A 69,537-nucleotide genomic window follows, 5' to 3' on the forward strand; every position below is an offset into this window, starting at 1 on the left:
TAGCTGTGGGAAGATTGGAGAGGGAGGCAGGAGAGCATACCAGCTTGTGGGGAGAGCAAGTGCAAAGATCCTGGGGCAGGGTGGAGCAGCCCTGGGCCTGCAGCACTGGGAGAGAGGATGGAGGGGGGCGTCACGGGAAGAGGTTGGGGAGGGAGGAAGGACCTTAACCAGGCAGGGCTTGTGGGACTCGGTAAGAAGCCTGAGTCTCTCTCCTTTCCTCCTTTCAGTCTCTCTCACTGCCTTCCTCCTTCCCGCCCTCTTTTCCTCCATCTCTCCCTCACTTCCTCCCTCTCTCTCTTTTCTTCCCCTCGTGCCTATTTTCCCAGGCCCTGGGCCAGGGGCTGGGGCCCCGTGAGTTTCTTCAGGCCTCTCCCTCTCTGCCCATCTCCCCTCCTGTCCCCACCCCCGCCTCTTCGGAACTGCTGCCCCACCCCCACTGGTCCAACGCCCCCCGCCCCCCGCCCAACCCCTCCCCTCTGCCTGACAATGAGAACGCCCCTGAGCCCAGCTCTCCCCAGCCTTGTCCCTTTAAGGAATCCCTAAATCCGGACACCCCTCTCCTCCCCCACCTGAGAACCAATTAGGGTTCCCGAATTCAAGTAGAGGCTTTTGTGTGTCACGTGTTTGGGGAACAAAGCCCTCTCCGGCAGGAATAAAAGCTTCTATTCAGGAGCCAGTTTGTTCTCATTCTAATCGTCTCCACTTCAGCCTCGCCTCCTTCCCGGGTTCCCAGGGCCGCCCAGCCGGGCCTCACCTTCCCGCCTCAGCACCCCGTATTAGAGCCCTACCCAAAGGCAGGTGGCCACAGACCCAGGGCTCAACCCACCTTCTCTTCCCGAAAGCTCCTGTGACGCCAGCCTCTGAGCTGGGCTCAGGACTTGACGTGCATCCTCCCGGAGAGCTGTGACATTCCTCGGCGCGACTGAGGAAACTGAGGCTCGAAAGGGTTAGGAAACTTGCCTGAGGTCACCGAGCTAGTAAGAGGAGGAGTCTAGACTCTAGAGCCCTAGCATTACGCTTCAGTACCCTCGGCTGGTGCTAGAGTAGGGCAGGGTGAGGGAGAAGGGAGCTGTCATTTTCACAAAGCCCACGGGGCCAGGCACCTGCTAGGTATTAGAGACGCCTCACAATGCCTGCGAAGAAGCAACAACTGAGGTCAAAGTCACGGGTAAGCTGGAACTCGGGACTCGGAGGATGGAGAGACAGGAGAGTACTTTCATATAATGGAACCATTAAGAAGGATGTATTGAAACGGAATGATCACTGATACATTGCCAAGAGAAAAAAGGTAATACTGAGCATAACGTAATCCCATTTGTGTAAGAGAAAAAGGAAATATGGACACACACAGAGACACACGTATACACCTACTGCATAGTGCTATATGGGCAGAAAACATTTAAGACAAATACATAATAAATTGTATCTGTGTTTATTCCCCCCTTTTGGGCTTCCCTGGTGGCTCAGACGGTAAAAATCTGCCTGCAATACAGGAGACTTGGGTTTGATCCCTGGGTCAGGGAGATCCCCTGGAGGAGGGCTTGGCAACCCACTCCAGTATTCTTGCCTGGAGAATCCCGTGGACAGAGAAACCTGGCGGGCTACAGTCCATGGGGTCGCAAAGAGCTGGACACAACTGAGCGACTAACACTTTCTTTATTCCCTTTGGGGAGTGGAAATGGAGAGTAGGAAGAGACCTCAGGACCGTTCCGGTCCTGTTGGAAAAAATATTTTCTTACCACAATCATGTATTTCTTTTATAACATTTAATTTTGTTTTTTGAGGTTGACTTAACCATGTAAAGGGTAGCATTCTGCTGCCTTTGGTACATTCACAGTGTTGCATGACCATCATTTCTATCTAGTTCCAAAATATTTTCATCCCTCCAAAGGCAAACCCTGTACCTATTAAGCAGTTATTTCCATTCCAGCCTCCCTTGGCTGCTAGCAACTACGAACCTCCTTTCTGTCTCTATGGATTTGCCTTCTCTGGATATTTCATAGAAATGGAATCATAAAATATGTGACCTCTTGTTGTCTGGCTTCTTTCACTTAGCATCAGGTTTTTGAAGCTCATCATGTTGTAGCAGGTATCAGTGCGTCATTCCTTTTCATGGTTGAATTATATTCCCCGGTATGGATACACCACTATTTGTTTATCCATTCATTCCTTGATGAACATTTGGGTTGTTTCTGTCTTTTGGCATTTGTGAATAGTGCTTCTATAGTCTGTCTTCAAGTTTCATTTGAATACTTGTTTTCAATTCTTTTGGGTGTGTACCTAGGAGCTGGGTCATATGGTAATTCTATACTTTTTGAAGAAATGCCAGTGTTTTTCACAACATTGCACTATTTAACATACTTACCACAGTGCATGAGAGATTACGATTTTTCTGAATTCTTATCAATACTTGCAATTTCCTTCTTAGTTTTTTTTTTTTTTTTTACTGTAGCCATCCTAGTGGGTGTGAAGTGACATCTCATTGTGGTTTTTACTTGCGTTTGTGTTTGTGATGGTTAATGAGGTTGATAATCTTTTCATGTGCTTATTGGCCATTTGTGTATATTCTCTACAGAAATATCTATTCTAGTTTTTTGTGCATTTTTAATTGGGTTGTTTATCCTTTTATTATAGAGTTGTAAGAGTCCTGTGGGCTTCCCTGGTGGCTCAGTGGTAAAGAATCTGCCTGCCAATGCAGGAGACTCGGATTCCATCTCTGGGTTGGAAAGATCCCCTGGAGAAGGAAATGTCAATCCACTCCAGTATTATTGCCTGGGAAATCCCATGGACAGATAAGCCTGGTGGGCTACAGTCCATGGGATTGCAAAGAGTCAGACACAACTTAGCAACTAAACAACAACAACAAAGACTTCTTATGGTGTATTCTGGAGACTGTGCTGCGTGCTAAGTCGCTTCGGTCATGTCTGACTCTTTGCAAACCCATGGACTGTAGCCCACCAGGCTCCTCTGTCCATGGCATTCTCCAGGCAAGAATACTGGAGTAGGTTGCCATTTCCTTCTCCAGGGATCTTCCTGATCCAGGGATTGAACCTGAATCTCCTGAAGCTCCCATATTGCAGGCAGATTCTTTACTCCTAAGCCACCAGAGATGCCCCTTCTGGAGACTAGACCCTTATATATAATTTGTAAGTATTTTCTCCCATATTTTCAGTTGTCTTTTCACCTTGATAGTGTCCTTCGCTGTACAAAAATTTTCAATTTTCATGAAGTCTATCCATTTCTTCTTTTATGTTTGTGCTTTTGGTGACATAACTGAGAATCCATTGCCAAATCCACAGTCATGAAGATTCACTCCTATGTTTCCTTCTGAGAGTTTTATAGTGTTAGGTCTTTGATCTATTTTGAGTAAGTTTTTAAATGTAGTGTGAGGTAGGGACCTACCTAACTTCATTCTTTTCCTTGTACAGATTCTATCATAATTGTTTTTAATCCTTGTCCTTACTATCTTAACCAATGATCTCCAAATTTTTATGATCAGACATCCCTAGAGGAAATCATCTTTGAGCCCGTATCTCTAGTATATGTAGATGTACTTATTTAATTTATTTTTTGGCCACCCCTAGAGGCTTGCGGGATCTTAGCTCCTCAACCAGGGATTGAACCCTTGGCCCCTCCAGTGGAGTCTTAACCACTGGACCACCAAGTAAGTTCCTGTAGATGTACTTATTTATAAAGTATATAGGTGTACAGTTATAATATCTATGTCATAACATGTATACAAAGGATCATTTTAAGAGACGAAATAGGGAATTTCCTGGCTGCCCAGTGGTTAGGACTCTGCAGTTTCACTGCCAAGGGCTCAGGGCTTTAATGCCTATTCAGGGAACTAAGATCCCACTATCAGCCTCTCAGTGCTGCCAAAAAAAAAGATGAATAAGACAAAATGTAGAAGGCCTGGTCTTTTCTTGATGGATCACATCTTGAGAGTTCCCAGGCCTCTCGCCCCTCTCTGGAGCCTGCTGGTCCTGAGGACAGAGCAAAGTCAGCTGTCCTTCTCAAGGGACGGCTGGGGCTGCTGGTGGGATGGTGGGAGAGTGAGCACTCCAGGTTGGATCTGATGTCCCTCTTCCGGGTTACAAAGTCTGGTGTCAGAGGGGCAGGTGCTTGAACCCTTGTTTTATCTCCTAGTTGTGTAAACTCAGGCAAATGGCTTTGCTTTCCGAGCCTCAACGAACATGAGTGAGTGAGTGAGTGAATGAAAGTCACTCAGTCATGTCTGACTCTTTGTGACCCCATGGACTATACAGTCCATGGGATTCTCCAGGCCAGAATACTGGAGTGGGTAGCGTTTCCCTTCTCCAGGGGATCTTCCCAACCCAGGGATCGAACCCAGGTCTCTTGCATTGCAGGCGGATTCTTTACCAGCTGAGCCACAGGGAAGCCCTCAGATAACATAGTCCTCACTTACTTCATGGGCTTCCCAGGTGGCTCAAGTGGTAAAGAACCCACCTGCCAGGGCAGGAGATATGGGTTCCATCCCTGGGTTGGGAAGATCCCCTGGAGGAGGAAATGGCAAGCCACTTCCAGTATTCTTGCCTTTAAAATCCCATGGACAGAGGAGCCTGGTGGGCTAACACCAGGGGTTGCAGAGTTAGACACGACTTAGCAACTGAACACACACACATACACTACTTACTTCACGGGGTGGTTTGTGATACAAATGAGTACAGGGCCTGGCACCTGATAATGTCTCAGTAAACCATAATGGGACTTCCCTGGTGGTCCAGGGGCAAAGACTCCATGTCCTCAAGGCAGGGGGCCTGGGTTCAATCCCTGTCAAGGGACTAGATCCCACATGCTGCAACTAAGACTTGGCACAGCCAAATAATGAAAAAAAAAATAATAACAATGATCATTATTTCTATACTTAAGGAGCCAAGTCCTGACAGACCTTCTGATCCTCTTCTACTAGCAAAAGAATTCAAGGCAGGTACCCCTGGTTGAAGGAACAGAAGGAAGGAATAGGGAAGGGAAGCAGGGAGAGGCCATCCTGGAATGGGCCAGCCCACACTCTGAGGAGCAAGCAGTGTAGTGTGATGGGTGAAACAGAGGTGTCTTGAGCGGAAAGGCCTGGGTGGCCTGTTCTTCCTCTTACCAGCCACGTGACCTTGGCCAGATAGTGACACTTCTTTGAACCTCAGCGTCCTCATCAGTCCAAGGGAGACAATAATAACTGCACTTGGACCGTAGCGTTATCTAATGAGCAAATGAAACAGCACGTGAAAGTGCTTGCCCTGCCAGAAGAGCTTGAAACACAGCAGTGATTATTATTACTACTTGACACCTAAAGAGGATACTGTATCTGTAAATAGGATACACCCTATTTACCCATTTGTTCATTTTATCGAGATTTATACAGTGCCGACTATGTGCCAGCCATATGATGGGGAACAGGAGAAGACAGTCCTTACTTTCAAGAAGCTTACAACCTAGGGATACACAGGCATTAACCAAGCAATAGGTACACGTGAATCTTCACTGTGGCAGATGCTACAAGGGAGAAGGAGTGGGGAAAAGGCAAAGGAATAAAAGATCAGAGAAGGGATGAGGAGAAGTCCCGTGGGGAAGTGACATTTATCTGGAAATGCAAAAGATGGAAAGAAAGGAAGCAGGCAGAGAAGGAAGGGATGTTCCCGGCTGGAGGCAGCGTGGTCAGATGCTGGGGAAGGGTGTCCAGGCTCAGGCAAAGGTGTTGCAGGTTGAGTAAAGGGGGCTGCAGGCTGAGATAAGAGGGCAAAAAGCAGGCATTCCAAGATGGAAACAGATGCTCCTGGCTGGAGGACAGTGGTTCCAAGGCCCTCTGTGGAGAAAGAGTTTGGTGATTCCAGGTTCTCAAAGGCCAGTGATCAGAGGAAAGAGAGGAGGTAGGATGTGGGGGAGATGAGGTTGGAGAGGGAGACAGATGCTGGCTTATCTAGAGTTTTCTGGGCCACTGTGTTTGGATTTTATTCTATCACTGCAGGAAGCTGTTAGAGGGTTTTCAGCCTGGGGCAGAGCACCAGAGCAACTGCTGGAATATCAGGTGTGCTTTACAGACATCTTACTGAGGGCATGGTACCCGGACCTGATGGCGGACGAGACAATGCATAGAAGTGATTGGATTCTGAAGTGGCTTAGAACCAGCCTGGGGACTTCCCTGGTGGTCCAGTGGCTAAGACTCCACTCACAATGCGAGGAGCCAGGGTTCGATCCCTAGTCTGGGAACTAGATCCCACATGCTGCAACTAAAGATCCTGCCTGTCACTATGAAGATTGAAGACCCTCCCATGCCACAATTAAGACCTGGCACGGCCAAATAAATAAATATCTTTAAAAAAGAACTAACGTGTGAAAATCCCAGCTCCCTATTTCTTTGCCATGTGACCTTGGGATCAGTGTCTGGGTCTCCTCTCAGTGTCTGGGTCTCCTCTTCTGCCAAGTGAAGTAGATAAAGGCACCTACCTCAGTTTGGGAGGGAAAACGATATGAGTCAATTAATGTGTACTGCTTAGCAGAGCACCTGGCATATTGTAAGCTGCGACTAATGGTAATTATTGCTCCTGTTCTTACTATTACTGTTTTTCTGTATGTCCAATAAAGAGAGGTAGGCCTAGTGATGGAATATTTGACTTAAATCCCAGGCAAAATATTTAGCAGTATGGTCGGAACATAATAAACATGTAGTAAGTATTTGCTGAATGAATGGATGGATGAGTGAATGAGAGTTTTGGTTTCACCAGAAACCACTGTTTCTGGTGAGAGAATTCCATCCTACATCCAGTCTACCAACACTGCTTGAGCCTTAGTGTAGACCCAGCACATGCTGTGCAGTGGATGTAGGAAATGCATACACAGTTCAGTCAACACGGGTGCCCACTGCCTCTCATTCAGGGAGTGCCCACTCCTCTATTTCTGCTTTCTGATCCAGCTCAAATGCCAATCTTCCTTTCTTCTCCAACCTGCTGTACCTTCCCTCTGTTGAGCCTACAAAGCTCTCTTAAGGTCTTATGATCCTCCTACTTTACTTAATATACTGTAATTTGTCCCTTTACTGGAGTATAAACTCCTTAAGCTATGGTTTTTCCAGGAGTCATGTATGAATGTGATAGCTGGACCATAAAGAAGGCCAAGTGCCGCAGAATTGATGCTTTTCAACTGTGGTGTTGGAGAAGGCTCTTGAGAGTCCCTTGGACTGCAAGGAGATCAAAGCAGTCAATGCTAAAGGAAATCAACCCTGAATATTCACTGGTGCTGAAGCTGAAGCTCCAATACTTTGGCCACCTGACACAAAGAGCTGACTCATTGGAAAAGACCCTGCTGCTGGGAAAGATTGAAAGCAAAAGGAGAAGAGGGCAACAGAGGATGAGATGGTTGGATGGCATCACCGACTCAAGGGACATGAGTTTGAGCAAACTCTGGGAGACAGTGAAGGACAAGGAAACCTGGCATGCTGCAGTTCATGGGGTCACAAAGAGTCAGACACAACAACTCAACAAAACAGCAATAAACTCCTCAAGAACTGGCAGCAAGTCTCATTCGGGTGTAGATTTCTCCAAGGGAACTGACTTGGTAGAAAATTCATATTGGATTTATTGTGTGGGAAGTGAAGAGACAAGGATGGAACCATTGAGTACTTGGACAAGAGTTTTTGCAATTTTTTGTTTTGTTTTGTTTTGTTTTAATTTGGTTGTGCTGAGTCTTAGTTGTGGCACCCAGAATCCTCACTGTGGCATGCAGGATCTACTTCCCTGATCAGGGATGGAATCCAGGCGCCCTGCATTGGGAGCTTAGAGTCTTAACCTCTGGACCACGAGGGATGTCCCAACCCTTCTCTCTTTGGATCTCTAAGTTTTTCCATCTGTAAAGCAAGAAGACTTCAGAGGCTCTTCATGGGAGCTGTTCTCAACCTTTCTGAAATTGGGACACTCTTGATGGAATGACAATCCCATATGATGCATAATTCCATGGGCCTTCAGATAAGATAGTCAGAAGCCCTGTGTAACCCCAACTCTTCCTGGAAAGCACGTCGGAGAGCACGTCTGAAGGTCAGGGAGCAAGTGTGACATTATTTATAGACATAACCTTGTGTCTACCATTCCTCATTTGTTTCTTTCTTTCTCTTCTTTTCTTTCTTTCATTTTTTTTGAAAGTAAGTGAAAGCATTTTCAAGCTTCAGTAGAGGGAGCATTTAAGAATACCCAGTCAGAGGCTTCCCTAGTGGTCCAGTGGTTAAGAATCTGCCTTGCAGTGTAAGGGATGCACTTCCGATCCTTGGTCAGGGAAGTAAGATCCCACATCCTGCGAAGCAACTACGGCCAAGTGCTGTGGAACCCATGCGCCACAAGAAGAAAGCCCTTGAGCTGCAACAAGAGATCCCACATGACACAACAAAGATCCCCTTTGCCAAAATTAAATTAAAAAAAAAAAAGAACACCAGATCAGAAGCCAGGAGGCCTGCATAGAAATCCCCTCTTCACCACTTCTGAGTTGAGTAACTTTGGACAACTTACTGAGACTGGGTTTTCTTTTTTCTTTCGTTTTTCTTTATTATTGTTATTAAGCTGCTTCTAAGTCACTTCAGTTGTGTCCGACTCTGTGAGACCCCATAGACGGTAGCCCACCAGACTCCTCTGTCCCTGGGATTCTCCAGGCAAGAATACAGGAGTGGGTTGCCATTTCCTTCTCCCATTGTTATTGTGATTATTAGTTTACTCTGAGCCTGGGTTTTCTGGTTTGCACAATTGGAGGATCAGAGCAGAACCACCCTCAGAGGACTGTGGAGAGGATTAAGAAAGATCATGCAGGAAAGTTCTTAGCATCATCCGGACCAGGTGTCAAGGGTTCAGAAAAATTGTCTGTATCTACATGTACTGTGATTTGTTACATGCCCAGTGGCTTATCGGTAAAGAATCCGCCTGCCAATGCAGGAGACTCGGGTTTGATTCCTGGGCGGGGAAGATCTCCTGGAGAAGAGAATGGCAATCCACTCCGGTGATCTTGTCAGGATAATCCATGGACTGAGCAGCCTGGCAAGCTACAGTCCGTGGGGTCGCAACAGTCGGACATGACTGAGCACACACGCAGACATAACTAGAAGAGTAGGACATGAAGCTGAAGGCTGAAAACTACGCTTTTGATTAGCTTCTCCAAGGTTAATCTTTTGTGGTTTTCTGACCCATTCTTGGAGGTCTCGAGTACAAGTAGATTTCTCTGCTAAGATGCTAAGCAGATTTATGGATGTAGCTCATTCTTTCTTTTTTTTTAACATGATTTTAAAAATTTTAAATATTTATTTGGCTGTGCCAGGTCTTAGTTGCAATACTCAGGATCTTTAGTTGTGCGTGCAGGTTTTTTTGTTTGTTTCAGCTGCAGTATTTGCAGTCTTAGTTGAAGTATGTGGGATCTAGTTCCCCAACCAGGGATCAAGGGTGAGGGTCTGTATTTGGAGTCTTAGCCAATGAACCAGGGAATTCCCAATAGCATATTCTTTCTTTGCCTGGTTACTCTTTTCCCCACTGTCTCTTCCTATCTTCCTTTTATTTATTTTTTTAAAATTTTGCCATTTTAGTAAAGCATGATGTTCTTTTTTTTATTGAGCTATAATTTTAATAAAGTGAAATGTACAGATTTTAAGTGCATAGCTTGATGAATTTTTATATATAACTACAACCCACAGTAAATAAGATGCAGACCTGTGTGGTCTACTAAAGTGGCCTCTCACCACATGTGACTACTGGGCACTTGAAATGGGGCTGGTCCAACCTAGGAAGTGCCGTAAAGTATACCTTGGATATCAACTAACGTAGAAGATATCTTGACAATTGTATTTGGTTGACAGCTCTGGTTTGTGTCCTGGTTCTATTGGATAGTGCTGGTATAGAAGAACATTTTTATCCTCCAGAAAATTCTTCCTTCCTTACCAGGCAATATCTGCTCCCTTCCCTCCTCCCCCCAGACAAACACTATTCCAACTCCTCTCCCCAAGGATTCAGAAGTTCTGTTCCAGAACTTCATATAAATGGAATCACATAGTATATATTTTTAAGGGTTCAACTTCTTTTACTCAACATAATGTTTTTGAAATTCATCCACGTATCAGGCATTATCCCTTCTTATTTTTCTGTAGTATTCCATTGTATGAATAGATCATATGGCAGTTTATTCATTCTCCTATTAATGGACATTTGAATTACTTCCAATTTCTGACTATTATGAATAATGCTCCTATGACCATTCTTAAAAAAGTCTTTCAATAGTCTCATCAATTATATTTACTGTGTTTTTTCTTATTGTTAAGATGAATCCATATCCACAAACTTCCCAGGTGGTGCTGGTGGTAAAAGAACCTGCCTGCCAATACAGGAGACACAGGAGATGTGGATTCCATCCCTGGGTCAGGAAGATCCCCTGGAGAAGGAAATGGCAACCCACTCCAGTATTTTTGCCTGGAGAATCCCATGGACAGAGGAGCCTGGCAGGCTATGGTCCACAGGGTTGCAAAGAGTCAGACACGATTGAATCAACTCAGCACGCAACGATAGGAAAGATCTATTTGCATACTAACGTACAATGTGGGCCCTCACCCCATTTGATGTTAATGGTTTATGTTCGGTGTAAATCTTTTTAAACCTTTTCCTCCACGTATGGAATCAAGTATTATTATTATTCCTGGCAAAGGGAATGGCTATCCACTCCAGTATTCTTGCCTGGAAAATTCTATGGACAGGGGAGCCTGGATGGCTACAGTCCATGGAGTCGAAAAGGGTCGGGCTAACACACACCCTCCCATTATCATTATTAATAAAATTCTCTCTTTGCTACTTCCTCCCTTGACTTTCTGACCTCTGGAGATGGCTGCATGGCTCTTGGTTCTTGCTCTGCTTGTTCTAAAGGCCCTAGAAGACCGAAACTGGAAAAGATAGGGATGGTCCTGGGAAGGCAAATACATGGCACTTCTATATTCCTTCATTATCTGTATCCATGTCAGACATCGCTAATCAATCACAGCTTTCTATCCTTGCCCTGCCCCAGCCACTACTAATCAATAGAAAAACTGAAACCAATTTCCCATGTCTGAAATAATCTGGCCACCTTCCATTTTGCTGATGAATAAACTAGGGCTCAGACAGGGGAAGATACTGCTTCAAGGTCAGAGATGGAGCCCCAAGCTCCTGACTTCCTGTCTAATGCTTTTTCTACTATATTCACTGACTCCAGAAAGGATTTCCCTGGGATACCTGAAAAACCCGTCTCTAGGGAAAGAGCAATTTATTCCCCGAACAGTGGTCACAGATGGGACCCTCTCTTCTAGGCAGCCCCTCATCTTTATGCCTTGCCTGACTGTAACCGGAAGCCCCTGCCGACAGACTGGCATCCCTTCCCCCATAGACCTGCGGTTGCTGTGCTTCAGGTCTGAGGTTTCAGTTTCCCAAAATAAACATTTAAAAAAATAAAAAATAAATAAAGGAGGCAGGCTCTTAGCATCTTTGTCTTCAGCCCCAGAATTATGGAATTATTAACTGACCATACTAAATCAAACTGTTAATTACAACAGAGAGGTGACTTCAGATGCTGAAACCGTGAAACTCCCCAAAGCATCCGCCTTTCACCAACACATCAAACTGACTCTGGCTGTCATTGGAAGCGACAGTGAGAAAGTGGGAGAGTCAGCAGGTCTGGACAGACTGTGGGTGTTCTCAGCTGGGCAAGCAGAATAGTTTATTTAATTCTCTCCCTGCCAGGGCAAGGGGGAAAAGTCAGAGAGAAAAAAGTGGAGACAGAATGTAGCCTAATGTTTGAGCTGGGTTGAGTTGGATTTAGACTGGCCCCACACCCTTGCTAGCCGTGGGACATTGGGCATGTCATTTCTGGTATCTGAGTCTCAGTTTCTTCATCTGTAAAACAGGTGGGTTAACAAACCTACTTATTGGATTATTGCAGTGATTAAAACGACTTGCTTAAAAAGTTGCAGTTTTATCTCCTGTATTTGACTCTAGATTGTAAGCTCTGCAAGGGCGGGGAGAGCTGCCTGTCTCCTTCATTGTTGCATCCTCCAGCAGTAGCACAGTGGCGAGTTCTAGGCAGGGACTTACTGAACACCTAGTCTAAGGTATAGTCCTGAGGATGGAGATGATGGTGCACAAGACTGCAAGGCAGCTTAGCACAGATACCTTGCCCTTAAGTAGCTCTCCTACCAGCCTAAGAGTCCAGAACTTCTGAATAATAAATACTTTGTTATGCATGAAATAGGTAGATTATGTAATACAGGGGTTCATGGTGGAGATTCTGGCATCAAACTTGCTACCATTCTGATCTTTATTAGCAGGTTTACCTCTCGATGCTTCTGTTTCCAGACAGGTAAAATAGGAGCCTACCTAACAAAACTGTTGTGGGGACTGAATGAGTTTTGTGAAGCGAAGTGTCTGTGTCTGTGTGTATGCTCAGTCACTCAGCCTTGAACATACTAATTGCTCAATAAATCTTCGGGACCCCCATGGACTGTAGCCCACCAGGCTCCTCTGTCCATGGATTTTCCCAGTCAAGAATACTGGAGTGGGTTGCCATTCCCTTCTCCAGGGAATCTTCCCAACCCAGGAATCAAACCCAAGTCTCCCACATTGCAGGCAGATTCTTTACCCATCTGAGCCACCAGGGCAGCTCAATAAATCTTAGCTATTACTTTTCCCATTTACTATGTGACTTTGGACAAATTACTAAACTTCTCTAAGACTTTTTCCTGGTCAGTAAAATAAAAATATAAGAGTTCCTACCTTGAAGAATTGCTGGAAGGATGAAATGGGAAGATCCCTGAAAAGTGCTTAGCACAGTGCTGGTATGTGGAAAGTACTTAATAATTTCTGGACGATGGAGTAGGAAATGGCAACCCACTCCAGTACTGTTGCCTGGAAAAGTCTATGGACAGAGGAGCCTGGCAGGCTACAGCCCATGGGGTCTCAAAGAGTCGACACAACTCAGCAGCTGAGCACAAACAGGGGCCCACCTTAATCCAGACTGATCTCATCTCAAAATCCACAATCACATGGACAAAGATTGATTTTCCAAATCAGGTCCTCTTTGTAGGTTCTGGGGGTTACAACTTGGGGATACCTTTGGGGCCACTTTTAAACCTGCTGCAGTCTGGTAAGAAAAAAAAAATAATTTCTAGACGATAGTAACAGTAATGATTTAAAAAAAAAGGTTCTATAGGAGAAAAGAGTAAATTTCATTTTGATGGATAGACACAGAGCTAAGAGAAAGGTTTATAACAGGTAAATGATTTTTTTTTCTAACAACTTTATTGAAATATAATTCACATACTCAGTGGCTCAGTGGGTAAAGAATCTGCCTGCAGTGCAGGAGGTGTAGGAGACATGGGCTCGATCTCTAGGTCACGAAGATCCCCTGGAGGAGGAAATGGCAACCCACTCCAGTATTCTTGCCTGGGAAATCCCATGGACAGAGGAGCCTGGCGGGCTACAGTCCATGGGGTCACAAAGAGTCAGACACGACTGAGCACATACATACACAATTCACATACAGTACAGTTTACCCATTAAAAGTTTATAATTCGATAGTTTTTAGTGTGTTCACAAAATTGTGCAACTATCACCACAATCAATTTTAGAATATGTCATCACTCCAAATAGAGACCTATATCCACTAGCAGTCACTTTGCTTTCCCTAAATCTCCAGTTTTCCCACCACCGAAACCCTAGACAACCACCAGTTTACTTCCTGTTTCTGTGGATTTCCTGATTCTGTGGACATCTCAGGTAAATGGAATCACACAGTTATGAGGCCTTTTGTTTCTAGCTCCTTTCACTTAGCGTCACGTCTTCAAGGTTCATCCACTTTGTAGCAGGTCTCAGTACTGAATCCTTTGTATGGGCAAATAATATTCCATTGTATAGACTTGATAGATATTTCAGTTGTTTCCACTTTTTGGCTATTATGAATAATGCTGCTATGAACTGACATGTATAAATTTTTGTGTGGATTATGTGTCCCTTTCTCTCTAGGGGTATATACCCAAGAGAGGAATTTCTGGATTATATGGTAATTCAAGTTTAACCTTTTGAGGACCTGCTTTTCTAGACTGTTTTCCACAGTGCTGTACCATTTTACATTCCCACCAGCAATGCGCAAAGGATCCAGTTTCTCCACATCCTTACTAACAGTTGGTTTTATCTTTCTTTCTGATTATAGCCTTCTTGGTGGGTGTGAAGTGGTATCTCATTGTGACTTTGATTTGTACTTTCCTGATGGCTAATGATGTTGGACATCTCTTCATGTGCTTATCAGCCACTTACATATCTTCTCTGAAGAAATGTCTATTCAGATCCTTTGTTCATTTTTAATTGAGTTATTTATCTTTTTATTGTGGTTTCCCTGGTGGCTCATTGGTAAAGAATCCGCCTGTAATGAAGGAGATGTGAGTTCGATCCCTGGGTTTGGAAGATCCCTTGCAGGAGGAAATGGCAACCCACTCCAGTACTCTTGCCTGGGAAATCCCATGGACAGAGGAGCCTGGTGGGCTATTGAGCTGCACAACTTCTTTATGTATTCTATATAATACAAGTCCCTTAGCAAATACATGACTTGCAAAATTTTTCTCCTATTCTTTGGGTTGTTTTTTTCACTTTCTTTCTCATTTTTTGGCTTTGCCCTGCAACATGTGGGATCTTAGTCCTCGGATCAGGGATCAGACCCCTGCATTGGAAGCTTGCATTGGCCGTTGGACCGCCAGGGAAGTCCCATTATTTTATTCACTTTCTTGATGGTGTCCTTTGAAGTGCAAAGGTTTCGATGTTAATGATGTCCAACTGGTCTTTCTTTTTATAGTTTTAGGTCTTTGAACCATTTTGAGTTGATTTTTGTATATGGTGTGATGAAGAGATGACACTTAATTCTTTGGCATGTGGACATCCAATTGAAGAGATTGTTCTTTTCCCATTGAATTGTGTTCATGCCCTTATCAGCAAATCAGTTGATCATAAATGTGAGGTGTTATTTCTGGACTCTCAGTTTTGTTCTGTTGATCTCTATGTATACCCTTATGCCAGTTCCACACAGTCCTGAAGGGAACTGAATTTGAACTGGACGAAGTTAACTGGACCTGGGGATACACAGTCACAGAACTTCCTCCGCAATGCCTCAGAGTATTTAAAGTGTTTTCGTATACATGATCTCACTTAAGTCTTGTAGCGATTCTGGGAGTAAATGCAAGTCCAGCAGGCTGAGCGGCAAATACCTAGACCCACACAATCAGAAATAGTGGTGGTTCCAGGACCAACCTGTGGATCCTAGGACTCTTGGTCAAGTGCTCTCATTACCCCCTGCCGATTGCTTGCTGGTTGAGTCCAGAAATTTGGGGAAAGTAAAAAGTATAGAGAGAAATTAGGGCAAAATTGTGGGTGGGGGGAAGGATATAAAACAGACTGATTATAAATGTTTGGCTCCTAATCAGCTTGTGATAAAATTTCCCTTCTCCTCCTGCATGGACAAGAAATGGGATGTTCTGGGTAATCCGGGGTTTTGCATTTTCAAAGAATGAGAACACAGTGAAATTCTCTCAACACCAAAACCGCACAGGCTGTAATTTAATCTTTAATTTTGTTGTTGTTGTCATTCTAGAAGACTCTTTAGTATATTTTAAAGCAGTGTTTCTTCAAGAGTGGTCCAAGGAAAACCTCAGCTATCAGCATCACTGGATGCTTGTCTAAAATTGCCGTTTTCAGAGCCCCCGTCCACTCTGTATCTACTGAAAATCACCGGGTGATTTTTTTTTTATTATTATTGCATGTTCAAGACTGGGAACCACTGTTTTGGAGCAGTGAAAACCAAATTATGAATATCAATTATCATTGCACTTAAGAGACGCAGGCATTCTGCTTAAATGAAAGTTCTGGATAACAGATTAATGGACCTCATTTCCTTCAAGTCTTGACTAAAACATCACCCTCCCTCTGAGGATGTTTCTGATGTAAAATTGCTTATCACCCTCTCCCCCATGCCCCCTACCCTCATCATCCCCCTTCCTTCTCCCCAGCACTTACCATTAAGTAACTGACAAATCACCAATTTATTTATCTATTTATTTATTGTCTGATTCCTGTCACTAGTAAGCAAGTTTCGCCAAGGTAGCTGCTAGGAATATAGCACCTAAGACAGTGTCTGGTAGGTAGCAGGTGTTCAATAAATATTTGTGGAATGAATGAATGTGCCAAGTTGCATCTTGGTACTTGGGTGGAATGTCATTGGCCCACTGTATTTCTCGAAAGGATTTTTCTTTTTAAGTATAAAGCAATTTATGTTTTAATTTTCTGAGTGATTTTTCAGGGTGTATCATACTAGAGAGAAAGAACTGGAACCGAATCCTTTAATCTCCTAATTCTGGGGTCTGGGCCAGTTGCTCTAAAGATCATTTTTTCCTTAATACCGCTGAGATCTTCATTTTACTATGAGGACCATCCATTTACAGCTGCACTGTCCTATGAAGGCTACCCCTCGAAGGACTCCTTGCCCCTACTGTGAACAAAGTGGAAGGAAGCAATGAGATTGAGATGAACCTGCAATGAGAGGGGACTTCTGTAAATTCACCCCACACGTTGACAGGTAGTGACTGACAACAAGTAGAAACTTCCTCCTTTGAGGTCCTGCACGAGGAGGATAATAAATGGATCCTTTCTCACCGGGCTTGGCCGGCTCTGCACAAATGATCCTTTCCCATCTCCCACCCTCCAACAGCACAAGCACCAAAAGCAATGCTCATGGGCGCTTGGGGCTCCCTCCTCCTATCTCCCCATTGGCCCCATTTTACACATGGGAAATCTGAAGTTTAGACCTAGGAATGGTCAGTTCCCTAACACTGGAGATGCACCCTGCTGACCCCTATCTGTGTCTCTTCCAGGACACACCTGATGCTCCAGTTTGTATTAAGATGGTGAGAAATACCATGTGTGAGGGCACCCCCCCACCCCCAGTCTGGGGGTGTCTGAGAAATTGTGGGACCAATCAGATGACAAAAACAGAAAAAAGCAAGTTTGTTTCTAGTGTTATGCACACAGGGTGGCAGGATATACCTGCTGAGTGTCCCCAGAAAGTCCCTAAGGAAACCATTAACTTGAGTCTTTCACGTTCTTCCACCAGAGGTGGCTGCGGTGGGGGGCGGGGAAAGTATACTGAGAGGAGGGGGATGGGCATCCTTCCAGAGGTCAGGTTTACGTTGCCCAGAGCTCCTGCACACATTAATAAAAGGTGGTCGACTTGAGGGTGGAGGTCAAGGTGAGCAAGGGGCTTGTCAGCGAGGATTGTCACCGGGTTAGGGAGAGTGGACTGAGTGGGGGTGAGGGAAGGAGTGGAGATGAGTTTGGGGGGGGGGCCTTGTGTGGCGCTCAGACCGCCCCCTCAACCCCAGCAGGGTTGGGGATTTGGGGAGGAGTGGCTGCTTAGCCTCCTGCTTTGACCCTTTCTTGACTGGTTTCTGCCAGGGAATTGACGAGAGCCTATGGATTTGGTGAGATGGGGTAGGGAGAACGGCCTGAATCTGCCTGCGATCCAGGGCGGACTAGCCGGGCTAGAGGGAGGGCGTTTAAGGGGTGGTCGAGATGGCTCCCAAGAGCCGAGGGCAAAGGCACTAGAGGGTCTCAGAGACCCAGAAGATGGGGATGTAGGGAGAAGGAAGACGGGAAGGCGTTTGCCTCCATGGGGAGCCCTTTCAGTTGAGACGGACCGAGAGAAGTAACTCCAAACGCACTGGGCAGGCATCTTAGGTTCTTCCGATCTGATGGGGTGGGGTTTAGAACTCTGCAAAAAAAAAGGGAGGGGGGCGGTCATTCAAAGAGGAAGGTGCACAGCTGAGCCAACGGGCTCCTAAACTGGAAGCGGAGGTGGGGGGGGGCCCTCTGGAGGCGCTGACCTTTCCCCAGCCTCCATAGGGACTGGGCAGTGAGCCTCTGGGACCTGCTTTCCCGAATCTAGACAGACGTTCGAGTAGGGCTGACCAGAGTTAGCCGGGGAGTGAGGCAAACGGTGGCGATTCCTCACATTGGGGAGGTGGGGGCAGTGGGCAACCGGCAAACCAAGAACCCGAGCTCGGAGCAGGAGGGTTTCCTCAAAAAGACTCCACGGCTGTGGATGGAAGGGGTTGGGGGTAGGGGGACCCGAGAGGGAGTCTCAGAAAGGGTCGAGGGAAACTAACACGGTTCCTACTGGGGTGCTGATGGAGGCTGTCCGCTCGGGACGCGAGGCACCGAGAGGGTTCCCCGAACTGGACTTGCGGGGTGGGGGGCGGTATGGGACACTGGGAGTGGACCGAGGGCCGCCGAGGGGGGAACTCTAAATTAGGGGGCTCGGAGGGCGATTCTCGCTCCGACTAGGGGAATGAAGGGATCCTCACCAGTTGGAACGTGAGGGCATTGGGGGGCTATCTCCCACCCGACCCAGGGAGATTGGGGATTTCTTAGATTCTAGATAGCGGGGAACTGAGAGGGAGGACTGGGGATGGGGGGGTCCCCGATCCGGAACCGAGCTACCTTGAAGGCACCGGGAGGCGCTTGATTCCGGGAGGGCGTTCCCGCGGCCCGGCCCCCGTGCCGGGTTGGGTGGGGGGTGCGGCCGCGCCCAGGTCCCGGCCCACCTCGGGATTCAAGGGGGTCTCTCTCGCCCTCGGGGACCCGGGAGCCCAGCGGGAGCGGGGTCCGGGCGCCGCCGCCTCCGCGAGCGCCCGGGCGGGCGGGCTGGCGAGCGCTGGGCTTTATGCTCGCAGGGCGGCGGGGGGAGGAGCCGGCAGGTCGGCCCCCGGCGGGCCCTCCCCTCGGCCGTCCCCGCCCGCCCGCCCGAGCGGGGTCGGGGGAGGGGGCAGCATGGCCTGTCCGTCCGGCCCCCTTCGCCGCGCTCCTCATCTGCCCCGCGCCGAGCGCTGCCGCCGCCGCCGCCGCCGCCGCTCCGCTGCCCGCGCCGCCCGCGGCTCCCGATGGAGACTGACGCGCCCCAGCCCGGCCTCGCCTCCCCGGACTCGCCGCACGACCCCTGGTACGTCCCGGCCCGGCCCGGCCCGGCCTCGCTGGCCCGCGCCCGCCCCGGCCCCGCCAACATGGCCGATCCGGGTCGGGCCGGGCCTCCCCGGGGCCCGGGCCCGCGCCCCCTGCGCCCGGGCGCCCGGCGCTCACGCGGGCCCTTTGTGTCTCTCCTCCTCCGCAGCAAGATGTTCATCGGGGGACTCAGTTGGCAGACTACGCAGGGTGAGCGAGCCCGGGAGCGCCCGCCGGCCCGGCGGGGCACCCGGGACCCCCCGGCGCCCCGGAACCGGACACCCCAGCCCAGCCCTGCGCCCCGCTGACCCCGGGCGCCCCTGCGCCGTTTCGCGCCCCGCCCGGGGACCCCGAGAGCGCAGGGCGATCGGCAAGCGCGCACGGCCCAGCGGGTGGAGGGGAAAAGATGAGGGGTTCAGGGGGCATCGGGGGTGGGGGGTGGGGGGTGGGGGGTGGGCTGGGCCCCGGGGACCCGCCGGCGGCAGCGCCAACTCCGCTCGCACCTGCGGCTCAAACTTTTGTGAGGCGGCTCCCGGAGCGGCGGGAACCCGGCCGGAGCCGTCCCCCCTCCAGCCCTGCTCGGCCCTCGGCTTCCTGGGGCCCCCGCGGGCGCCAGGAGGCTCCAGGGGAGCCGGGTGAAGACCAGGGATGGGGGGGTGGGAAGCGCTGGAGAGCGTGCAGGCTGCCGGGCGCGGGGGCGGCCGGGCCGCGCCGGGGTCACTGGGGGCAAAGGACGGGGGAAGGGGGGAAGGGCGCAGGGGTGCGGGCTGGTCCGAAGGCGGGTGTGTGGTTACAGAAGGGCTGCGCGAATACTTCGGCCAGTTCGGGGAGGTGAAGGAGTGTCTGGTGATGCGGGACCCCCTGACCAAGAGATCCAGGTGAGCCCCTCACCCCCTCCTCCGGCTCCCGGCTCGCCCCGCTCCGCCGCCACTCTCTGCCTTGTAACCATCTGCCTCTCCCTCACTACGGCGTGCAGGGGTTTCGGCTTCGTCACTTTCATGGACCAGGCGGGGGTGGATAAAGTCCTGGCGCAGTCGCGGCACGAGCTCGACTCCAAAACAGTGAGTGGCCCTCGGGGCTTCGGGGGTCTTTTGGGAGAAGGAGGTCGCTGGAAGAGAGGGGCAGTACTCTGTCCGGGGTTGGGGGTGGGATAGTTGGATGGGATCCCGGGAGAAAGGAGGGAGTTTGCCGAGTAGGAGGGCTACCACGCTCTGAAACTTTGTCAGTCGAGTTGAGGGGAGACGGAGCTGCAAAATCCAAAGCCTGCTAAGCGATGTTACATCCCCACCCCACCCCAGTCCCTCCAGGACCGGGGAGGAAGACGAGGCTGCCACCCCCTCCCTGCACATACTAATCTTGATGCCTCAGAGAGGAGCTTGGGGTGGGGCTAGGTCCCTCCCCTAGCCCAAATGGGGTGAGTCAGGGCTGCAGTGACCCACCCGTGGCTTCTCTGAACTCTAACTAGTACTTGGCTCCCCCCCTCACCACCACCCCATTCCAGACCAATGGCAAAGCACCAGTGAATCCCCCCTCCTTCTCTCCCTCCCTCCCCTGACTTTTGGTCAATGAGCTCCTGGCTTTGTGTGGAAGATGTGAACCTGCTTTGCTCGTGGAGGAATTTATGAGGGTCCTAGCTTGCCTGGAAACAACTCTTGCCGGCTAGGTCTGGGGAGAAGCTGGCTGGGCATTCAGACTCTGGGAACATTTTGCTGCTGTCCCACGGCTCCCCAGTGTTTTGGGCCCTGCAGGGGGCGCTGGCCCAGGCCCCGGCTCAAGGGGAGAGGGGAGAGGAGAAAACCGAGGAAGGGCTCCTCGGTGATGGGGTGACTGTCTGCCAGGGACGGTGCCATCTCTCTCCACACTCCCCCACTCTCCTCCAGCGCTGGGCCTCCCTGCTTGGGTCAGTCACTGGCTCCTGCTTACCTGCAACAATAGCTGGTTGTGCCCAAGAATTTGTTAAACTACCGCCTGTCCCCAGCTCCTGTTATCTCTGCCCAGTGGCTCCCACTCTTGCCCCCGGTAATGAGCCAATGAGGCCAGGCCTCAACTTTGCCGGCCCTGAAAGGATCTTCTTGGCGCAGACCGAGTGATCCAAGCTGGGAATGGAGAGACAGTGGCCTATTGTTTTTGGTGATTATCTGCCATCAAGCTGCCTGTTCTCCTACCATCCCCTGTCCTCAGAATGCACTGATGGCTTCTGCGGCACTCAGGAAGCCGAGATGTTGGGACTGGGGCTGGAGCTGGGGGGCGGGGGCATGGAAGATGGATAAGAGGAAGAGAGAGGGGAGGAAGGAGCAAGAGATAGGCATCCTTCTGAGATGCAGGACTCTGAAAAGGGCAGGGGCTTTGTGTTTGGCATTCTCCAGCCTGGGAAAGGGGTGGGGGTGGAAGGGAGGCTTATTGTGGGGAGTCTATTTTGGGTTCTGACTTTCACCTTTTATTTACTTGTTGGGTTTTATGTTGCCAGCTGTGAGTCAGAGTGGAGGTAGGGTGTGTCAGGGATTGGTTGTGCGTGGGTCTGTGGGCTGTGGCTTAGGTACCATCTCTCCATCAGTGTCTGCGCAGGGGTGACTGTCAGAGGTGTGTTGTGGTGGCTTCCAGGAGAAACAGAAGGATGAACATGTCCATTGAGATACAAAATCGTACCTCGGTGGGCAGCTGTAATTATCCCTGGAGCCCCATGGGATTTGGGGAGAGCGGAGGCATTGTCCAGTGTGGAGTTTCAGGTTCCTTCTCTGTGGGTAGATTCCAGTGGGGGAAACAGGAGGGCTGTTCCCTGGTTCGTGCCATTCAAGCAGTGAGGAGCCAGAGTCTGTTGCCTAGAACCAGGCTGAGTTTTGAACGGAAGGAACTGTGGGGAAAGACAGATATTCCCTGCGATTGGCTGGTGAACTTCTGAGTGGTGTCCACCCACGTGAGTGGCAAGAAACTCTGAAATGACTGGGCCTCAGAGGTCCTGTGTTGATCACAGTATCTCAAGCTCTGCCTTTTGATGTTTGTTAGTACGAATATAGTACCTGGGAGTACCCAGGTGCATCTTGCTTTTTCCCCTTTGGTTGTTCACGGCCAAGGGCAAAGGTGGCCTGCTGGTAATAGCACCTTTGTTTGTGCAAAGAAGGGCAGTTCACAAAGGACGCTTTCACCTGCGTTATCTCATTTGATTCCATGCAGCTGCCTCTGGGAAAAGTGGGTGCTATTGTCCCCACTTCGCAGATGAGGGAACTGAGGCTCAGAGGGGTCAGGCAAGTTACCAAGATCACAGACTTGGCCAGGGGCCCAAAGTTTCTGAGTCCAAATCCCATGCTCTTGCATGTCACCAAAGCCTGTGCTCTCCTTCACCCCAAGCCGACCTGTACTATCAGGGGACTGTTTGCTTGCACCATCAGGAAGGACTGTTAGATGGCGGTGGTATTGGGAAAACTGACCGGAGTCTACCCTTGTGGTTTACAAACTCTTATCTCAAAGCCTTTTTCAGGCAAAGATTGTTTCCATTCCCAAGGCTCCCACAGTCTGGATCGCCTGCCTCACCTGGACAGGTATCTCTCAGGCAGGAAGGGCTTCAGTATACCTGGTGCCTGAAGGAATAAGTCTGTGCTTACTTTTTTCTGGTTCTTGCTGAGGGCTAGACAACAAGTGCTTTGTAAGCATTACCTCAAATAATCTGTAGAGGACCCTTTGAGGTGGATGTCATTATTGGCCCATTTTGCGGGTGAGCTCAAGCCTAAGGCTCAGAGAGGTTAAGTCATTTGTGCTGGGAAGCAGCGTTAAGTGGTATTTGAACCCAACAGCCCAGCTCTAACCGTTACATCTTCCTGCCAGAGGCCGTGGTGCTTTCTGTTGCTTCTGCATCACCTCTGCAGATGAGAGGGATGAGAGAGGTCCTCAGATCTTCAGGCTGTGTGTGATAACCAAGGCCCCTCTACCTCCGTCTTCTCTTTCAGATTGATCCCAAGGTGGCCTTTCCTCGGCGAGCACAGCCTAAGGTAGGTATGTCTGTGTCTGGGAGCAGCTCTGTACCGCCAGTAGAGATTTTCCCATCATTCTCTTCTATGGAAGAAGCTTCTGGGTGGAGTGCTAATGGCATGGGATGGGATGGGAGGAGGGAGGATTCTTGGTGTCCTTGCTCTCTGGATTGCAGACACGATGCATTTTTCCATCTGTGCTCTGGGGTGGACTAGGGAGAGGGGGCTGCATGTGTTGAGAGAAAGAGGAACCCCTCAGGGGATTCATTGCCCTGTATTTGAAGTCAGTACACTTTGGACTCTGGGCTTCGCTGGTGGCTCAGAGGGTAAAGAATCTGCCTGCAGTGCGTGGGACACAAGAGATGTGGGTTCGATCCCTGGGTCGGGAAGATCCCCTGGAGGGGGGCATAGCAACCCACTCCAATATTCTTGCCTGGGGAATCCCCATGGACAGAAGAGCCTGGCGGGCCACGGTCCACAGGGTCGCACAGAGTTGGACACAACTGAAGTGACAGCATGCATGCATGCACACTTTGGACTCTAATTCTGTGACTTTGGAGATCACAGCTTCTGTGCCCACACCTCTGGAGTGGGAGGCACTCAAATACAGCCCAGACTTACTTGCTGAAGCTGAACTAGAGTCAGGTCAGGGAGCGACCTCTGACCCCCAGTGCCCACCCTCCCCCCCCCAGCTACCCTAACCTCTGGGATGAGGTGCATTGGGTTTGCAGAGTAGGAAGGGATCCTGGCATCTGTCACCTGTTATCTTTCAACTTGGGTGACTGTGGCTGCCTTCCTAAGTGTTCTTTGTCCCTGGTAATGTGGCAAATTTTTCTGGGTACCTGCAAAACAGCTCTCTGAGCAGTGGAGCCATACAGAACTCAAAACTTCTGGTGCAGCACAGGGGCCTAACAGTGGTATTCCAGTTCCCAGGGCAACTAGCCACATCTTAATTTTTAAGCAGTTGAAAACAGGAGACAGGCGGTGGGCTGACTACAGTCCTGGGAGCAGGACCCCTGAGTCGGCTGATTTATCATGTGTCCTGGGACTAGGTCCCTCTCCAGGAGATCTCAGTTTCCCCCTCTGCAAGGGGTTGGTGGGAATTGGTGGCTTTATGATTCTGAGTCATGGCGCCTAGCTCCGGCCACAGTGAAGGGAGAGGGGCAGGTCTGGGGAGACAGGAAAAGGGCATCCCTGGCAGGGTCCAGCAGAGGGCCTGAAAGCAATTATGGAGCAGGTATTGGAAGGAAGCCGCACCAGGGAGCACATGGTCGGAATTGGGTTAATTCCATTAAGCAGTTTGGTGACAGAAGGTGCTTTAGTGCTAGGATGGGGCTGGGAATTGCCGTGGATTAGCCATGCGCTCCTGGGGTAATTAGGACCATGTGTTCTTCCTAAAACAGGGCTGGGGCCACAGGGCTGCCAGAGGTTGGGTTGGGAAGAGGTTGATGAGGAAAATGTCGGTGTTAAGTTCAGGGGGACCCTGGGATGGGCCTTGGCCTCTTCTAGGAGTCGCTGGTGGGGTCTTCGAGGTACGGCTGTAGGTCTGGGTCGCTGAGCCAGCCACCCGCTTCCTGACATAGACCCCAGGGAGCGAGCCAGGGTGTGGGGTGTACAGCTGCCTGCGACAGGCCCAGTGGTGGGAGTCCGAGGGGGGGAGCTCGAGGTGGTGGTGGGGGGAGTGTTCTGAGTAGCTGGGGCCACAGAGAGCTTGTCAGCTGGCACCCCGGCAGGAGGGCTGGAGCCCCCGCTGGTGGCGGTAGGCCACAGGACTCAGATGCCCACTTTCTCATTCCCTCCCCGAACAGATGGTGACTCGAACGAAGAAGATCTTTGTTGGGGGCCTATCAGTAAACACCACGGTGGAGGACGTGAAGCAGTATTTTGAGCAGTTTGGGAAGGTGGGTCTGAACTGGGGAGTGCTGGCTGGGGGTCAGGGCGGGGGGAGGCGGGCCGGGTGCGGGGTATGAAAGCCCTGTGGAATTTTGGTCGGTAGCAAGCAAGCGCGGAGTCCAGCCAGGTCATTCCAATTCCTGCAAGAGTCGCAAAGGGGGCTGGGTCCTTTTGTGGGTGAGGCTGGACCAGACCCAGCGTTCAGGCTCCTGGCCTATCTGTGGGCTTCAGACTCTGGACACGTCCCCAGGGAGGGAAGCCACACAGCAGCTATCCCTGTTGTTGCCCTTCTCCTGCTTATCTTCCTTCTCCTGAGGGAGGCTGTGCTCCCGAAGCCAGTTCAATCCAGTCACCCCCATGGCCTCCTGGGAGTCTGCACCTGTCCAGTCCAGGTTGTACCTTCCCCCACTCCTTCCCGCTAAGGATGATAACGAGGCAATAAATATGACTCCCAGTTGTACTCAGAACCCTGCTTGTGCAGGTGCAAGCTGGGGTAGGGGGGCGGTGCTGATCTCTTAGCTTATCAGGGAGGGGCTGCAGAGACCACCCCAAATTCCTGATCAGTCCCAGAGAACTGGTTCTCAGCTCTGCGGTGCCTGGAACTTAAATTTCTGGGCCATTTAGTCCATGCAGAAGCAATGTGGTGACATCAGACAATAGCGTGTCTCCCCGCCCCCCCAGAAAGGGGAGCGTGTGAACCTCAAGGTGCCATGGAGAGATGGCTCGGAGGGGACCAAGTTTTACTTAAGCCTCTGGGTGAAGTAGAGCTTGCTGTGCTGAGTGCTGGGGTCCCTGGGCTTTTCAGACGTGAAACAGGCTGCCGGCTGGGTCTCACCTTCTCATCAAGGCCCTTTCGGTTCCCTATATTAGGCGCAGGGCACAGGAGAACAGTGGCTTGGAAATGGGACGGGAGCTGGGGACTGGGTGGGTTTCTAGCCCCCTGCCTCTAAGGTAGAAGGGGAGCGGGTGGGAGGTCCCCTGGCCAGCGTAAGCTGGCGGTGAAGGGGCCAGAGGCCTAGACTCAAGGCGCCTCCGCAGGGACCCGGGTACCGGATCCAGGGCAGGTCGGGCGGCCTGGGCCCCAGAGGGAAGGGCGCTCCTGGGAAGCAGCAGGCCCCGCTCGGGCTCCGGTGGGGTGTCTTTGTGTCTGAGCGCCGAGCATTAGAGCTCGCACTAATCTGATCCAGCAGCTGTGATTGGAGGCCGCCTGCCCCCGGGGCCGGCGTTGCCATGGCAACCGGGCCCCAGGAGAAGCCGTCAGCGGCCGCGTCTTTTGTTCGGGCCTAAATCGGCGTTGGCATGTGAAACCGGCCCGGGGAGGCCAGGGGGAGCCGGAGAATAGGCTGCCAGGGAGCGAGGGGGACAGCCGGGAATGCCAAGGGCCCCGCGGCGGGGGGCCCCCCGCCCGGATCGAGGGGCCGCCGCCGAGGGGGGAACAATGGTCAGCCGCCATGGCTGCCACTCAGGCTTAGCGGCCTCCGAACTTGGCGGCTCCCACTGGTCAGCAGGCCTCGGCCGCCTCCCCTCCCCCCCCCCCCGCCCAAGCCCCCCTACCCCCGGGTTCCCATGGAGACCAAAGCCTATTAAGGACACTGGGCCGGGAGCCTCCCTCCCCTCTGCTGGCCCCAGGAGGGGACGCCAGTGGGGGGTCCCCTGGACCCCCAACCATCCTTCCTTGCTCTGTGCCCTGGCCTCAGCCCCGCTTGCCCACTCCAGGTCTGTCCAGCCAAGGCCCAGGTTGAAGGGTCTGGGGAGAGCGGCCAGGGCTTGGTGGAGCGAGAGGGGTTGGTTGGCGGAAGGGCGGTGGATTTGGGCTGAATCAGGAACTCGGCGGCGGCGGGATAGAGAAGGAGGGTGTGGCTGGGTTCATCTATTCATTGGTTCAAAAAGTAATCAGGGAGCACAAGTCCCGTGATGGATAGGGTGGTCATGACTGACCTGGCACTGCCTTCATGGAACCTTCAAAGCCAGTGGTGTCCAGTTGTTTACTCTCTAGCTTTGCCAGCCTCCCCCATGTGACTATGGGCAAGCGTCTCTCTAATAAAGGTAATAATAATAACAGCTGCTATTTATTAAGCGCTTACTCTATCCTGGGTGCTGTGAGTTTGGAGTGCTCCATGCATTATCTCCTTTAACGCCTCCCTATAAGACACAGTTAACGCCCATTTAAGGAACTTGAATCATAGAGACCTAAAGCTGCTGGCCAAGGTTACTTTCCAGCTCCAGCCGGTCCTACTCAAAGCCTGTGCTTTTATCACAAGCCCCCCCTTTCTGGGTTTCTCTTTTCTCTGTGCCAAACATGAAGTGTCCATCCGGTTTGGACGGCTAAGCTGATGTGGAACTCAGAATGGGTCCATAAGGATGGGAGCAAGGGTGACACCAAGCTGCGAGGCCCTAGGGCAGGCACCTCTTTGGGCAGAGAGATGTCATTTTCTCCTGAGATTCTCCAGGGACCCAGCTGCCTCCTGACTCAGTGGTGTAGGGGGATCCTGGTTCTCCCTGGGGAAAGTCAGGGGCCCAATTGTTGCTTGGTGCCTAAGAGCTGGAGGACCACCCAGCTCAGGGGCCGCCCTTTCCACTTTAACAAGGCAGATGACAGCCTGGAAAGAGAGCAAAGGCTAGTGGGGAAGAGGCTGTGCCCCAAGGCCTCAGGAAGTTTTCCTCCATCCCTTGGGTGTCTGACCATTTGGGGGAGGGTCAGCAGCTGGAGTGGGAGGTGGAGTGGGGAGAGGCAGTGTCAGAGGCAGCCCTTGATTTCCACCCAGGATGAATCCGACCTTAGCTTAACCCCATGAGACAGCTGACATTGGCTGAAGAATTAAGAGGGCAAGGAGGAAGCAGCAGATGTAGGCAGAGGGAAGCTGGGACTGCGGAAGGGAAGAGAAGGCCTCTGGCTGTCCGTGCATCTAAGAGGATGCCTTGAGGGAGCAGCAAGAAGAGAAGACTTGGGGTCCAAGGGATGGGGGATAATGCAGAACATCCCCCTTCCTCCACCCTTTTCCCCTCCCCCAGTCAGTGGGAGGCCAGCAGCCCAAGCACTGAACTCTACTTGCTTTAATTACAGCCTCTAGCAAAAGGAAACCTCAATTAGAGGAAAAGATCTGTACAAGGAGAGGGGAGTTGGGTCTGACTGGAGTGGCTGCTGTCCTCCTGGCCTTTTGCAAGTGGGAAAGAGTCTTTCACTCCCCCATCTCCTATCTTACTCCTCTATTTTCTCCTCTAGCACCCACTGTCTGCCTCCTCCTGCTCCTCCCAGGCTTGATCTGGGATGTGCTGTGTGACCCTGGACAGGTGACTTCACCTCTCTGAGCCCATTTCCTCATCGACAGAATGAGGCTCTTACCATGCAAGGAGAAGATGGTGGGGCAAAGTGCCAGGCATATAGTGGGCGCTTAATATTTGTAGGAGAATCTGGTGGTTGAACGGGGGTGCTGTGGCAGCCAGTTGGGGTTGCAGATGGAACGCTGTCCCCCACCCAGGGAGCAGGTTGAAGATAAAGCCCGAACCGGGCAGGAGGGGAGTGGGTGTCGGAGCCCTTGCTCCTGGGTTGCGGTGGAGACCCCTGGGTCTGGTGGGTCCTCCACGGGAGCTCTGTTTTAGGTGGATGATGCCATGCTGATGTTTGACAAAACCACCAACCGGCACCGAGGTGAGTGTGCCCCCTCCCCCTTCCTAGGCCGGGCTGGGGGGCCTGTGGTCAGTCAGGGGGCTGCAGGTCACAGCTGCCCTTTCATCTTGCCTCCTGACATCCTATCCCCGAGGATCTGCATCCTCTCCCGGGCCTGGCCTTACAGAAGGCTTTTGTCCCGCCGTTTCCTGTGCTAGAAACTTGCCGAATTGCAGACACCCGAGAGGAGAGGAATGGAGGAGTGGACCTCTCCTCCCCCTGCAACTGAGCCCTCCGCCCCCGCCCCAGCCGGTGTCTGCTGGGCTTACCTTGTCCCTGGTAACCAGAGCTGGGGCCCGGCCACCCCAGGGTCAGGCTGACTCTACAGTCTGCTCCTGCCACTGGCCCCCTCGCCCCACCCCTGGGCCGAGCCCAGCCCCCTTGCCCCTGAATCTGTGAGCATCTGGGCCACCGGGTACGCACTGCCTGGTTGTTTTTCTCCCAAGGGCCTTGCCTTCTGAGAAATCCCATTTCAGCCCCTGGGGCACACCCAGGAGGAGGCAGGGTTGTTTCTCCAGTGCCTTCAGAGCTTTGGGCCTTTTAGCCTGTTTGGGGAATGGGGTATGTGCTGGGGTGTGTGTGTATGTTTGTATCTATGCACATGAGGGTATTTGATACTGAACAGTTGTGTATACCTAGCACGTCAGGGTAACTCTCATATGCACACAGGGGCCTTTATGCCTTTGTGAGCGCTAGAGCGTCTCTGTGATGTATGAGTACCTAGGGGTGTGTATGTGTGTGTGTACATCTGTATACAAAAATATACTTGTCCATGTTCATGTACGTTTTTAAAAGTATTTGTGTGTGTATTTTAAAAGAATTTCTATTTCCCTCTCTGGAAAGCATCTGAGGAAGAGAAAAGGCATGTTGAGTGTGATTTGCATCACAGCCCTGCCTCTTTCTAATTTGCTATGTGATCTTGGGCCAGTCACTTCACTGAGCCTTGATTTTCACGTCTATGATTTGGGAACTGAAATCCTGTCTCATCACGTAATTGAGAGGTTGCCAGGATGTGGGCGAAACCTCTCATTAATTCTTAGGACGCTTGCCTGTAAGAAGGGAGTGGTGCTGTTGGTATGACTTGGGGCTGGGTTTTGACCAAGAGCCCGGTTCTGACCTTGCCTTTGCCCTCCAGGGTTCGGCTTTGTCACGTTTGAGAGTGAGGACATCGTGGAGAAAGTCTGTGAAATCCACTTCCACGAAATCAACAACAAAATGGTGAGCAGGTGGACTTCCCTAGCGGTGCAGTGGTTAAGACTTTACGCTCCCACTGCAAGGGGCACAGGTTCAATTCCTGGTGGGGAACATTGTGCATGATGTGCAGACAGAGGCTGGGGCTCTAGCCTGAGTCAGCCAGGGAATGCTTGGAGGTTCTGGAGACAGGCGGAGAGGCCTCACAGTCAATGGGGCAGAGCCAGTTCTCTCAACCCCCTGAAAGTGTGGACAGGAACATGGCGGTTAGAAAGCATGGCTGGTGGGCTCAGAGGGACTTGGGCTGAAATCCTTATTTCACCACTTACTAGTCTAGTCATTGGACAGATGACTTCCCCTCTCTGAGCCTCAGTTCACTTGTCTATAAAACGAAAGTGTCAGTAGTACCTCCATCCATCTCAGAGCCAGTGTAAGCATTTAATGAACCACTGCATGCTCAACTCATCTCTAGCACAGTGCGATCACGCCAAAAATAGTAACTATGAAATGAATAAGAGGCCTGCCAGGGAATAGCAGGGTCCGTGACCCTGGGTCTATAGGAGGGACTGACCACCGGATCTCATTGCAGGTGGAATGTAAGAAAGCTCAGCCAAAAGAGGTGATGTCACCAACGGGCTCAGCCCGGGGGAGGTCTCGAGTCATGCCCTACGGGATGGACGCCTTCATGCTGGGCATCGGCATGCTGGGTACGTGCTAGGCCTGCACCTGTGGCTTCTTCCTGCCCAGAACTGCACCTGGGGCTACCAGGAGCTGTGTGGGTATTGCCTTTCCTCTGTGGTCTGCCCTCCTGTCTGGGCAGACAGTGCCCAGGGTGTGTGGACCAAGGATCTCAGGTCTGGCAGTCCTAATGAAGGTGGGCGATTTGATTGTGGGGTGCTGCCCTCTGGTGGTGACCGAAAGAATGGTCCAGTTGCTCCTTATTAATTGGTCCATCTGTCCATCCCACCGTTCGATTTGTTTGTCCACTCATCCATCCAGTAAGTAGTTATTGAGCAACTATAAATGCCAGGCCCTATGCCAAGAATTACAGCGGTGACTTTCCTTGGAGCTTTACGGTCTGGCAGGAAAAACAAATAAGTCCCTGGTGGCTCAGTGGTAAAGAATCTACCGGCCAATGCAGGAGATGCGGGTTCTATCCTTGAGTCAGGAAGATTCCCTGGAGAAGGAAATGGCAACCCACTCCAGTATACTTGCTTGGAAAATCCTTGGACAGAGGAACCATGGGGTCGCAAAAGAGTCGGACACAACTTAGTGGCTAAACAACAAAAACATAATAGGTTTGGGATGGAGAAGTATAGGGTGCCAAGGGAGCATGGTCATAGTGAAGGTGACCAAGACTTGGAGATGCTAGAGAGAAGTGACATTTAAGCTGAGTCTGAGGGTTGAGTAGGAGCTAAGTTATGGGAGGGCAGGGAGCAGGGGAGGGTAAAAATGGTCAGGCAGATGGAACAGCATTTACAGATGCATAGGCCTTTGGGAAGGTAGAGAGAAGCCCATTTCTTCTTGTTTGTTGGACTAATATTTATTGAGTAGCTTCTGAGAGATAGAACCTGCCTTCATTGTGTTTCGCATCAAGTGAGAGAAAAGATTAAATGGACCGTGCCACCACAGAATGACTGGAGGCTGTGGGAGGCCCGAGGAGGCACCTAAATCCGCCTGGGGGCTGGGGAAGCTCCCTGGCGGGGGTGGGGTCAAGGTCACCATGAGAAGTTGAACAGGAGTCAGCGGTGCTTGGGGCCCCGAGAGGGTCACAGTCTTCCTGGAGAGACCAGCGGTATATACACAGAAGGAGGACACTGACAAGGGGGTCTTGATGCTGGAGATGGGGGGGCGGTACCCTGGGGACTCAGAGAAGGGGGTACAGCTTGGGCTAAAGGGTCAGGAACGGGATCCCAGATAAAGGGGGTGAGGAGCATACCCACCGAGTGGAACATTGTCTGCTCCTGAAGTTGTGTTTTTGTTTTTTGACTTTTTGTTTGAAAGTAACTTTACGTTTTCAGAAGAATTGGAAGAATAAAGTAGTAGGACCAAAAAATGCACATACCCTTTACCAGATTCACCTGTTGTGTGTTTTTTTTACAGATTTTTTTTTTCTAATGTGGATCATTTTTAAATCTTTATTGAATTTGTTACAATATTGCTTCTTTTTTAATGTTTTGGTTTTTTGCCTGAGAAGCATGTGAGATATTAGACTTGGTTGGGGGACAACCAAGGATCGAACTCTTACTCCCTTTGAAAGGTGATATCTTAACCAGTGGACCACCAGAGAAGTCCTCAGATTCACTTATTGTTAACATCATACCATATTTGCTTTTCTCATTTCCTCTATTATGTGTACATAACTATACATACGTATCTGTACACACACACACACACACATATGATACGCTTATAATTTTTCTCTAAATCATTTGAGGGTAAATTACTTCAGCGTGTATTCCCCAAGATTAGGGGTGTGCTTTCATGAAACATTATAATTATCAACTTCATATATTTATATTGATACAATATTTTAATCTACTATCTATTTTCTGATTTTATCAGTTTATCCAGTACTGTTCTTTATAGCTATTTCTGTCCTCCAGAACAAGATCCACAAGAATCAGTTTTTGAATTTAGTTGTTCTGTTTCTTTAGCGTCCTTTGGAACTTTGAGAAAATTTTCTTTTCAAAACAATTCTTAGCTGGTTTTACCCCTTTTAAAAAGTGGGGGAGGGGGACTTCCCTGGCAGTGCAGTGGTTAAAGCTCAATGCTTCCACTGCAGTGGGTACAGGTTTAATCTCTGGTTGGGGAACTAAGATCCCACATGTGCTTGTTGAGGCCCCCTAGAAAAAAGTGGGGGTGGGGGAGAGAAAAGAACACCTCTAACCAATAGAGAATCATGGTTAAGCGACTTGGAGCCAGTCAGATCTGATTTTGAATCCCAACTATACCATTATTACTCACTATGTGATCTTTCTTTCAAAGCTGCAAATATCTATTACAGTATATGCATACTAAGTAGCAGGCACTGTGCTGGTGATGGAGAGACAGAAATAAAAGATGGGGAAGACAGCAAATCAGCTCTTGAAGAAATCCTGGGATAAGTTCAGATACTGGTCATCAGTGCTATGAAAGGAAAAAACCAGGGTGACGTGATAAACATTGAAAGGGAAAAACCAGGGAGAGTCACATGATAAATACTGTTGTAACTAATGAGAGAGAGGTCTTTTGTGGGATCACTTCTCTGAGGAGGTGACATTTGAGCTGCCTTTTGCACAATGAGAAGGACATAGTCATGTGAAAACCTGGGAAAGAGTGTTCCAGGCAGACGAATTATCATGTGCAAAGGCCCTGGGGTGGGAAGGAGCTGGTGAATTTGAAAAACAGCAGGGAGGCCAGTGTGGCTGCAGCAGAGTGAGAGAGGGGCAGGCTGTAGATGAGGAGAGGATTGAGGCAGGAGCCAGAGCATGGAGAACCTTGATAAGGGTTTGGATTATGCTTAGCTAATAAATGTCACCTCACTGAGCCTCAGTTTCTCTACCTATAAAATGAGGCTCCTAACTGTGCCGCTTGGGATTCTTATGAGGGTTAAGGAGAGAGCAAAGTGTGCAGTGGGCTTTGCACAGGGCTTGGCATGCAGATGGTGTGTGGTAAATGTAATTATTATTCATGATACAAGGTGGGGAGGGGAATTCGTGATACATCCTCCCCTACCGAGCTGTAGATAAAGCATCTGACACTGGTCCCCTTGCCTTATCAGGTTACCCTGGTTTCCAAGCCACGACCTATGCCAGCCGGAGTTATACAGGCCTCGCCCCCGGCTACACCTACCAGTTCCCCGGTAAGTCCTGCCCAGTGTCCCTCTGCTGCCAGCATGTCCCCGGTTCCCGGGCAGTCTGACTCAGGGCAGTGTTCAGGGGGTGGTGCATGGCTGGGGGGAGATCTGCCTGCTGGAGGCTTGGAAGGAAGGGCATGTCTGAGGAAGGAGCGCCTCGCCCCACCCAGCCCCCCTCCCCTCCCGAGAAGCTGGAGGTGGGGCTCCCTGTGTGGCCCTGCATGACACCCCTCCCTCCCAGGCTGACCTCTGCCTGTCTCTTGCCTGTCCTCCTTACCCACCTCCAGGGTTGCCACTTCCACCAAAAGGGCATCAGGCTTGTGGTGGGGAGTCCCCCCTGAGGGCTGCGTTGGCTGTGTCCTTATGGACTCACCTGTAATGACCATGTGCTGCACTGAGCCCCTTCCAAGGCAGATGAGACCTTTTGAGACCCTGAATGCTGAAAAGCAATTTAAAACCAAGATGATCACCACCCTCATTTGCAATTCAAAATAAAAACAACACTAGCTGTTCCCATATGTGGCAAGAAGCCCAACAAAGTTCTGAGCCTTTCCCATGATGACTATTCAATGTTTTTTTTAATATCAAATATCATATTTTTGCAAGGCTCTTGTTTGTTTTTTGGTCTTATTTCTCTGGAGGGTCCCCTAAGTCCTTGCACCTTGGGCTGTCCAGCTATGAATCCTCTGTGCACATGACGCTGAGTAGTCTTGACAGGGATCTCCAGGGGGAGGCAGGATGAGCCCAATTTTCTAGGTGAGGAAATGGGCTCAGAGGGAAAAAGTGACTGCAAAGATGACTCATCTAGAAGGTGGCAGAGCTGCTCTAGGGTCATTGCTTGCCTGTCCCCAAAATAGAAGAAAAGATGGATTCTGGGAGATGTTTTAGTGCCTTCAAACCTTAAGAAAAACACCAGGGGCACTGGCCCAGGGGCACTGCCATCTCTCAGTGCCCGGGGTGTAGGTGGCAACTCTGCCCGCTTGTCCCTTCCCTGTCGGTCCCGCCTCTCTGCGTCTTTGTCTCCTTCCCCACCCTGGCCTGCTGGCGACCGTGCTCTCCCCATCCCCAGCTCTCGGGTCCTGTGCATGGCCGTCTCCCCACCCAGTGTCCCGTGGGTGCCTTCGTCTTCCCTGGGCCACGCCCGAGGGGCCTCTCTGCATCTTCCTAAGCTGTTTTACGTTTCATTTTAGAATTCCGTGTAGAGCGGACCCCTCTCCCGAGCGCCCCAGTCCTCCCCGAGCTTACAGGTCAGTCGCTCGGATTTCGTACACCTCACAGGCCACATGGGGGAGAAAGAGAATGACCCAGGGACCGACCCCGGGAAAGCTAGGGGGACCCTCTTCTCCTGCCCTCCAGTCCTCCATTGGTGCAGCAGCCTGGGGCACTGGCCAGTCTGCGTAGCTACATGGTCCTTAAGGGTAGGGCACAGGGCCAAGCCCAGCAGATGGAGGCGAAATCATTCATTCATCCATGTGACAAATATTTATCTAGCGCCTCCCGTATGCCAGGCACCGTGTCAGCGCTGGGATCCAGCGGTGAACCAGCCAGGGTCTCAAACTCTGAGCGGAGTGGGCGGGGTGGGGACATCTGGACACGGTGGAGGGCGTGGCTCCGGCGGTGGGCGTTCAGATCCCATTTTTCCAAGAGAAGCCAGAAACCCGGCTTTCACTTTCAAATGAATTTTTTAGTTATTTTCAAATATTAGCAACGAATTTCAAATTTTTAAGTTCCCCAGGGGCCAAATGAAACCTATTTGAGGGCCGAACCCAGCCCATTTGCAACTCATTGGCAAGTAGGGCGATGTGTGCAGCCATCCTGGGCCATTTTTCCAGCTGGAGTTTTCACCTGGGCCTGTCAGCTCAGCTCTGGAGCTGGGGCCGGGGCGGAGGCCCACAGCATGGGGCAAGGGGCGGATGCAGATGAGGTGGGCTGCAACGGGTTTCTCTGTTCAACCTGCTTCTCCCCTCACCCCACCCCCAGACTCCTCCCCTGAACCTATCCGCGTGTGGAAGACACAAGCGTGGATGCTGCTTTAGATGGGATCTTGCTTCCAAGGGGTGCTCAGGGGGCCCCCAAAATGGGGAAGGGGAAAGAGGCACCTGGGGTGAAGGAAGGGGAGGGAGTCCTGGCGGTGGGGGTGATAGAGGATCTCCCCTGAGCAGAGTAAGTTGGGGAGCAGATGGGGGTCTTTCCTACTCATCTCAGAACTGGTGTTGAGGGCCTACTGTGTGAGACAGACAGCCAAGCCCTGGAGGCAAAGAAGGAACCAGAAAGCCAGGCTCTCATCTGCAGAGCTTGTGCTCTAGTGAAGTGAAGTGAAGTCGCTCAGTCGTGTCCGACTCTTTGCGACCCCATGGACTGTAGCCTACCAGGCTCCTCTGTCCATGGGATTTTCCAGGCAAGAATACTGGAGTGGGTTGCCATGCTCTAGAGAGAGAGATAAACACTTATTATACAAATGAGTAATGCTTTACTGTTGTGATGAGAGCATGCTGGTTTTGCTTTGAGGAAATGCCTAACTGGGCCCCAGACCAGACCTCAGGGCCCAGCCCTGCCCTTAAAGAACTGAGGGAATGGATAGCTCCGCTGCAGACATTTTGGCCTGGGGAGGCAGTGGGTTCGAGGCTGAGCAGTTCTTGGAGGTCTGGGGTCTGAACTTGCCCCTCACCTTCAAGAGACGACAGTATTTCGTCGTGCATTTAATCAATATTTGTTGTGCCAAACGCTGTTCCAGGCAGTGGGGATTCAGTAGGGAGCGAGACAGACAAGCTCCCTGCCCTCCTGGAGTTGACAGTCTGGTGGAGGGAGACAGGAATAAACAAGTAAATAAACAAGTAAATCAAGATACTTGTACCGGCTGAGAGTTTCCACAAGGAAAATGAAACAGGGAGACGTGTAAGGTGCTCGGGTCGGGGCCAGGGGCTGCCTTAGCAGGGGTAGTCAGGGAGGGCTTCTCAAAGGAGGTGACGTCTTGAGTGAGAAAGTGCCAGCTCTCTAAAGATCTTAGGCAAAGCGTCTCCCAACGGTGCAGGCATGCTGTCCTAGATTTTCATCTCCTGGCCCAACAACCTACCCAAGAATTTTCACAAGGATTTTTTTCCCAGGGTTCCTCGCCCCACCTGCAGTTCCAGTTCAGGGCTAGGGTCACTAAAACAGCCCCCAGGGGCGCATCTTTGAACGGGAAGACGCTGGCTCTGGGTGGGAGTGTGGTCTCTCAGGGTTGCAGTGGCAGAGCCAAGCAGTAGGGGGTGCTCACCCCCAGCCAGAAGCTGCTCCAGGCTCACGACAACCCATCATTAAAGCATGGATCCCTCATAGTTATATTCCTCCTAGTTCATTTCAGTTCAGTTACTCAGTCGTGTCCGACTCTTTGGGACCCCATGGACTGAAGCACACCAGGGTTCCCTGTCCATCACCAACTCTAGGAGCTTGCTCAAACTCATGTCCATTGAATCGGTGATGCCATCCAACCATCTCATCCTGTGTCGTCCCCTTCTCCTCCTGCCTTCAATCTTTCCCAGCATCAGGGTCTTTTCAAATGAGTCAGCTCTTCGCATCAGGTAGCCAAAGTATTGGAGTTTCGGTTTCAGCATCAGTTCTTCCAATGAATACTCAGGACTGATTTCCTTTAGGATTGACTGGTTTGCTCTTGCAGTCCAAGGGACTCTCAAGAGTCTTCTGCAACACCACAGTTCAAAAGCATCAATTCTTTGGCGCTCAGCTTTCTTTATAGTGCAACTCTCACATCCATACATGACTACTGGAAAAACCATAGCCTTGACTAGACGGACCTTTGTTGGCAAAGTAATGTCTCTGCTTTTTAATATGCTGTCTAGGTTGGTCATAGCTTTTCTTCCAAGGAGCAAGAGTCTTTTAATTTCATGGCTGCAGTCACCATCTGCAGTGATTTTGGAGCCCCCAAAAATTCTCTCACTGTTTCCATTGTTTCCCCATCTATTTGCCATGAAGTGATGGGACCAGATGCCATGATCTTAGTTTTCTGAATGTTGAGTTTTAAGCCAACTTTTTCACTCTCCTCTTTCACTTTTATCAAGAGGCTCTTTAGTTCTTCTTCGCTTTCTTCCCTAAGGATGGTGTCATCTGAGTATCTGAAGTTATTGATATTTCTCCCAGCAATCTTAATTCCAGCTTGTGCTTCTATCCAGCCCAGCATTCGCATAATGTACTCTGCATATAAGTTAAATAAGCAAGGTGACAATATACAGCCTTGACGTACTCCTTTCCCGATTGGGAACCAGTCTGTTGTTCCATGCCCAGTTCTAACTGTTGCTTCTTGACCTGTATACAGATTTCTCAGGAGGCAGGTAAGGTGGTCTGGTATTCCCATCTCTTGAAGAATTTTTCACAGTTTGTTGTGATCCACAGATTCAAAGGCTTTGATGTAGTCAATAAAGCAGAAGTGGATGTTTTTCTAGAACTCTCTTGCTTTTTCGATGATCCAGCGGATGTTGGCAGTTTGACCTCTGGTTCCTCTGCCTTTTCTAAATCCAGCTTGAATGTCTGGAAGTTCATGGTTCACGTACTGTTGAAGCCTGGCTTGGAGAATTTTGAACATTACTTTGCTAGCGTGTGAGATAGTGCAATTGTGTGGTAGTTTGAACATTCTTTGGCATTGCCTTTCTTTGGGATTGGAATGAAAACTGACCTTTTCCAGTCCTGTGGCCACTGCTGAGTTTTCCAAATTTGCTGGCATATTGAGTGCAGCACTTTCACAGCGTCATCTTTCAGGATTTGAAATAGCTCAACTGGAATTCCATCACCTCCACTAGTTTTGTTCGTAGTGATGCTTCCTAAGGCCTTCACTTCACATTCCAGGATGTCTGGCTCTAGGTAAGTGATCACACCATTGTGGTTATCTGGGTCATTAAGATCTTTTTTGTATAGTTGTCCTGTGTATTCTTGCCACCTTTTCTTAATATCTTCTGCTTCTGTTAGGTCCATACCATTTCTGTCCTTTATTGTGCCCATCTTTATATGGAATGTTCCCTTGGTATCTCTAATTTTCTTGAAGAAATCTCTAGTCTTTCTCATTCTGTTGTTTTCCTCTATTTCTTTGCACTGATCACTGAGGAAGGCTTTCTTATCTTTCCTTGCTGTTCTTTGGAACTCCGCATTCAAATGGGTGTATCTTTCCCTTTCTCCTTTGCTTTTCACTTCTCTTCTTTTCTCAGCTATTTATATATAAGGCCTCCTCAGACAACCATTTTGCCTTTTTGCATTTCTTTTTCTTGGGGACGGTCTTGATCACTGCTATTCCTTTACCGGACACTTATTAAACACCTTCTGTGTACAAGGCAGGGTGCTAGGCGCTGTAGAGGTGGGGGGGTGTGGGGTAGACAGCAAACTAGGGAATAGCTAGATCCCTGTGTCTGAAGAGAGGGTCAGAGAAAGGGGATGAGGAGACTTGGGAAGGGAGTGGTCATTTCTTCCTGGGTGATGTCAGGGGTGCGGAGCCAGGAGGAGGGGCGCGAGAGGAGCTGGCCAGGCAGCAGAAAGAGCAAAATGGGGTTGTTGCCTGGAGTCTAGCTTTAGCCCGATCTCATGGGGGGGGGGTTCGGGGGGAGTAGGAGAGCAGGGAAGGCGAGAGTGCAATCCTCGGTCCATTGGTCCTTGGGGCGACAGGTGTGGCTTTCGGTGCCTGTGTCAGTCAGTCACTGGCTCCAGTTGACTTGGACTGGAAACAGGGACATATCTCTGGATAGCCCTGGGCTGAGGAGCCCCCCCAGTTTGGCTGAGGGCCCTCCCTGAAGATGGCAGCAGCGGGCAATGTTCAGGGCAGCTCGGGGTGCCCCGCCCCCATCCCACCCCCTGTGAGATGTGGCTTGTGCATCACCCCCTACTCCCACCCATGACATTTGGGTTGTGCACGGGTGTCCCTCAAGTCCAGGTTGAAGATGAGGCCCACCCGATCCCTGGGAGGCCGTCGTCTGTCCTCCTTTTGTCCAAGGGAGCTCTTTCTGCCTGACCCTGGGGCTGCGCTTGACCCCTCTGGGGTAGGGTACGGCCAGAGAGGCTCTGCCTGCACCCCCGCTGCCCCTTGGCTGCCACGCTGAAGCACCCACACCTTTCCTTCCAGCCATTCCCCTCACCGCTTACGGACCCATGGCAGCGGCGGCGGCAGCAGCGGCTGTGGTTCGAGGGACAGGTGAGGCCCTCTGGGGTGCAGAGGGTGGGGGGATGGGGGACAGAGAAGTCTAGAGGGGAGGGGAGGCGGCCACGGCCACCCCTTTTCAGAGGGACTCACTTATTCATTCACTCAAGGACTATGAACTGAGCACCTGGCAGGCCAGCCAGGAAGGAGACAGGTGTGGTCTCTGCCCTCCAGAGCTTGCGGGCTGGTGGGGCGGCAGGTGTTAAAAAAGGCAATCCCATGCTACAGCCCCACCGGGGGAAGTCAGGTGTCAGAGAGGGGCCTCTCAGGAAGGCTGCCAGGAGGTTGCTCCTCTTCTGATCTGAAGGCAAAGAGGAGGAAAGGTATTCCCAGCAGAGGGATGGGCAAGTGCCAAGGCTTGGAGGCCAGTTAGCATGGGTGGAGTGGAGGAGTGAGGAGTGGAGACAAGGAACCAAATTCTAGGGAAACACCAAACATTTTAAACAGCGGAGTGATGGTCATTTTAGACAGTGCAGGCAGCTGCAGGGTGGGGACAGGTGGGAAGGGCTCCAGAAGGGAGGGGCAGTCAGTAAGGAGGCTGCTGAGCTGTGGGACCAGAGATAACAGGGACCCCGGGCTCTGGGGCTGGTGGGGGTGGACGGACTCTGGGCAATCTCCAGGCAGTGGTCCCACAACACTCTGCTGGATGTGGGGGTGAGGCCGAGGGGGCGGGGCCAAGGTCGGGGTAGGGGGTAGGATTGGTTGGGGGGTGTTGCTGCAGGGTCGCAGTGGGCGCCGGGGCTATCACCGTCTTCTTTCTGGGTTGCCAGGCTCTCACCCCTGGACGATGGCTCCCCCTCCAGGTTCGACTCCCAGCCGCACAGGGGGCTTCCTGGGGACCACCAGCCCTGGCCCCATGGCCGAGCTCTACGGGGCAGCCAATCAGGACTCGGGGGTCAGCAGTTACATCAGCGCTGCCAGCCCCGCCCCCAGCACTGGCTTCGGCCACAGTCTTGGGGTGAGTGGCCCCCAGACCTGGAGGCCCCAGAAGTTGAAGGAGGGAGAGGCCTTGTCTGTCTTTTGGGGGAGGGGGAGAAGAGAGGCAAGAGATAATGGATGGGAGACCTGGGATCAGTGAGAGTTATCATTCACTCGTTCAGTGGGCATTTAATGATTGCCCTCTGTGTGCCAGGCATTGGGTGGGCTCTGGGAATACTGTGCAAATGAGGCTCAGCATTTCTGCCTGCGTGGAGGCTAGATTCTAGCTCAGGGGTGCCCTGCTTTTAACCAGGGTGCTGGTTATCTGCAGATTCTCAGGCCCTACCCTGGAGAATCTACCCTAGTAGATAGTAGGGGCGATACAGGCAGGGCTAGACAAGGTCTGTGCCTTACCTGAGGCTCCTGTGGAAGAAAGGAGGAGCCCCTGGGCTTTCTCAGCCATCCCCAGAAATCTAGGCATCAAATCATTTTCTTTCCAGGGCCCCTTGATTGCCACAGCTTTCACCAATGGGTACCACTGAAGCAGGAAACAGGTGGCAGGAGGTGAGGAGGTGGGCTGGGGCTTTGGGGTGTGGGTGCCACCTGGGAGGCTAGCGCTGAGCAACGCAGTCTGGAACATAGACTTTCATGGAACCCACAGCCCCAGTGGGGAGACAGACCTTTATCCTAGGTCTGTCCAGGTCAAAGACCTGGAGAAGCTACTCAAACTGCTCCATAAAGGGTGTAAAGGATAGCCACCATAAGGCAGCACATGCCACTTCTCAGGCAAAGATTTTTTAAGACTGATGGGGCTCTGCAGTGATGAGGGAGGAGAGGAACCTGTGCAAATCGGCTCAGGTTTTTCAAAGGGCAGGGTTTATCTGGACTAAACATTTCATGCCCATAACACAGCGATTCTACTTCTAGGCATTTATTTTTATAATCGAAATGCCCATCAACAGGAGAGCGGTTAAATAGACTGCATGCATGCACTGGAATATCCAACCGGTAAAACACATATCTACATATACACATATATGTACACACATCTACATATACAGACAGCGAGGGGGAGGGGAAGACCCTGCACACACAGCCATCATGCTGTGTGCAGTGGGGCGCTCTGTGTCCCAGTGACATTTCCTTTGTTTGTCCATTCGTGCATTCCAACAACTATTTATTGAGCATTTGTTTCGGGAGAGGGAGATGTAGAAAACCAAGAAGTCTCCCCTCTCTCTACAGACAAAAATCAAGTGAGCAATTGAGATCATTCTAAATTGCACATGAGAGGTCTACCTGCTTCAGGGGTTCAGAGCGCAGTCCCTGAGAAGGTGACATTGGAACAAATTCAGCCATCCAGAAATCTAGGGAAAGAGGGTTCCAGACAAGGAGCAGGAGATGCGAAGTATAGGCACAAAGCTTGCCTAGGAAGGGATTAGGGAAAGAGGCCTTAGGCACGAGGAGATGTGGGTTCTGCGGGCTGCAGAGAGGCGGGGGGCAGGACCCCCTAACCCACTGCTGTGTTCCAGCGCCCTGGCCTGCAGCTGACTGAGGACCACGAGTGAGCCAGCGAGGGGGCGGGGACACCTCAGCCGCAGCCGCCGCCCCCTTCCCCGCAGCGACTCGGACCGCTACTGCCTGCCCCCCACTCCCTGGGCCCCCCGGCCCCTGCCCTGCTGCCCCTCCACCCCACCCCCGGACATCCATGTCTGGCTCCCCTACTAACCTCCCCCTCTTCCGCCCCTGGCCCTTTCCCCCACCTCCCCTGTCCTACCTGCTTTTATTTATTTTGGATTAGCCGGATCCCCCCCCCACTGCCCCCCGGTTCTCCTCTCCGCGCCCCTCCACGTCGGGTCTGCGCCCCTCTTTCCCCGCCGCGCCCCCATAGGACCCCCCCCCCCCCCCCGAGAAGGCTTTTGTATTTGTGCATAGCTAGAGTGAGGGCGGAGGGGGCCTGCTACAGGCCACAGCCACAACCCTGGTTTTTTTATTCTGATTTTTCCTTCCTTTTCTCTTTCCTTTTTTTTTTGTTTTGTTTTGTTTTTTAAAGAAACCGTTTTTTAAACTATTTCTAGGTTTGTGAATGTGAAGCCCCAGGCCGCAGGGGGCAAGGGACCAGGTGCCCCCCCCACCAGCTGAGAACAAAATGTCTATGTGGGTGTGGGCCCCTGGCCAGCTCCCTCCAGCCCTGGAGAGGAGGACAGGCTGAGGAGGCCAGGCCGAGCCCCTGGAACCATCCCGTCCTGTATCATATATGTAAATACTGTGAGGTGAAGCCCCCACCCGTCTCTAAGACCCCTTGGGGGCGAGGGCATCGCCTCACCCCACCCTGCGTTTCTGTACCTTCCTCTCAGACACCGTTACTGTAAGCTTGCAGGCCTCAACTGTGGCCAAGGCAGGCCCCGCTCTCTCAGGCCCTATGGGGTCAAAGGCCTTGGGCCCGTTCACCCCAAAAAAAAAACCCCAGTGTGGGGGCGAGGGAAGAGAAGGGCTCGCCCGGAGCCACTGCTGGAAAGGAATTAACTCTCCAAAGGTCACCCCCCCCCCGCGCCTCCTACCTGGTCAGGCCTTCATGGTCTCTGCCCTGAGCCCCCCATGAGTGGGCATTGGGGGTGGGCACTTTGGGAAGGGGCGGACTCCAGGGGAAAGCAAAGGGCTTCTCAGGGAACCCCCACATTCTCTCACTGAAGTTCCCCACCAGGATGGTCCCATGGCCAGAGCCCCGAGTCCCTGGGCCCTCTTCAAAGGAAAAAGAGGCTCAGGTCATGACTTCATGAATAGCAAGTGACCAGGCTGGCGTGGCAGGGTGGACCCCCACCACCACTGCCTGCCCCTGTCCTCTCCCCCAGGTCTGGGGCTGGGAACCTAAGCTCCCTTCCCCATCATAGTCCCCTCCCCTGAAAACCCCCTTTGGAGAGTTAATTGTCTGTGTGAGGTGCTTAACCTATTAGCCCTGAGAACACAAAGCAATAATCTTTGTTACTGAGATGCGCGGCTGTTCGTGGTTTTTTTTTTTTTTTTAATGTTTCCTAATAAAAGAGAAGCTGCATTTTATTGGTTTTTATTTTTAATTTTCTACACACTTGAGCTGAGTCATGAGAGACTTAGCTTTCCTCTCCTCCCCTTCCTGTGATCCCCCCACCCCACTGGGCCCACCCGTGGGCTCAGGGCCTTGGAATTCCGTTTTCTGATTTGTTTGGGAAATTTTTTTAAAAAGATGTTACACGGTGTTTCAAAGCCAGCAAGTTACCACCCTCCGGTGTCTCTTCTCTCTACATCTGTAACTTCTTTTTCCAGGTTTTATTTTCAGTTTTGAATTCCTAATAAATTATTTGAAAACGGGCCTGAGCTTGTGTCTTGTATCTCTCTGTGCGTTCAGAACTCAGTACCCCAGTGACACCCTGTTTTCCCTTAACTTGTTTTCCGCCTGGAATAATCTTCACTCTCCTGTCGACCCAGCTCCCACCTCCAATTCCTTGACCAGCCTCAAAACTTAGTGTTGATGATGAGATACCATTTCATACCCAGTAGGATGGCCATCATCAGAAAACCAGAAAATAACAAATGTTGGTGAGGATGTGGAGAAATGGGAACCCCTGTGGCATTGCTAGTAAGAATGTAGGATGGTGCAGTTACTGTGGAAAACAGTTTGGCAGTTCTTCAAAAAGCTAAACATCAAAGTACTATATGACCCAGCAATTCCACTCCTCGGTATACACCCAAAGGAATTGAACATAGGGGCTCAAAAAGATGTTGTGCACCAATGTTTACAGCAGCGTTATCCATAATAGCCAAAAGATAGAAGCCATCCATGCATCTATCAACAGATGAATGGATAAATAAGGCCTTTCCATACAGTGGAATATTATTCAGCCATAAAAAGGACTGAAGTACTGCTATCTGCTACAACACGGATGAACCTTAAAGAATTAGGCTAAATGAAAGGAGTCAGACACAAAAAGACAAATATTGTATGATTCTACACAGTTGAGGTACCTATTAATAGGATAAGCAAATTCATAGAGACAGAAAATAGATTAGAGGCTGGGGAGGAGGGAATGGGGAGATAGGGAGTTAGTTATTGCTTAGTGGTTACAGAGTTTCTGTTTGGGATAATGAAAACATTTAAGAAATGGATTGTGCATAACATTGTGAATATAATTAATGCCACTGAATTGTACACTGAAAAATGATAAATTGGGAAGGGGCTGTAAAAAATGGTAAATTTTGTTACGTATTTTTTGCCACTTTCTAAAAAAAACCTTGGCATCGGACCCCTTACTCTCACGTGCTCAGTCGTGTCTGGATCTTTGCAGCCCCATGGACTATAACCTGTCAGGCTCCTCTGTCCAGAGAATTTTCTAGGCAAAACACTGGATTGGGTTGCCATTTCCTACTCCAGGGGATCTCTTAAGTCTCCTGCATTGGCAAGCAGATTTTTTACCACTAGCACCACCCTTACCCTGGTTCGCCTTAAACTCAAAGAGAATCCTAAGAGGGTGAGGCAGGAAAACCAGCTCAGGTGGGCGTGGGTAATCCCCAAAAGTTAGATGTGGTGGTTCCAACACCTGGCTCCTCCCTTTCCTAGCTGAGGGTCCTCAAACTCTCTGAGCCTCAATTTTCTCGTCTATTAATGGGAATGATATAAAAGGTCACATAATAAGATTCTGTTTATGTGAAATAGACAGAAGAGGTAAATCCATAAGAGATAGAAAACAGATTGGTTGGGGCTGGAGGGAGAGGAGCAAAGGGGAATAAACTCAGTGGTTAAGGGATTTCCTGTAGGGTGATGAAAATGTCATTAAAGGCAGTGGTGGCATGACATTGTGGATCTAATAAAAGCCACTAGATTGGGCACTTTGAAATGGTTATTTTTTAATGTGTAGAGGAGTTTCACCTCAACAAATTTAAAAAGAGAATGGCAGCAGTAACTAGGGTGGTTGTTAATAAACAGGGAGGGCAGACAGAGGATTCAACTTCAGGCAAGGCATGAAGTCAGTGTTTAGTGAATAGCAGCTGCTATGAATCCCAAGGTTCCTCCAGGTGATTGGGGCTCAGCAGTGGCTGCCCCCTCCTGGGTGGTCCCCACTGGCTCCCACACTCTTTCAACAAATATTCCCTTAGCATCGACTGTGCACGCATCACTGTTAAGAACTGAGAGGGTGACCAATTTGTCCTTCTTTGCCAGGGACTTTTCTGGTTTGAAAACAGGAAATTCTGTGTCCCAAGAACCCTTCAGTCCTTGAAGGGGAAAAAAAATCAGAACAATCAGTCACCTGAAGGCAGTGATTTCAGTTGGATGTGTAGGGGGGTCGAGTTCTGCTAAAATCTGCAAGAAGGGTAAGAATTAACTAGGCAAGGCTCACAGGGGAGGAGCATACCAGGAGGAGAGACCAGCAGTTGCAAAAGCCTTGAAATGGGAGAAAGCACAAGGACTTCAATCAGGGAGCCGAGAGAAGGCTCCCTGTGGCTGGAGAAGAGGATATTCCACCCCACTCTGGGCTGAGAGGTAGGTAGGGGCAGAGGAAACTGGGCCTCTAGGCTGATTTTGTTTCCTGTATAAGGGCCACTGGGAAGGCGTGAAGGGTTTTAGGCAGTGCGGTGAGAGACTGATGATGTGATGTAATCGGGTTTGCATTTGAACGTGTCATCAACCCACACCATAGGGAAGAGATTTGAGGAACACCATTGTGGAGGGGAGCACAGGGTCACTGAGGAGGCTGCTGCAACCATCTGGGCAAGGGATGCTGGGGCAGGTACCAGGTATTGGAGGTTGGTGTGGCTTGAGAGCTGGACTTGCAAGGGACTGGACGGGAAAGAGAATGAGGAGAGGGAGTACGAGGAGAGTTCCTGGGTTTCTGAAGAAGGTCAGCTTCCTTGGTGGTTGTGCTCAGTTTGAGAAACATTTTCAGCTGAGCCCAGATGTACTGGAAACAGAGTGATGAGAGAGGGGGATGGGAAACAGCCCCTTACGGTGACCCCAGCCAAGTTAAACCCAGTCCAGTGTTACCTAAGGCTTTCTGGGAACTTCCCAACGGCCCACATTCTGGGCTCAGTGCTGGATTAAGAGGCAAGAACATACGGGTTCAAATCCTATTTCCATCACTTTCCAGCTGTGTTGACTTTGAGCCAGAACTTAAGTTCTCTGAACCTGTTTAATCATCTATAAAAACGAGATGACGACAAAAATAATAACTATGTCAGAAGATGGTTGTTAGGATGAGAAACAGCATAACACTCTTCGCCAGGACTGAACAGACGGAAGCGCTCGGTAAATGGTAGGTGTGCTTAAGCATTTCCTAGAAGCAGAAGCCGTGTCCTCCAGGGGCTGGCCAGGTGTGACCTTGCTGGAGTGTGGGTATGTCATCACCTGAAGGAGTCAAGAAGCTATACTTAGCCATTCTTTCCACTGGAGAGTGTGTTTTTCCCAGGCTGGGAGAAGCTATGCTGTATACACCTGTGCAAGGGCAACAGCTGGTCACGGTGCAGATCTGAGGGCCCTGGCGGGCTATCAGTGACCTGCCAGGGCCATCCCTCTGCCACCTCTGTGCCCCCTGCAGAGGTCTGGATTGTCACATTTACCTCGTCTCTTTCCAGGGGGAGAGGGTTCCAGTAGCAGTCTGACCCCTCTCCCACCAGCTGCTTTGCCTAAGCCCTGGCACAAATTGCACGTGGGAGTTTGTCCAGCCTGCCCCTGTGGAAGACTTCCAGCTGGCTGGGGTCGCAGGGGGAGAAGCAGGCAGGACTAGACCCCCTTCTGGCCTCCAGGGGCCTTTGACACTCCCACCTGCTACTACAGTTCCCTGTCGTGAGGTGACATTGGGTTATCATCAGTGCCAGATCCAATTCACATCCTGCTGTGTGACACTGGGGCAGTCATTTAACCTCTCTGAGCCTCCATCATCTCTGTAAAGTGGAGTTCGTCCTTGGACCTGCCTCAGAGGGCTGTGCCAGGTTCTTAGTATGCAATTTGGACTAGTAAGCGGTCAGTAAATGATAGTTAATACTATTAGCCTTAGAGGATTTTTATAGCATCAGCTACTCCTTCTTCAGATCACCTCCAAACAGGATCAGTGCCTATTCTCTGCTCTGTTCTCAGCCCCAAAGAACCCCACACAAGAGGGAGTTAGCATGTTGTTGGCTACGACTCCCCTTTTCCTGGGCAGCCTTCACTCATTCTGAAGAGGCAGAACCACTTGCGAGGCTGAAGTTGGGTCCTGAGTTAACCCTGTTCTTCTTCCAGGAGCTCTCACATGTCTCCTCCCTACACCTCTGGGCCGGCCCCGGGACAGGTGCTGTGACACCCTGAGGGGCACTATGCAATAGAACTTTCTAAGTTCGTGCTGTTCAAAACCACAGCACCTGGCCATGTGTAGCTATCGAACACTTGCAATGTGGCTGGTGGGACTGAGAAGCCAATTTTCAATATTATTTGATAGTAATGAACTTAAATAGCTACTTGTGGCTAATGGTTACCATAGCCATTGGCTATGGTACACAGGTATGCACACTGGCTAATGGACCGATGTAGAATATCTATAGGCAAGTAGGAAGAGATGGGTGGTGAAAACCCTGCATCAAATAGGGGCAGAGTCAGGCCCAGGCAAATAAATCAATTCCCCTTTCAGGGCCTCAGTTTCCCCATCTGCTTACTAAATGCTGTTTCAGTGTTATCGCATTAGCTGAAGGACCTTTTTCTGGGGCTCTTGAACTTGGAATGAACCAGGAAGCTCTTCCAGACAGATTTCTTCTTTCTTGCCCCCAGTACCTGCTCAAGGGCAAAGTACAGAGCTGGAATCCTGGGGTGCATGTGTGAACAGAGGTCACAAGAGTCAGAATTATCGATTCTGCTCTGATTCATGTGACATAACCTAACATAAACTTGCCAAGGGCAAACAGAGATGTCTCAGTGGGAAGGCGCAGGTGTGGGTTCAAGTCTTGGCATGGCCATTCCCAGCTTCACCCCAGGCTGAACCTCATCTAGAAGTTCTCGTCTGGAAAGTGTTCTCATCTAGAAAGTGCCCAAGATGCATTCCAAGACAAGAGATGATCAAACCCAGCATGGCCATGGATGAAAACGACACTTTACCTCCGTGACCTTCCTCCCCCAAACCCATAGCCAACCCCCAGTCTTACCATGAAAAAACATGAGACAAATTCCAAGAGAGGGGCATCTTACGATACACCTGACTAGTATTCCTCAAAATGCCCAGGTCCAGGGGGCTTCCCTGGCAGTCCAGTGGTAAAGACTCTGCACTGCCAATGAAGAGAACGTGGGTTTGACCCCTGGTCGGAGCCACCAGGCTCCTCAGTCCATGGGATTCTCCAGGCAAGAATACTGGAGTGGGATGCAATTTCCTCCTCCAGGAGATCTTCCCAACCCAGGGATCAAACCTATGTCTCCTGTGTCTCCTGCATTGCAGCCAGATTCTTTACCACTAGCACCACCTAGGAAGTCCAAAATAATAATAAGTCATGTCTTATGAAGTGAATTTCACCTAAAAAATGTTATACAGACCTTTGATATGACAGTTGTAAAATTATTTTTATTCTACAAGTCAGATCCAAGCCTTTATAATTCCCAAGTCCAGAGTTTTCTTACAAACCTGGTGGGGGACTGGGAGAGGGAGTGGTATTGCTGGAGTGGGAAAAAAATTCAAGGTGTGCCTTAGAATCAGAGGTACCTCAGTTGGAGTCCCTGCTTTGCATTTGCTAGCTGTGTGATCTGGGGCAAGTTGCTTCACCTCTCTGAGCCTGTTTCCTCAACAGCAAGGTGCATGATTGATGAGAACCTTTCAATGAGACCCACAGCCCAGACTCAGGCTCATGAGAGGACCTGGAGGCAACAGTAACTTCCTTCCCATCCCCCTTCTCCCAGTTGTTCAACGGGGTTGACAGCCGCCCCTCCACACACACACACACACACACGCACACACACAATGTTGAAGCTGGACTGAGTAAAAAGGGGTGGGTAAAAGAAAAAAAAAAGAAGAGAAAAAGAAACACACACACACACACAAAAGGGGTGGGTATGAGGGTCAAAATTCCAAGGTGTGCAACTCCACAAATAATCCCTTTCATTCAAAAGGGCGGATGACAAATACGCACACTACTTCCAAGGACCCCCGGCTGGCAGGGCTTGCTTGTTGCTCAGGATTATTTCTGCAACAGACTCAAGGCCAACTGAGAGTCAGCAGGGAGCAAAGCAAACACCACAGTCTTATCTCGGGCAGCGGGGCAGCTATAAGGAGGGAGCCCATAGTGACATCAGTTTTTGCTCACCAACCTGACAACAGGATGAGACTCCTGGTGTTGGCCGCTCTGCTCACAGGTAGGCGAGTGCCCTCAGCCCCACCCCTTCCTGCCCTGGGGTCTCTCTCCTCTGCAATGGGGGCCAGAGGTCACAGGGATGGCCAGACCCAGGGTCTTTTTCAGGGCTCGCCGTGGGGCTTAAGAGCTCCCATATTGGGGTCTTCGCATATCCCCCTCGATGGGTTTTCCAGGTGGCACTAATGGTAAAGAACCTAGCTGCCAATGCAGGAGACCTAAGAGACGAGGGTTCGATCCCTGGGTTGGGAAGATCCCCTGGAGGATGGCATGGCAACCCACTCCAGTATTCTTGCCTGGAGAATCCCCATGGACAGAGGAGCCTGGCGGGCTACAGTCCACGGGGCCACAAAGAGCCGGACATGACTGAAGTGACTTAACACACACACACACACACACAAAATTTCCCCACATCTGGCATCTTCTCCACCTTTGGGTCTGAACTCAGATGATCCATCTCAGAAAGGCTTACCCTCCTTGTCCATCCAAGCTAAGAGCACCCCTTCTCCCTTTCCCTGGAGTGGGCCACTATTTCCTTCTCCAGGGGATCTTCATAACCCAGGGATGGAACCCATATCTCCTGCGTGGCAGGCGGATTCTTTACCACTGAGCCATGGCCTTGATACAAGGGCTTCTCAGTGCCTGTCTTAGCCTGCAGCATGTCTCTTGTTGATTCATTTTTTATCTCACACCCACACCTAAGCACAGACTCCTTGAGAGCAGTGATAGTGCTGTTTGCACCATTTAATGAATGGATTAATAGAATCAGAATTAACTAGAATTCAAATCACACCTCATTCTGCCATTAATCATTCATTCAACATTAATGGTATCAGAGTCTCTAATGGGATGGTATCAGCCTGATGGTATCAGGCTCAGGGTTGAGACTGGGGACTCAGCCATGCTCCCTGCACGCTCATGCACTTGAGCCATACCTGCATGCAGGTCTGGCCTCTGCAAAGAGCAGAACTGCAGGATCAGAGAGAAAGAAAGAGGAGCAAAGCAGGAGAGGGGTCTGGAGAGGGGCCAAGGCAGTCAGGCCACTCCTGTCTGAGCACAGCTTCACCACTCCTCCAGGCTCTGCTCCTGGATGTAGCCGCTGTCAGCTGCCACCGTGGAGGCTGCTCTTGAGAGAAAGTGACCAGCTGCCACCCTTCCTGAGCCCTGGAGCCTAAGCACTTGGACCGACTCCAGTGTCCACAGCATATCAAGGACAGGAAGGGCCAGGCATGGGGCAAAGAGACAACACTGTGGGCCAAAATCACTTAGCACCATCTTTATGGCACCAAATCTCACAAGTAGATCTCTACACCTGAAGTAAAGAGGTCCTAGGGACTTACACTGGTGGTACAGTGGCTAAGACTCTGTGCTCCCAATATAGGGCCCCAGGTTCGATCTCTGGTCAGGAAACTAGATCCCACATGCTGCAGCTTAAAATCCTGCATGCTACAATGAAGATTGGCCACAGCTAAGATCTAGCACCGGAGAAGGCAATGGCACCCCACTCCAGTACTCTTGCCTGGAAAATCCCATGGATGGAGGAGCCTGGTAGGCTACAGTCCATGGGGTCGCTAAGAGTCGGACATGACTGAGCGACTTCAGTTTCACTTTTCCCTTTCATGCATTGGAGAAGGAAATGGCAACCCACTCCAGTGTTCTTGCCTGGAGAATCCTAGGGATGGCGTAGCCTTGTGGGCTGCCGTCTATGGGGTCACACAGAGTCGGACACAACTGAAGCGACTTAGCAGCAGCTTAGTAGCAAGACCTAGCACGGCCAAATAATTTTAAAAAAGAAAAGAGGCTGTGCTGTTGAGAATGGAGGCCACATGGACCTCCTCATCATTCTTCACACTCCTGGCCCCCCTCAACCTCGTCATCCCCCAACTCAACCCCCCATTTAGATCCCTTACTGTGCTCCAATTTTGCCGCCTTCTAACACAATATCCGATTCCCTTATTTATTACCTTTATTGTTTACTGTTTTTTCCTGCACTAGATCATAAGCTCAATGAGGTTACAGATTTTTTATTTGTTTACTGATGTGTCTCCAGGGCAGTGACTAGCATATAATAGGTGCTCAATAAATATTTACTGGGCAAATAATGGAAATAGTTTTATATATTCACACAAAAACCAGTACACAAATGTTCACAGCAGCACTATCCATAACAGTCAACAAGTAGAAACAACCCAAATGTCCATCAAATGATGAACAACTAAAAAAATGTGATCTGTCCATACAATGGAATATTAATCAGCCATAAAAAGAACTGAGATGCTGATACCTGTGATAACACGGATGAAGCTCAAATCATATGTGAAGTGAAAGAAGCCAGTCACAAAAGGCCATATATTGTATGATTCCATTTACACAAAGTGTTCAGAATAGGCAAATCCATAGAAACAGAAAACAAATTAGTGGTTGCCAGAAGGGAGGGGGGAAAGGGGAGTGATTGTTGATGGGCAGAGGGCATCCTTTTGGGGTGATGAAAATGTTCTGGAATTAGTATTGATGGCTGCACAAGTCTGTGAATATACTAAAAACCACTGAATTGTACACTTTGGTTTAAATGGTGAGTTTCACATTTTGTGAGTTGTTTAGAAAATGCCTACTCACTTTACCAGGTTCCTGTATCCAGCTCTTTTCAGAGGAGGCAGCTGATGGGGGGCCAGGGGGACAGCATGGGGCCTGAGAGAGAGCAGGTAGTAAGGTCCCTGGGGCGCCGGCAGCCAACGAGGATGTATTTGAACTCTGGCTGTGTCCTCCTGCAGTGGGCGCTGGCCAGGCCGGCCTCAACTCGAGGGCGTTATGGCAGTTCAACGGCGTGATTAAGTGCACGATCCCCAGCAGTGAACCATTGCTGGATTTCAACAACTACGGCTGCTATTGTGGCCTGGGTGGATCAGGGACTCCAGTGGATGATCTGGACAGGTGAGTTGCTCTGCTGGGAAAGTATCCCTGAGGTGGGGGGAGGGCACAAGACAAAGGTCTCACGAGGCACAAAGAAAAAAAGGAAAAAAAAAAAGATTTGCCTATTTGCTAAAGTAACACATGTTCACACGTTCACCTGAAGCTGAAGGTTGGCGTGTGCGTGTGCGTGTGCGTGTGTGTGTGTGTGTGTGTGTGTGTGTAAATGCTGCCCTCTAGTGACTGCAAGGATTCAATCTTCCAGCCGGGGTGAAACCATCACTGCCTCTTCAAAACATAGGCTTCTGCTGTATTCCTGCAACCATTTTAAATGACTGTTTTCAAGCCACAGGACCAGTACCTCTCAGAGCAGGTCATCTAAAACATCCCCACCTGTTCCAAGGGAGCAAGTTCAAGCTGATGTGCTGCCCTACCCACCCTCCTGCCTCAGCTCTCTTCCTCCCCTTCTCCAGGTGCTGCCAGACACATGACAACTGCTACAAACAAGCCAAGAAACTGGACAGCTGTGAAGTCCTCGTGGACAATCCCTACACCAACAGCTACTCGTACTCCTGTTCTAACAATGAGGTCACCTGCAGCAGTAGGTTTACCCTCTTGTTGGCTCTTGTTAGTGGGCATGGAGGGAAATAATAGTAATGATAGCCACCGCTGACTGATCACTTTCTTGGTGCCAGGCAGTATCTCCTTTAATTCTTGAAACAACCCTATGGAATAAGTACTGTTATTATCCCCATTTTACAGATGAGGAAACTGAGGCTCAGAAGGCCAGACCAATTGTCCAAGGGCACACAGCCTCATAAATGGTGGTGTTTGGTTTTTGAATATAGGTCTATATCACACCAAAACCTCTGCTTTTAACTGCCAGGCCATACTGCTTTGTTTATTTCATAAAAAGAGCTTAGAACTCCCACATATCAGGCTTTCATTACATGCCAGGTACTAGGCAAGGTGTGCATATGTGATAGGTTTTCTTAAACCCATTTTACAGGTTAGGAAGCTGAGGCCCCAAAGTAGTCACTTGCTCCAAATCACACAACCTGTGAGTGGTAGGGCCAGCATTTGAACTCGGTTCTTCTGATTTTAAAGGCTCAGGTCTTAACCACTAAGTTACGCAGCGTTCATGATGAAACATGTCCCTCCATGAAGACAGTTCTGGAAAGCAAGACAATTCAGAGAGGTGTAGGGTACTGTCTTGTGACACCAGCATTCTAGATTTTCATTGCCCTTAATTTTGCAATCACAGATACATCCCAATTTTTGAAAATTGTACTAACAACACTGGAATCACCATAGTCCAACTCCCAAAGTGCCAAGAAAAGACTGACCTGGCATCCCATCACCCTTAGAAATTAACAGTTTCATGCCTCTGTATTCTTTTTAACCAGGGATCCAACCCCTGCAGGGGAAGCGCAGAGTCCGCTGGACCTCCAGGGAATTCCTTCAACCTGTTCCTTTAAATCATATACACATTCTCTCCATTTCTCCAGCATTTTCTCTTTTCTCTCTGCTTTATTTTCTCCACAGAATTTCCTAACAGCTGACATATTAATGTTATTCCTTCATTTGCTGTCTCTCATCAATAGAAAGGATTCATAAGATCAGAGGTTGTCTATTCTCTTCATGGCTGTGTCTCCAGAGTCTAGATCAGAGCCTGGAATCATAGGTGCTCTCGATGTAAATGTTTGATGAATGCACAGTCTAGATACAATCTTGCATTCTGTGTTTTTCTCACTTATGACCGTGTTTCCATTGTCTCACAGTCTTCCTTATTACTTCTTTCAAAGCTGCATAAAATAGCTTCATTTGCTTACACAGTCCCCTGGTAACAGAGATTTCAGTTGCGCTCTACTTCAGAAAGCCAGATATACAGGAAATCATATTTTTGCCCTGAAACTTGTTCAGTAAGAATTTCTTTCTATGGATTCTGTACTCCTTTACGAATCTGCTGAAAGCTATAGACACTCTCCCCAGGGAAATACACACACCACACATACATGTTTGCAAATAATTTATTTTTAATGCAACTGTCTTCTTTCCCTAAAAGGAGGTCAAGAAGCCTGCAGCAGAAGGCACTGATTCAAATTATAAACAATAACTTGCTAGACACACACTACTATATATAAAATAGATAAATAACAAGTAGCTATATAGCACAGGGAACCATATTCAATATCTTGTAATAACCTATAATGGAAAATAATCTGAAAAAGAAAATATACATGTATAACTGAATCACTTTTGCTGTACACCTGAAACTAACACAACACTGTAAATCAACTAAACTTCAATAAAACAAAATTAAAAGAAAAAAACAATAACTCGCTAAATAATTATCTCATTATGCACACTTTATAATCTAATTAAGCACTAATTTATGCTTAATGAGTGGTTGAGGAAAGCATTCATGATTTTTAAAAGAAAGGAGTAGAAAAACAAAACCTGAATAAGATTACTGAAGGTAAGCAGATATACATAATTAAATTATGGATAATAAAGCTGAAATGCATTTTAAATGTTATCTGTGTTGTTTCTTTTGGTTACAAATGTAAATGAGGTCAAAATAATATAATTTCAAATTCTCCAGAAATGTATGTCATAGAAAGCAGAAGGCACCTATAATCCTAACACCCAAGAAAACCAGTTAGATGTATTGCACTTCAGATTTTTTCAGCATACACTATGCACTTTTTACTGTTAATAAAATATCTTGGAAACATTTCCACATATAGACACAATTATTTTAAACGTCTGTATAATACTTTATTGTAAGGACATTCTGTAATCTTAAGAATATGTGTTTTAAAGTAGAGAAATTGGCTTACAAAACTTCACTAAGTTGAAATGTAAAATATTTTGCTGCCTTGAGTATGTGTTTTAGTATTTCCCATACGATTTGCAGTTGCTTATCTATGTTATCAGCGCTCTGTGGTTATATGGGTTTTCAAAGCAGTGAGTTCATTTAGAAGTGAGAAACAGAGAACGTCCCAGAAAGCAGCTATCATACCTTAGGGTCACCAGATAAAATAGGCTGCCCAGTTAAATCCGATTATCAGATAGACAAGAAATGATTTTCTTTAAGTCTGTGTCCCAAATAGTACATTTATTGTTGATCTGAAGTTCCAGTATTTTTATTTGCTTTATCTGTCAACCCTAAATTTGCACCAGTGGAATTGCCAGCAGATCGTTTCATTTCATTCTTCCTGCCCCTGGATCGTACAAAGCATGAACCGCCCTGACTCAGTCCTCTGTTCTTACTCTATTCCAGGCGAAAACAATGCCTGTGAGGCCTTCATCTGCAACTGTGACCGCAAGGCCGCCATCTGCTTCTCACAGGTCCCATACAACAAGGAGTACAAGAACCTGGACAAAACGTACTGCTAGATCTGAGCATCTTCCCAGGAAATTAGGGTTCCCTTTGGGCCCCATGGCTTTGACCTTATACCATGTCCTCCAATAAAGCACCTATTGAAAGGCCTCCCACTTGGAGATTGTTTTATTCTCTGCCTACTGAACATGACTAAATTTCTTTCTGGTCCTTTGGGAGCATCATTCGTTCCAGATCTGGAAATTGAATTAGAGGGACATTTCTAGGAAGTGAGTTCCATGAGAACTGAATAATGATTAATAACCACGGATGATTTACTCTGTGCCAGAACTGTGTGTCTCTAAATTCTCTGGGCAGCCCTGTAAGATTTAGACAGTATTAGCAAATTCTATTTTTCTAAGCTGAGCTTCAGTAAGAAAGGTCATTCACCCACCGAAAGAGATGCATCTGGTAAACAGCAAAGAAGGGATCTGAAGCCAGACAGTCCAACAGAACACCAGCTCTTAACCACACCCTGCCCTGCCTGAGGCGGTGGGCTCTTCAGTTTGAGTCAGACCTGCCCTCCTTGTTTCTCTTTTACTTCCAACTGTGTTCAACCATTTTTTTTTTCTATAATTACTTTGTAAACTCTACAAAGCCTTCACCACAGTCTACAAGCTGATATGTGTGTATATGTGTGTGCGCGCGCATGCGCGTGCACGCACGGGAGAGTGAATTCTGGGAGAGCGAGGGGAATTCTGAGACAAGGGAGGCTGTGAGGGAATTCTGAGAGAAGGAAGGTGAGAAGGAATTCTGGGAGGAGAGTGAGGGATTTCTGAGTAAGGGAATTCTTAGCAAAGGAAGGTGAGAGGGGATTCTGAGAGAAGGCAGGTGTGAGAAAGTTTGAGTGAGGGAATTCTGAGAGAACCGAAGTCAGAGGAAAATCTGAGAGAAGGAAAGTGAGAGGGAATTCTGAGAGCAGGAGAGTCAGGGGGAATGCTGAGAGAAGGCAGGTGAGAAGGAATTCTGAGAGGAGAGTGAGAGAGTGAGGAAATTTGAGTAAGGGAGGATATGAGGAAATTCTGGGAGAAGGAAGCCGAGAGGGAATTATGAGAGAAGGAGGGTATGACGAAATTTGAGTGAGGGAATTCTGAGTGAGGCCGGGTGAGAAGGAATTCTGTGAGGAGAGTGAGAGAGTGAGGAAATTTGAGTAAGGGAGGATATGAGGAAATTCTGGGAGAAGGAAGCCGAGAGGGAATTATGAGAGAAGGAGGGTATGACGAAATTTGAGTGAGGGAATTCTGAGTGAGGCCGGGTGAGAAGGAATTCTGTGAGGAGAGTGAGAGAGTGAGGAAATTTGAGTAAGGGAGGATATGAGGAAATTCTGGGAGAAGGAAGCCGAGAGGGAATTATGAGAGAAGGAGGGTATGACGAAATTTGAGTGAGGGAATTCTGAGTGAGGCCGGGTGAGAAGGAATTCTCAAAGAAGGAGACTGAGCGGGAATTCTGAGTGATGAAATTCTGAGAGAAGTAGAGTGAGAGAGAAATCTGAGTGAGAGAGGGTGTGAGGGATTCCTGAGAAAAGGTGGGTGAGAGGGAATTCTGAGGGAGGGAGAATGCATGTGTGCTAAGTCACTTCAGTCGTGTCTGACTCTGTGACCCTTGGGCTGTAGCCCACCAGGCTCATGTGTCCATGGGATTCTCCAGGCAAGAACACCGGAGTGGGTTGCCATGCTCTCCTCCAGGGGATCTTCCCAACCAGGGATAGAACCCAAGTCTCTTCTGTCTCCTGCATTGACAGGTGGGTTCTTTACCACTAGCACCACCTGGGAAGCCTGCGGGAGGGATGGTGAGAGAGAATTCTGAGAGAAGGAGGGTGTGAGGGATTTCTGAGAGGAGGAAGATGAGAAGGAATTTGTACAAGCTGATTTTTTACATTGTAGTCTTAAAATATAATTAACAATAATAGTTGCTACCTCTTGAGCACTTACTATATATTACTGTGCTAAGTGTTTTCCGTGTCTCATCTCACTAAGTGTTCAAACCAGTTCTGTGAGATCCATACAACTGCCTCCAGTTTATGGGTGAGGAACTAAAAATTCAGGTAAGTCAAGTCACTTGCCTGAGATCACACAAATGGCAGACTCAGGATGTGACCAGATGTGTCTCTTTGGTGGGTTTCCCTGGTGGTGCTAGTGGTAAAGAACCCGCTTGCCGGAGACAGAAGTGACACCGGTTCGATCCCTGGGTTGGGAAGATCCCCTGGAGCAGGGCATAGCAATCCATGCCAGTGACAGAGGAGCCTGGCAGGCTACAGTCCATAGGGTGGCAAAGAATCGGACACGACTGAGGCAACTTAGGAAGCATGTAAGTCTCCTTGATAATGCCTGAGCTGTTAACCACTAAGTCACTCAGCCAAGTTTCTCTACAAAGGTTTATTACTACACTGGCAATGAAATTCACCAGAGAGAATGGAGAAGGGCACAGAAGAGAATTGAACTGGAAAAGCAAAGATGAGAAAGGACCACGTGGACTATGAAAAGCCATGACTGAGCAGTTTTAAACCACTGGAGACTAACAGAATACACACTACTGGGTGTGTGGTAGGCAGCAAAAGAGTGCATGTGGATTTGTCATTGGTCCCAATTTCTCCTTCATTTCATTCCTCCATTCAAAGAATATTTATTCAATACTCACTCTGGGCCAGACACTGCACAAAATGCTGAGGATACAGTGTATCTGGGACTGGCCTGAAGACAATGATTTATTGTTAGTAACTGCCACCAGTCTAGTGTTCTCTGAGACTTTTTTTTCCCCTTGCTTGTCAAACTGGCATATGCTGTGTAACATATGCTATGTTCTACCTTCCAGACTATACCAAGCATTTTGCACAATTACCTCCTCATCCTCACAACAGCTCTATAGTTGAAGGTATTATTACCTCCCCATTTTACAGATGAAGAAACTGACCCAAAGAGGCAAGTCATCTGTCAAAGGTCACCCTCTCATAGATAGTATAGCTGACACTGGAACCCAAATCGGGTCATTTAGAGGAAAAATGCCATCACATCATGAATTGCTGAAGGTAGAGTGAGGTATCTTAATCACTTTCATATCTCTATCTGCCTGGTACTGTACTTGATATATAGGGTACTCAATGAATAATTGCTAAACGCTGAATGAAGTGTGCTCCAAAATCACTGCAGATGGTGATTGCAGCCATGAAATTAAAAGACGTTTACTCCTTGGAAGGAAAGTTATGACCAACCTAGATAGCATATTAAAAACCAGAGACATTACTTTGCCAGCAAAGGTCCGTCTAGTCAAGGCTATGGTTTTTCCAGTGGTCATGTATGGATGTGAGAGTTGGACTATAAAGAAAGCTGAGCGCCAAAGAATTGATGCTTTTGAACTGTGGTGTTGGAGAAGACTCTTGAGAGTCCCTTGGACTGCAAGGAGACCCAACCAGTCCATCCTAAAGGAGATCATTCCTGGGTGTTCATTGGAAGGACTGATGTTGAAGCTGAAACTCCAATACTTAGGCCACCTCATGGGAAGAGTTGACTCACTGGAAAAGACCCTGATGCTGGGAAAGATTGAGGGCAGGAGAAGGGGACGACAGAGGATGAGATGGTTGGATGGCATCACCAACTCAATGGACATGGGTTTGGGTGGACTCCGGGAGTTGGTGATGGACAGAGAGGCCTGGCGTGCTGCGGTTCATGGGGTCGCAAAGAGTCGGACACGACTGAGGGACTGAACTGAATGAAGTGTTGGTCATTAGTGCTCAGCACCTTTCCGGAGGCAAGAATGGGACTATTTTCAAAAGGAAATTCATCATTTATTGAATGTCTATTTTATACATACTGTGCTACAGTATCATTGCAAGGGATAAATAATTAAATTAGACCTGACCTCGGCGTTCAAAGAACTGTAAAGGTCATAATTTTTTTTTTTTACTTTTTAGCTGCCTGTCTTGAGGGATCTTAGTTACTCAATTAGAGGCTCAACCAAGTGCCCCCTGCATTGGCAGGGAGGAGTCTTTACCACTGGACCGCTCTGGAAGTCCCTATAAATATCTTCCTTCAATGGAAGGAAACTGCAAGTCCCTGTTTGGATGAAAGAAAAATAAGATTTTAGGGGACTGTTTCTGATTCCTATTTTTTTCGGTTGATAAACAAGAGTCCCCTGAGTACTCAAGCTGGGCTCTAAAAATACCCTCTTACGTAAAAACGTACCTCTTTTTATTATCCCAAGGGTTGGGGGAGTGAGAACTCCTGTAACATATTCCTGTAACAATCTAAATGAGCATCTGCGGGGTGCTCACTACAGGAAACGAAATACCGGAAACACTGTTACAACGCCTGGGATGATTTAAATGAATAAATACATAAACTGGACCAAGAGTAATGCGATGTCAGGATTAGGTATATCTCAGAAGCTACAGTATCTTCACAGAGCTTGGCACATCACACATGTTCATTAAATAGTCTTTCACTGAAGGTACAGCGACACTCAACGGTTTGCCGCAATCGAAGAAAAACCATGTGGCCATATTTACCTTTTCTGATCACGTGATCGGGTGCTCCCAGGCCTGCCAATTTGCTGGCCACACTCCAGGGATGGAGGATTTCAGTAGCAAATGTGATTGGCTTTCTTATGGCCACGTGGCTCTCGGTTCCTTCGTTCTTTTAGTGAACAGTGGCCCAGCCCCAGTCTACCACCGCTTACCCTGGGCCCCGGCCCCGCCCCTCTCGCATAGAGGGTGAGGGCGAGCCAGCGCAGGCGCAGTGCTCCGTGTCCGTGAAGGGTGGGGCCCAGAATTCTACAGAATCCCGCAGGAAGGACAGAGTAGGCCCAGGAAGGACAGAGTAGGCGAGTCAAGTGTGAGAAGACGGTGAACTACACACTAGGTCTCTCATTCTCTACACACATGCGCCTCCTTCTCCAGCTCCCTCTGCTAGGAACACCTCCATTGCGTTTATCCTGGGTAGGCACCTAGGAGACCAGGAAAGTCAGTTCAGTTCAGTTGCTCAGTTGTGTCCGACTCTTTGCGACCCCATGGACTGCAGCACGCCAGGCCTCCCTGTCCATCACCAACTCCTGGAGTTTACCCAGCCTCATGTCCGTTGAGTCGGTGATACCATCCAGCCATCTCATCCTCTGTCGTCCCCTTCTCCTCCTGCCTTCAATCTTTCCCAGCATCAGGGTCTTTTCCAGTGAGTCCTCTTCCCATGAGGTGGCCAAAGTATTGGAGTTTCAGCTTCAGCATCAGTCCTTCCAATGAATATTCAGGGCTAATTTCCTATAGGATGGACTGGTTGGATCTCCTTGCAGTCCAAGGGACTCTCTAGAATCTTTTCCAACACCACAATTCAAAAGCATCAATTCTTCTGTGCTCAACTTTCTTTATAGTCCAACTCTCACATCCATACATGACTACTGGAAAAACCATAGCTTTGACTAGACGGAATCAAAATGGGGAGAAAAGAGAGAAGGGCGAAGCAGAGTGGCAAGTGAATTTTGGACTAACTAATGGCCTCTGGGGTGTCCCAAGTTCTCACTTGAATCCCCATCCCCACCTCTAGAGAAGAAGAAAAGGTGAAGGGATTTGCATTCTGACCATGTGTTTGCATTTGTTGCCTCCATTTGGAGGCAGACCCTGATGCTGGGAAAGATTGAAGACAGGAGCAGAAGGGGATGACAGAGGATGAGATGGTTGGATGGCATCCCCTTCTTCTCCTGCCTTCAGTCTTTCCCAGCATCAGGGTCTTTTCCAATGAGTCAGTTCTTCACATTAGGTGGCCAAAGTATTGGAGTTTCAGCTTCAGCATCAGTCCTTCCAATGAATATTCAGGACTGATTTCCTATAGGAAATATAGCCCAACTCTCTTTAGTTCTTCACTTTCTGCCATAAGGGTGGTGTCATCTGCATATCTGAGGTTATTGATATTTCTCCTAGCAATCTTGATTCCAGCTTGTGCTTCATCCAGTGCATTGTTGTATTCCTCCTCTAATAAATTGAGAACAAAGACTCTGCTTTCTTGAATGAGTTTAAATTTTGTTTTGTTCATGTGACATAAAATTAAGGAATCGGGGCCATCCCTGGTTGCCCAGTGGCTAAAACTCTGTGCTCCCAATGCAGGAAGCCTGGGTGCAATCCCTGGTCGGGGAACTAGATCCCACGTGCTGCAACTAAAGATTCTACATGCCACAGCTAAGACCTGGCGCAGACAAATATTTAAAAAAAAAATTAAGGAAACAGTCTGGATCTCAGAGGACCATCTTGAATCTCAACAAAAATAATATATCTGGAATTAACTATTATAGCTGGCAGCAACCTTTGCTCTTCCTCGGAGCAGGGTGAACAGGTCATCTTGGTTTTAGCACTGTAAGTCCCGCGTCAGGAAACTCCTTCAGTACTGGGAAATTTGGGATGGCTGGTCACCCTACCTAGGTGTGTTGCATTTTCTATCCATCCTGCCTTTGATCCTCTCAGAAAACATTTGGCACCCAATGAGGACTGACCTTGATGCATGCACAAGCATCTCTGGTAGGGACAACTGAGCTGATACGTTGTAAAATACTTTGCACAATGCTTGGGATATAGCGTGTTCAACAAATGCTATTATTTAAGGGAGAGCCGAGAGGATACTCAGTTTTAACATCGTGAAAGAAGGAGTATGTGTTAGTGGGAAGGAGATTTTGAGTATTCTGTGCTTGTTTGCCTTCATGACTTCTACTTATGAAAACTGTGAGGACTTCCCTGATGGTACAGTGGATAAGAATCTGCCTTGCAATTCCAGGGACATGGGTCCAATCCATAGTCTGGGAATGACCCCACATGCCTTGGGGCAACTAAAGCACATGGGGCCCAACAACTGAGTCTGCGCTGAAAAGCCTGTGCTCTGCAGCAAGAGAAGCCACAGCAATGAGAAACCCACACACCACAGAGAAGAGTAGCCTTCACTCACTGCAACTAGAGAATGCCTATGTGCAGCAATGAAGATCCAGCACAACCACAATAAATAAATTAATTAAAAAACAAACAATGTAATAAAACTGTGATAGCAGAGCAGTTGTGGAAGCAACTAGGAAGGATATGAGTGAAAGTCACGGCCAAAGCTGGATGGATGCAATTAGAACCATGTAACCAGGGCAGTGACAAGCTGACAGCACCCGCTAGTAGAAGTCTGTTAGTCCAACTCAGGGCACTTAAAGCAGGTTGGGAACTGCCAAGCTAGAAGAAAGCAAAAGATGCAAAGTAAGAGACATGAGAAGCATCAGCTTCAGGAAATGGCAAGTTCCTCTTGAGATACTTTTTTTTGCAAAGAATTCCATCTCCAGAGGAAATAGAACCAAAACAAACATTCCCAAGGCCCTCAAGACTCGGTTTCATGAATTGTGCCAACGTTAGGTGATAAAAGAGCCTGCCTTCTCTCCCTGGCAGCCTAACCTGGTCTCCACTGCCCACATTGTAATCATTCCTGGCCAGGGGTGTTGTTGACTTCCACTTCAGGCTAACTTCCTTCTAACTGGAATCTTCAGAGAAGTAGCAAGCACTGCTGTCTAAAAGAACTGTGAGGAAGATCTACTGGGATTCTAGTCCTGGCTCTTTAAAAACTGTGGCCTTGGTTAAGTCTGGATCTTGGTTTCCCCAGAAACAAAATGAATTGGGGATGGACTAAATTTTCTCTCCTGTCATTTCATGTCTGACTCTGTGACATCTTTTGGTGAGGAATGAGGGTGGGCGAGATAACACATCTTCTGTGAGCCACTTGAGAGCAAGGGGCTGTATCTTTGTAGCCTCAGTAGATAAATACACTGTTGGTCAGTAACCATTTATGAGATTCATGGAGGAGAATAGCTTTGAATTCAAAAGACCCAGATTTGAATGCAATTATTGGTGGTACCGACTTTCAGTAACTGAGCAAATCTGGCTCAGAGCATCTTTGTATCTCTAGATGCAAAAAAGCTGGAGTGAGATTTACAACAAACTTAACACCTCTCCAGAATTAATGAATGGTTATGAGCAAACCTATATTGTGCAGGTGAAAAGAAAGCTGTGTGTTTTCAATATCTTGGGTTATCCCAGTTAACTGAAATTTGCTTCCTAGGCAGATGCAGGATAAATGTGTATTGCTTGCCCAATTTCAGACAAAAGACGACCCAGAACAGGCTGTGAATCTTTCACCCACTTCACTTTTTGATGAGATTGTGCAGAAAGCTTTAGCGTAGGACAATGATTCTCTCTGGCTAACACAGTAATCAAACAAGGCTTGCTGCTTCCCTCAGCAGAAACAAATCAATTTAGGAACCCACTTGGGAATTCAGTTTCCTCTCTACAGACCAGGTTCAAGACCGGTCTCATTCCAGCAGCTGAAATCAAGCAGAAATCCTGAGAGAACTGGGTCATAAAGCTACATTCACTTTCAGCTGATTAAAAAACTATGAAAGTACAACCCACATACCTAATGTGCTATTTTAAAAATGTTTCCTTTATTCCTTGGTTAGTAAAAAATTAATTCATATTATTGCTCATCATTTTTTTGGGGAAAAATGTATATCAAAATGATTCAGTTAAATATATTTAACCATTTGGAATTATAAATTAAGTCATTTCCTTTCCCCCCTTACTAACGATATTAGTGAGATCCCTAGGTCAGCACTCTGGAGGTCATTCTGGTTTACATATTTCCTGGGCTATTTCTTTTGCCTGATGAGATTTTTTAAAAAGCAGTTTTCCTATCAAAAGAATCTGCAAGTCCATCTTATGGGGCAAATCTCATCAGCCTGAAGATTTTAACTCCTGAGCTCTGAAACTTGCTGGGTTGAGACGGTCCTGCAGAGATGTTGCTTTGCCGCCCTCTGCAGGCTACAGTTGGTAAGCCTCGATCAGATAGAGGAAGCCGGGATCAATCTTTAGGGATCTGAAAAGAGGTGAAACGAGTTAATGCCAAAATAAGCCGAAAGTGGGGAGGAGGAAATGGCTGTGTACATCAGTTCCCTATTCAAAAAACCATAGAATTTAGAGCATGTCACCTCTGTTAGGTGAAAACAGGATGTAAAAAAACCCACTGTACTGCTTGATTCAACTTTTGTAAGAAAAGATTTAGATTCAGTTATACCAGAAAGTTAAATTTTGGTTATCTTGGTGGTGAGATTATGGGTAATTTATATGAAAATCCTTTTTACTTATCTGTATCATCTGCACTTTCCATAATAAATATATATTATTCTAGGCATAAGACACTAGTTAAAAGTGATTGTGGGCTTTCCTGGTGGGTCAGATGGTAAAGAATCTGCCTGCAATGTGAGATGCCTGGGCTTGATCTCTGGGTCAGGAAGATCCCTTGGAGAAGGGAATGGCTGCCCACTCTAGTATTCTTGCCTGGAGAATTCCATGGACAGAGGAGCCTGATGGGCTACAGTCCCTGGGATCACAAAGAGTTGGACACAACTGAATGACACACTTTCAAAAGTGATTGTGCCAAGGGGACTTCTTGGGGGCTAGCAGTGTGCTGTTCCTTGATCTTGATGCTCTACATCTTCATTAAAATAGTTTTAAAAAAGTAGTTGTACAGGAACTCTCACACATAGCTGGTGGGGTTGCAGCCACTTGAGAAAACACTTTGATAGTTTCTTACTATCAAAGAACTAAAAACTAAACATATTCTTATCATGTGATCCAGCAATCTCACTCCTTGGTATTTTCCCAAATGAGATGAAAACTTACGTCCACAGAAAACCTCCACTTTATTCATAATTGCCAAAAAGTTGGAAGCAACCAAGATTCCTTCAGTAAATAAACAACAAATACCGTGTGAGTAAACAGGGGGAAAGAATGTATGGGAACCTCCTGTACTTTCTGCTCAATTCTGTCGTGAACCTCAAAAAATAAAATCTGTTTTTTAAAAAAGTGGCTGTACTCCTCTGGGAATATATTAAAAACTATTGAATTGTATGCAGTAAGTGAGTGAACTGTATGATATATGAGTTATATCTCAAAGCTGGAAAAAAACTGTTTTTAAGTGGTTGTACTCATAGGTGAATATAGAGGTAAAGTACTGACACCTGCTACAATGTGGGTGAATCTTGAAAACATTACCCTAAGAGGAGAAGACAGGCACAAAGGGCTACCCACTGTGTGAAATGTCCAGGCGAAAACAGAAGATTAGTTGTTGTCAGGACCAGGGGGGTGGGATATGGGGAATCATTGCTAATGGGTACAAGTTTTCTTCCTGAGATGATGAGAATGTTCTAGAAGTAGTGGTGATTCATGTGTAAACTTTGTGAGTATACTAAGAACACATTAATTATATACTTTTAAAGTATACTTTTTAAAGGATGAACTTCATGGTATGGGAATCATATCTCAATAAAGCTGTTATTTTTGGTAATGGGAGAAAAAGGCAATGGCAGATTTTGGAGCACTGTCTTAAATAGCTATGTGCCTAGAATTGAAAAATCATATTCTTTCCAACAGTATCGTTTAACGTATATCAAAAAATTAAGAGTGGTTTCATTTAAGAAACCATTTCACTTAACCATTAAGAAACTATTTCACTTAAGTTTCAGTTAAGAATGGCCATACCAAAACTTCCCTGTTGGTTCAATGGTTAAGAATCCATCTACCAATGCAGGGAATAGGGTTCGATCCCTGGTCCTGGAAGATTCCACGTGGTGAAGGGCAACTAAGCCCGTGCCACAACTAGTGAAGCCTTCCCACCTAGAGGTGGTGCTCAGTAACAAGAGAAGTGAACACAATGAGAAGCTCCTGACTCCCAGCGAAGAGTAGCCCCAACTCGCCACAACCCAGAGAAACCCCCTGCAGCACAGCTAAAGATAAATAATAATAAAATGGCCATCCGTTTTTTTTGAGCATGCCCCTCAGCACGTGGGATCTTAGTTCCCTGACCAGGTATGGAACCATGCCTCTGCAGTGGAAGCGTGGTATTGGGTTTGAGTAGGAACTGGAATATGGTATCTAAGGAGGCTTTTTACCCTTAGCAGCAGAATTCAAGTGAAAGCCCCAGTTTCCAGCTCCCGAACATCAGGCTGTGGTCAGCGTGGGTCTATTAAAGGCAGCAACTCTCCACAACGAGAATCCAGTTTCAAAGACGCCAAGTCATCAGACCGCGTGGGCCCGATGTTCAATATCGCGATGGGCAGCTTCTTCTCCCGGGCAGTGAGGATGAACCTGTAACCCGAGTACACCTGTCGAGGCAGAAGAGGCAGGTAAGAGCTCTCTAGACGCAGGAAGAGCTAGAGCAAATAGGGAGCCCCTCCAGGGCTCCCCAGGTGGCTCAGTGGTAAAGAATCTGCCTGCCAATTCAGAAGACACGGGTTTGATCCCTGGGAGAAGGAAATGGCAACCCATTCCAATATACTTGCCTGGGAAATGCCATGCACAGAGGAGCCTGGCGGGCTACAGTCCATGGGGTCAGAAAGAATCAGACACGACTTAGTGACTAAACCACCACCAGGGCCCCCCAGCCTGCAGTCAGTTACCAGTAACAAGAAGCCAGTTACCTGCAAGGAAGATCCCACCACAAGGAGGGAGTCGGCTTCTTTCACCCTCTTGTGTACAAAATCAACCGTGTCAGACTTCACCGTGTCCCCAAAGAAGACGACGTCTGGTTTCAGGGGGCCCCCACATCGAGAGCAGGATGGGACCCGGAAACTCTGTACCTCCTCCTCGGTAAGAAAGACGTCGCCGTCGGGAGCCAGGCCATGAGCCTCGGCACTCCAGCTGGGGTTCAGGACCTGGAACCGCTCCTGCAGCACCCCTCGGGGAGTCTGCTCCCCACAGTCCAAGCAGAGGACCCTGAAACCACAGAGGAGGCCGACTGTCCCGGAGGAGGCACAAAGCTGCCAGAAACCTTTCATCCCAGCCATCTCCAGCTCCTCCATCACGATGGCTTTCTCTCCCTGACACCCACCGTTTCCCCCCATTTTATTAATGCCTTGTCATGACCTCTTTAGCTACCATCTTCCTTCCAGTGCCTGCCAGCCTTCTAGAACAACATGCATCTGTTTCCTCACAACCCACTCCCTGCTTAAATCTGCTGCAGCTCACTTTTTGTCCTTAACACAACTGCAAAGACTTTACCAGATAATTTCCTTAGTCCCGAAACCTGGGTTTTCCACCCCCCTCCATTTTCTGCTCTAATCATTTGCTGTAATTATCGCTGCCCATAAAAACACTTTCCCAGGAGTTCCCTGGTAGCCTAGTGGTTAGGATTCCAGGCTTTCACTGCCAGGTCCCAGATTTGTGTTAAAATATTTAAGAAGATGGGACTTCCCTGGTGATCCAATGGTTAAGACCCCCCAGCTCCCAATGCAAGGGGCACTTGGTTGGGGAGTTAAAGTCCTGCATGCCACATAGTGAGGCCAAAAAAAAAATTTTTTTTAAGAAGAGATGGAGAGAAAGGATAAAGTAGACTTGATAAAACTCTTTGAATCTGGGTGATGGTACATGGGAGTCCACTATACGACTCTACTGTGGATTTTTTAAATTTTCATCACAGAAAAAAACTTAATGAACCCACAGCCATCCCCAGCTCATTCCCTGACACCACCTCAGTCTGAGTCCTTCTGGCTGACCTCCCTGAGCCACTCTTCCTAATCCTGTCCAGCCTTCCTCAAATGCTATTTTTATCATATTACTTTCTTGCTCAGAAACCACCAACAGCCCCCTTTGGTCTCTCACAACAGACCCAAATCAGCACTGCGTGATTTTCAAATGCATCCAGGCTTTGGGTCTAGCCTTCCTAGACAAGCTGATCTCATACTAGTCTCCAAGGAGACCAGGCCACATTCTACAAAAGTTCCCTTCATATATGGTAAGCCCTCTTTCCCCTCCTTTGTCAAGTCAAACCTGAGCTATTCTCCAGCCCTACCTTGCCTATAAAAGCTTTCTTAATTACTCTGGTCTTCACTAACTGTTTCTCTGAACCTGTAAAACATGTCTATCAAGGACCACATAAAATAACAGTCATGTGTGGAGTTGTTTGTCATTAAACCTGGTATTTTGGGGTCCCCTCAACAAACAGATTACCAAATTCTCACATATAAAGCAGACCACATTTTATATTTTGGTTTTGACCCCTCCACACCAGCAAGGAGCACACTGGTACATACATGTTGCAGGCACCCAATAAAGAGTTTACAATTGGTGGACTAATTTCAGTTGCAGAGAACTGTCTCCCAGGCTTAAAGATAAGGAAATGGGCTCTAATTAGCTACAAGTTACGACCAGGGCTACATATGTTCATTTCATCAGTCTTTATTGGGTCCTGGCTAT

The 69,537-nt window shown here is 48.9% G+C and overlaps 3 protein-coding genes and 2 long non-coding RNA genes across 18 annotated transcripts in view; 3 read left to right on the forward strand and 2 right to left on the reverse strand.

The window, feature by feature from the left end:
* The first annotated feature begins 680 nt into the window (after positions 1 to 680).
* On the forward strand, positions 681 to 43,726 carry MSI1 (musashi RNA binding protein 1). Of its 12 annotated transcripts, none has more exons than XM_081546208.1 (15): positions 925 to 1,288; positions 19,201 to 19,241; positions 19,828 to 19,909; positions 20,008 to 20,092; positions 22,973 to 23,014; positions 24,802 to 24,894; positions 28,487 to 28,535; positions 29,689 to 29,771; positions 30,334 to 30,451; positions 33,508 to 33,588; positions 34,773 to 34,829; positions 39,680 to 39,748; positions 40,525 to 40,712; positions 41,173 to 41,236; positions 42,202 to 43,726. In XM_081546208.1, the coding sequence occupies exons 1-14, from the start codon at positions 1,257 to 1,259 to the stop codon at positions 41,212 to 41,214; spliced, it is 1,062 nt and encodes a 353-aa protein (XP_081402334.1). In that variant the 5' UTR covers positions 925 to 1,256; the 3' UTR covers positions 41,215 to 41,236; positions 42,202 to 43,726. The 12 variants fall into 12 exon arrangements, with proteins under 12 accessions (XP_081402343.1, XP_081402344.1, XP_081402345.1 ...); XM_081546211.1 differs by having other exon boundaries at positions 40,558 to 40,712; XM_081546207.1 differs by lacking the exon at positions 925 to 1,288 and adding an exon at positions 18,841 to 19,032.
* On the forward strand, positions 6,467 to 11,465 carry LOC145527880 (uncharacterized). The gene is made up of 2 exons (XR_014069966.1): positions 6,467 to 8,583; positions 10,437 to 11,465. It is a non-coding gene; the product is annotated as an uncharacterized LOC145527880 (long non-coding RNA).
* LOC145527879 (uncharacterized) lies at positions 24,861 to 26,393 on the reverse strand. The gene is made up of 3 exons (XR_014069965.1): positions 25,937 to 26,393; positions 25,586 to 25,747; positions 24,861 to 25,026 (listed from the first exon to the last, which is right to left on the reverse strand). It is a non-coding gene; the product is annotated as an uncharacterized LOC145527879 (long non-coding RNA).
* A 5,979-nt stretch (positions 43,727 to 49,705) lies between the features above and the next one.
* PLA2G1B (phospholipase A2 group IB) lies at positions 49,706 to 56,402 on the forward strand. Its single transcript, XM_081546221.1, has 4 exons — positions 49,706 to 50,003; positions 52,771 to 52,930; positions 53,380 to 53,507; positions 56,193 to 56,402. The coding sequence occupies exons 1-4, from the start codon at positions 49,766 to 49,768 to the stop codon at positions 56,306 to 56,308; spliced, it is 642 nt and encodes a 213-aa protein (XP_081402347.1). The 5' UTR covers positions 49,706 to 49,765; the 3' UTR covers positions 56,309 to 56,402.
* An 8,306-nt stretch (positions 56,403 to 64,708) lies between these two features.
* The window catches only part of SIRT4 (sirtuin 4), a 14,643-nt gene continuing 9,814 nt past the window's right edge, over positions 64,709 to 69,537 (reverse strand). For all 3 annotated transcript variants that reach the window (XM_081546223.1, XM_081546222.1, XM_081546224.1), the window contains 3 exons: positions 67,764 to 68,058; positions 67,236 to 67,448; positions 64,709 to 65,161 (listed from right to left, as the gene is read on the reverse strand). In XM_081546223.1, coding sequence (XP_081402349.1) covers positions 67,296 to 67,448; positions 67,764 to 68,058 — 448 coding nt within the window. In that variant the 3' untranslated portion in view covers positions 64,709 to 65,161; positions 67,236 to 67,295. The remainder of the gene's footprint in view (positions 65,162 to 67,235; positions 67,449 to 67,763; positions 68,059 to 69,537) is intronic.

Source organism: Giraffa tippelskirchi, chromosome 11 (genome assembly GCF_054371585.1).
Source record: "Giraffa tippelskirchi isolate mGirTip1 chromosome 11, T2T-mGirTip1v1.2.pri, whole genome shotgun sequence".
NCBI classification, from domain to species: Eukaryota; Metazoa; Chordata; class Mammalia; order Artiodactyla; family Giraffidae; genus Giraffa; species Giraffa tippelskirchi.

Bases quoted from the DNA above. Each gene is read 5' to 3' on its own strand.
- MSI1 (XM_081546207.1), top strand. From the start codon at position 18,974: ATGGAGACTGACGCGCCCCAGCCCGGCCTCGCCTCCCCGGACTCGCCG. The intron at 33,589-34,772 runs GTAAGTCCTGCC...GTTTCATTTTAG, and splicing joins CTACACCTACCAGTTCCCCG to AATTCCGTGTAGAGCGGACC. The intron at 34,830-39,679 runs GTCAGTCGCTCG...CTTTCCTTCCAG, and splicing joins AGTCCTCCCCGAGCTTACAG to CCATTCCCCTCACCGCTTAC.
- PLA2G1B (XM_081546221.1), top strand. From the start codon at position 49,766: ATGACAAATACGCACACTACTTCCAAGGACCCCCGGCTGGCAGGGCTT. The intron at 52,931-53,379 runs GTGAGTTGCTCT...CCCCTTCTCCAG, and splicing joins CCAGTGGATGATCTGGACAG to GTGCTGCCAGACACATGACA. The intron at 53,508-56,192 runs GTAGGTTTACCC...ACTCTATTCCAG, and splicing joins CAATGAGGTCACCTGCAGCA to GCGAAAACAATGCCTGTGAG.